Source organism: Alligator mississippiensis, chromosome 3 (genome assembly GCF_030867095.1).
Source record: "Alligator mississippiensis isolate rAllMis1 chromosome 3, rAllMis1, whole genome shotgun sequence".
Classification (NCBI taxonomy): domain Eukaryota; kingdom Metazoa; phylum Chordata; order Crocodylia; family Alligatoridae; genus Alligator; species Alligator mississippiensis.
Window position 1 is genome coordinate 200324093 of NC_081826.1, and position 72089 is coordinate 200396181.

Here is a 72089-nt window from a genome sequence, read left to right on the forward strand (position 1 = left end):
CTTTCCCAAATTGGGCACTGCCTTAGTGCTCCCTCTGCTCCACTCTTAGAGTAATCATACCGAGTAAATAATTTTACTCCATTGTATTTTTACCCAATATTCCAACTGGAAATAGGAAAGTATAAATTTAATTTTCTTGCGACCAATTGTTGACAATAGTATTTTTACCACATTTCCATTTTTTGAGCAAGACTTTTTTTGTCTCATTGGATATAACCTAAAAAATTAACTTTCTGTACCTGATCTGTGCAACATGAAAAGACTTAGCAGTTTATCTAACATCACATGGAAGCCATAAACACAACCCACTCAAAAGCTATCATTTTGCAGCATAGTCTCCATTGTTAAATGATATTTGAAACATAGAAGCCTAATTCTTTTCATATCTAATAGCATTATCAGGTGGAGCAAAACCGTGAACTGTCTTCTTTCTGAAAGATTAAAAAATAATTATCAGGATAACTGCAAAATCTGCTGAATCAACATGTGATCTGAATTCATGCCAATGCCGCTTGAATTTCTAATGAGGTAAAAATGTATTTCTTAACATTACCTGTTCCTGAGGAATGTAAGTAAAAAAAAGACATAACCATACATAAATAAGATGACTGAATGGATATCGTACCAGGGGAATTTTGCTATGCAATGTTGCTATTGTACTGCAGCAAGATAATACACTTGCTTTTCACTTCTAGGATCTAATCAAAATTATGTCACAAGAGTTGTAGTGTTGATCTAGTTCCCAGTGGAATTTCCAGTCTATCAGAAAATAACCAAATCAGCTGACAAAACGGGCATGATGACTCTCCACTCAGTAAATAGAGCTACACTGGAGGTCAAGACTGAGATTCATTTAATGAACTGTGGAAGGATGTTAGCATGATGTCTACTATATAATAAAGTATTGTATAACTACATATTGCTAACATTGACTTAGTTAAATTAAAAATGACCCCCACAACACCCATTCCTTGAAACCATATAGCTCCTGAAGAAACAATTCTGACAAAATAAATGAATAGATGGATATGGCAGGCCCACACTCCCAGCATTGCTGCTGGCATGCCCTGCCTACCTGGGTGCCAACCTGAGGCCTACTTATCTGCCACAACTTGATGTTATTTGAGATTAGTTGGAGGTACTGCTCAGTGCTTTCCTTTGGCCCTGGGCAGCTCAGCTGATAGGTCTTCTGTGAGTATCTGCCACCCCTACACCTCACCCCTTTCTGCTTAGGTAGCCTACTGTGGTCTCAGTGATGTCTGCAATGGACAGCTAGTGGCACCCATTCTTCTGGCATGCCTGCCTACATGGTCCCCCATGGGGGCATAGTGAGGTCTTTTTGGCTGATGAATGCAAGACTTAATGATAATGAAACTAAACATACACACATGATGCGGGCAGCAGGTCATTGATGCTACCTGCATGCAACACTCTGCTTCAGTGCATTGTGTTCCGTGAAGTGGGCTTTGCCTGGCCCCCACTGGCTTTCCCTTTGTGGGTAATCTGAAGGTGAGCTGGGGTTCTAGGCCTCCTGGCACCTGGCCACATACCCCAGTACTTCAGGTAATATCCCCTCATGCTCCCTAGGGTCCTCCGTGACTGCTTCTGACCTAGCAGTGGATTTGGGGTCTGTACCCACTCAAATGTAGCAGCTGTGGCTACAGGGGTGCTAGACAGGTTTTCTTCCCCAGCAAGCTCTACCAGTCCCTCTTGGGCTGGCCTCTTCCTATCCAGCTGCCCTTGTGATACCTTTCAGCATCATGGTATTTCAGCAGAGGTTTGGTCGGGTCTGCACCATTGGGTTAACCCATCACAGCTTCCACACCAATACCTGCTCTTTCTCCTACTGATGCTTGGCATCTCCTCTTCTGGTGGGGCTTCTTGCCACTGTAAGGATTCCTTGCTGTAGTACTGCAGGTAAGTGTGCTGCCCATCTCTGTAGGAAGGTTTCCATGACAACCAAGACTCCGGCAGTCTGGCCCAGCAACCTGCCCCTGTGGGGATGTGCTGGTCCCACTCCAGCAGTGGGGAGGGTTTCAGGTTGTACTCACAATGTGCCCTCTTTCTCCCTCCCCCCATTCTGCCACCAAGGAGTTCCTTTTATTCCAGGAGTCCTCTAGGGCCCATTCCACAGGCCCTCTTCTAGTTGCAATTCCAACTTCCTTCTGGCAGACTGGCTACCTGGACACTGGCGCTGTGGTAAGTGTGTCATGGGCCTGTCATAATGGACAACTTGTTCCCCCTATAAAGACAGTATAACCTTTAAATAGAAGAATTAACTATTTTAGGAAAGACATATATTTATCCTAAGAGCTCTCACTTCAACTCAAAACTCTGACTTGACAAAAATCTGAGTTTATACAAAAATCATGGCCTCCATCACTACACACTACCTTTGGGTCAGAGTGTGATAACTCAAATGGCTGACAGCCACATGAAGTACATTTATCTCTTTAAACTGTACTCCTTTTGTAATTCCATCATTTTTGTTGTACTTAAATGCATCTTTTTCTATTTCTGTTATTTCAACTTTGAGGTGAGACAACCAGATAGAACACAGTATTCAAAGCAAGGACATAACATCAATTTATATAACGGCATAATAATTTGTTAATTTTACTCTGTTGTTTGTTTCTAAATACAATCTAACACTTTGTTAGATTTCTTCCCCTGCCCGTAATTCATTGAAAAGTTTTCACTGAGCTGTCCACAGTTATGGCTAAGTCTTTCTCTGAATGGTAACATAGAGCTCATCAACTTTTATGAGTATTGCAGTTCCTTCCAGTGTGCCTTACCTTGCAAATGTATACCTCTGTAATTGTATGGATCAATTACATAAAACCTAATTGTGAGGGGGGTGGAAATCTCCAAACCATAAGCAGCTTTGGTTAAAAACCCTTTCCTCATCTGGGGCATTATTTTTGTTAGTTTTCCTAATTTACTACTAGTCAAAACCTCTGCTTACACGCTATTCATAAACATGTTTGCAAATAGATGCAAGTTCACACATATTTTTGGAATAATTATTCTTCATATGTATGAGAAAACATTAGTGCAAATTAAACTATTCATTACCTGCTCAACATTCCTGTGTTTATTCCAGTAAGAGAGGAGAGAGAAAATACCACAAGGCTTAGCGACAACACCACAATTGGCAATTAGTCAAATTAGAAAGTTCTGGAACACTCTCATAAACTAAGCAATATTCACCCAAATTATCAAGCAAATATATTACAAACAGTAATGTAGTCCAAATCGGAATCCACTTATAAACTATTCATAAAAAAATTTGTCTAAATTGGGGGAAGGGGGATTATTTTGGTTGGCGGGTCACTTAAGGAGTATTGGTAAACTGTTATTAGCCAGGGGGTGGGCTGCGGAACCAACCCTAGCCCCCATCATGACTGTTTATGGGGAAGGTTGGGAGATGCCAAATGATCCTATCTGGCCCTGGATTTGTCCTCCCTCCACCCACCTCTGGGGATGCTGGACAGAGTAGGCAGGCAGTCAGGCAGGTTCTCTATGGAGACTGGCCCAAGACCTCTGCAGGCAGGGTGTGCTTAGCCAGGTGGATGGGATGGGACTGCAGTTGGATGGGTGGGAAGCAGCATTGGGAATGAGACAGGTGGGTGGGACCACAACTGGGATCATAGAGCAGTGACAGCATAGGGCTGGAACCCAAGGCAGAGCTCTGATCCACTCCCCTTATGTCCGTGCAATGGGTGCTGGTTCCTCAGGCAGGGGATGGCTGATGCCTGCGAAACTGGCACCCATTGCAAGGCCATGAGGGGAGTGGATCATAACCTCAGCCCCGTGCTGTCACCACTCCACAATCCTGGCCCCAGCCCCAGCTCTGCCTTCCAATCCCACTTCTGAATGCTCTTCCCTGCCTGCCCGAGGCCCTGTCTATCTGCCTAGCTGAGTGCACCCTCCAAGAAGGAACCACCTGCCTACTTCATCTGGTTCCCCCAGTGGTGGGTATGAGGTGTGTGGGCCGGGGTGCCCAGGCATCAGAAACAGGTGTGGTAGTGCATACACTGAGCCGTCACCATGGGGGCTTCTGGGAAGCTGAGTCCAGTTGCTGCACCACCCCTGACCTGCCACAACTCTTCTCAGCCCCATAAACTACAGTTTCTGGCATGTCTGAGAGCCATGCATGGGGATGGGGTGGGCTGTGCTTTGCAACACGTGGCACCTCCACACCAGTGGGACCAATGAACATATTACAACCCAAGCTGCCCCCGATGCCTGAGCTGGGGGAAGCTGAGGGACCTGCTATAGGCCAAATAGAATCGCTTGGTGGGCTGGATCTGACCAAAAGGCCATATTTGGCCCACTCCTGGTCTAAATCCAAGCCAACATTATTCACAGTGACTTATTTAACCAGTTGCAATTTGATCTTCCTGCATTCTTCTTTTTTCTTATGTCTGAGTCTTTGTCCAACATCTGAGCTTCACAAATATTTGTTTATCAATAATATTAAAAATCTCTGCTAGTATTATAGCTTTTTGTTTCTGCATGCTCAGTCTGAAATATCCTAAAGCCTGATTTCAAAGTTGGTGGGCACATTAATGTACGTGTGGAGTTGTCAGAAAATCACATGCAAAGTGGGGACCTGAAATAAGTGAAAATGAATTAAATGAATGAATGAAAATGAATGAAAAGCAACTTCAGAAGCTTAATGTCAGAAGCAGGTTCAGAAACTAGGGAGAGAGGCAGAAGCAGCAACCAAAAAAAACCCCTCCAAACAAACAAAAAACCAAACAAACATGGTTTAATCAGCAAATTCCAGCAAGTTGCTTTAAAGATGTTTGATAAAAGATCTGGTATTCAAATCACATCAGATGGAAGATTTCATGTGAATGGTTCATTATAAGAAAAGGGCACATTTCCCATTTCTATTTTAGTCATTGGCAAATGCAATCTCAAACATGAAATCAAAATACAAACTGTGCCATACTGAGTCACAAATAAAGTGTGACAGATCTGAAACCTGAATGTATGGCTGAAAAACCTGGGACAGGCAGGAAGGCTTTAAGAGCTGGGAACATATTAGCATACTTTCTGAGACAGATGAGAGTATGATAGGTTTCATCCAAACATAAGAGGCACGGATATATTAGCTGATAAAATAAAGCTGTGTGGAAGTTAGTAGGAGGGACACATTGAGACATAAAACACTGAAATAGCTTGGGCACTGAGTGAGGGTTAGGCTTCAGTTTAGGGTTAAAGATTGGGCTAGGTTTAGGGGGTCTATTTATGGTTTGGGTTGGTTGAGTTTCCTAAGCTAGAATTAACGTACAAGTTGTATTGCAGTTTGTAGTGGTCTCTAGCTTAGGACTAGTTTTTGGGCTGCTTGAGTATCCTGATTTGGGGTTAGAGTTCAGTTAGAGATTAAGCTAAACTGAGGAGTGTTTTGGGCTGGTAGGACCCCCAAAGTTAGGATTAGTCTTCAGATTCACAGGTCTTTCCAGGCTAGTGGTAATCAGCAAGAATTCTGGCGTTCCTCAAACTATGGTTAGTGTTAAGGCATTAAGACTCCCAGAGGTACAGTTTGGCTTGGAACTGAACTTATTCCCCATATTAGGGCACACACTGTAGCAGCCAGGGATCTCCCAGTTAGTTCCCAAAGCTAGGTTTTCTACTGCATCTCTTTGAGCATCTTGGGCATGTCCAGATGAGCGGGCATATTTATGCTACTGCTAGTTGCCCCTGGGGAATGCCCCTGCATGTGCACTCTCACATACAGCAAATTATCCGGGGTGGGATTGGGGAGGCTAGGGCCAGAACCTGGGCTGGTCTCAGAAACCTTACCTGGGTTCCTGGGGGCCTCCTGGAGCTCCAGAAGCAGTGATCCAGGCATGTGGAGCCTGGACAGCAGCTGGAGTATGGCTCTGGCCAGCCAGGCTCCAGTTTCGGGTGGCACTACATGTGCCACTCTGGTTTTTCTCTGACGTGGGTTTTATTTGACCCTGGGATCTTCAAAAAAAAAACAACAAACCCTGCATGTGCATGCTCATCTGGACACATCCCTTGAACACAGGAACAGGTTTCAAGTTAGGGCTAGGGAAAAAGGTTAGACTATGTTTAGGGGTATGTTAATGATTTGGGTTGATAGGAATCCCAAAGCTAGGATTAGTGCAGAAGTGTAGAAAGAGCATGCAAATATATGAAAGCAAGCAGAGATGAGGAAAGAAATAGTGAGTACAAGAGGAGCAAAGAAGAATAAAATACAGTATTACCAATCTGTAAAAACCAAACATAAATCCTATAGAGAAATGGAAATTGTTAAATAAAAAGAACCAACAGGGAGAACCAAATATTGAGCAGGCAATATGAATGCCATACGATGGAAAAAATGGTGTCCATATTCAGAGTCAAGAACCACCATGAAGAAAATAGTAGATCTAGAAGAATATGCAGAGAGAAATACTTTAAATAGGTATGGGTAGGATTTGTAGGAACTGAAACAGGAATGTGTGGAAGAAGTAAGGATCATTATCTACATGGTATCATACAACCCAAAAGACATCAAAGGTTTTTTTCAAACATCTCTGTGAGAGACAGAGAGAAAGTGGCTGTGTGTGCTCACATGTGTGCATGTGTCACTGCACACATCAAGTCAATGCAGAAAGCTGTGGAGCAGAACACAGCAGCTGTTTAGAATTGCACATCAACACTACACAACACATTAGGACAGGAAGTAAAGCAGAATACGGTATCCAACTGAAGCTGCAGAAGGAATTTTATGTCAGCAGAATGCAATTATCAAAACTGGAGTATTTCCAGGGCATTAGAAGCAACATAAGGGGATAATCATTATTGCCTGGAATTAAATATAATAAAGGAATTAGTTGGATAGAAATAACTTGTTTAGAAAAAGGAACAAGATGAGATGGCAACAGCAATTTGAAAGGGGTTGTTAAAAGTATGAACAAGTAACAATGAAGGATATCGGGCATAAACTAAGACACACTGGGCATGTCTACACATGCATATCAATATGACAGTGAACTCCAACACATATTGCACTGGAGTTTATTGCTCCCAGGTGCCACATTTACACATGCACCTGGGACCACAGAACATTGAGCCAGGTTGGAGCAGCCCCAGCTGGCAAAGAGCCTTGGGGGTCCACCTGCCAGTCTAGAGCTGCTCCAACCTGGCTCAACATGCTGCTGAGGAGCTGGCTGGGGCACGAGGTTGCCAGCAGGCAGCCCCCACACTGAAGCACCCTCATGCTCCAGTCAGCTGTGTCAGCATCTACATGTGTGGTGCTACAGAGTGAAAAGCTCTGCAATAGGATAGTACAGGCAACCCTTGCCATTCATGGGGGATATATTCTTGTATCCCCTGTGAATGGCGAAATCCCCAAATATGTGGATGCAGTGAATGCAGTGCCCCCAGTGGCTGGGGGGGGGGCACGGCTCTGGTGGCAACAGTGGGAGCATGGTAGTGACAGTGGGAGTCCAGCAGCAGCAAGCACGGCACTCCCGAGGAGCTCCTGGAAGTGTATAAAGTGTATTTAAAATGTGGGCTCAGCATTCGTGAATATTTGAAACCACAAATACTGAACCCACGAATAACGAGGGTTTCCTGTACTTCTATTTACAAGTACTACTCTGCTGTGGGGTTTATTACTTTAGTCCAGCCTAATAGCTCTGCACGTGTAGATGCCAAGACATTCGCTGCAGAGCTAATTAGACAAGCCTGCAGTTAACATCTTGTGATGTGACCACTGGGTGCATCTACATATGCACTTAATGTGATAAGTAAACTCCAAAGTATTTCAAGCCAGAGTAAACTGCTCCCAGGCATAGCATCTACACATCTGTTGAGGACAGAAGCAATTTGTGCTGTGGCAGAGCAGGCCCCTGGCTGGTTGGACTGATTGGATGCAATTTACACCCTTGGTCAGTGTCTACACCTGTGTTTCCTGGAGTAAAGTACTCCTCTGTAAGTCATTACTGTCCCTGACAGTACTATCTTATGGCAGCATTAATTAGTTTACTACACCCTAATACCAGTGCACGTGTAGATGGTGACACTTTACTGCAGAGCTAATTATTCTACTCTGTAGTAAAGCACATGTATAGATGCACCCACTGAGTGGAAGATATGCAATAAAGAGAGTAAAAACTTAGGGTCAGATCTTGCTCTCCTCAGTCATTCAATGGGACTACTTATACAAGAGAGAAAAGTAGTATTTGTTTATTAAATATGAATGTATTTTTGTTTTGGCTTAGAAGAACATGTAAGACTAGGATAGAGGACCTAGGAGGGAGAGTAAAATTTCTTATGAGAAGTGATATATGATAATTCCTGTTCCTGTTGTGAAAAAAAAATATTTTGAGCTGTATGAATTTCAAAGAGGTGCCCAGAAAGTGAGGGTTCAAAGATAATTAGCGCATTGTCTGTCATCCTAGCAATGGCTAACCTGGGGTTACCAGAAAAGACCACCCTAGATATGCAAGTTTACACATATCAAGACCTTCACACATGTAAGGTAAAAAGTATATACAGAAGAGGATTGGAAAGGCTGTGGAATAAAGACAACGGAAGAAAAAGAGAAGTCTTTAAACTTACTAGAAGGGAAAAATGAAGGAAATGATACAAGAAAAATGTGGTACAATTTCCTAAAATAACCTAAATCATATTTTCAAAGATGAAAAGAAATGAGATTTAACAAATGTAGAAACATTAGTCTATATACTAGGCTGTAACCTAACAGCAACAGTGTAAGCAAAAAGACGTGTAGGAAAGATTCATGTAATTATAGATTAAGTTACAGCCCCCTAAATATGTCTTTAGCAGTGGAAAAGAACCTAAGAAAACTCTTCCAGATCTTTTATTCTGTTGTCCAAGGAGCAAGGCTTTTTTGTGATATCTTTTATTGGACCAGTTGTATAGTTAGAAGAGCTGTTGGATGAGCTTTTAGGCATCAGATGCCCTTCTTCAGGTCAAGGACAAACACAAAAATGAATGTCTACCTATTAACCTTAGTCTCCACTAGGCAGCATTCAGTCTGAAATGTAGTCTCCACGGATGCGTCTACACATTCATGAATGTGTCTTTGCTAGTGCACATTAAGTTTAGTACCTCCAATATGAAGTACTACATAAAGGCGATGTAGCCCATGCAAATGCACAGTAGCAGAGGTGAGCAGTTTTTTTATGATGCTTAATGAGCAGTAGATGAATTCTACTGTGCATTATCACATTAGCATGGTTTTTGCTGTATTGCTTGTGGAAAATACATTGCAGTCAAGCTGCCCAACACTTGCTTATCTTCTTTCGTACTGTCTTGCCATGACTTTGATGTTAAAGAAAATTGAAAAGGGAAAGTAAATATCAGGATATGGGTCTGCTGGGTTGTACTGCACCCTAATTAGCCATCCAGCCTCTTCACAGGGCTCCTCAATCCCCATCCCCAACACTTCTCATGCCAGATGTTCCAAGGTGCAAAACTTGGTTACAGTCTCTGCTTAGTGCACCAACACAGTCCTATGAGCTCCTATTGGCTGTCCAATGTCTGTGCCATGGATCACCCCCAATAACTGAGCTTAGGTCCTCATGGGTTCCTAATACCTGGTCAGTCCTTAGTCTAACTTCCCCTTCTGACCTCAAAGTAAATTCCTTCTCAGATCACTCTCATGGCTATCACCTATGCCTGAGTCCCAGTGCTACTCTTTGTTAATTTCAAAGTACAAACAGCAAACCACAGCCAGCCTGACATGGTCGCATGGCTTGGTTCCTGTGTTCTTTTTCTGCTTAGGGAAAAAACCCATCTCCACTGAGTAGTTCCCTTTTAGCAGGCCCTCTACTTCACCCACTCTTGCAGGTAACCGAGAAACCTTGCACTCACCAGACTGGTTCCTTGTCTGCCCCTTGGGCAATGCTTACCTGCTGGTTCTCACCTTCAGGTAAGTCTTGCAGCCCTTGTCTCTCTCCTGCAAGCCCCGTTGATTTCCCAACTGAGGTTGGGCCAATCACCACACCTCCATATGGCAGCATGAGCTCCCACTCCTGCTGGCATCTCCTCATCAGGGAATTAGCCCACCCAGACCCATGGCTTTTGACTTCCAGGCCAGTCACCAGGTCCTATCAAGGCGGCTCCCTGTAAGCACGAGCTCCTGTCACAGACCCAGCAGGAATCAATCACTTGATTCACTTGCTGCATTGCTTTATTGTCTTTATTCCCAGCATACGGGTGGGGTGCCCTGTTTACCACAGCAGTCCATCTGAACTCTGTCCAATTGCGATGGGTCATGACCGATGTCCTGTTACAATGGTGTTAACAAGAGCAAGTCACAAAAAGACTTCCGAAGAGCTTGTGTAATTTTGACCCCTTTTCAGATTTGTAAACAAAACCAGTGAGAAGTCAGAGTGCCACCTCAACTGGTGTGGATTTTCATGGCTTCATCCAAGTTTAAAGCAGCAGAGGATGAGGGCCAGAGAATTCAAAGAGATGATGTATTATGCCTATATTGCTAAAATTGCAAATGTACCTTCATATAGATTTAATAAAAGATTGTTAGCAGTGATGCAAAATAATTCCATGTCAATGGTGAGTAAATTGCATAAGATTTGCCAGTTAAGATATGCTGTGATCTTTCTAAGTCATAACAAAGAGAAGCTTCCTCTAAGCTACTCTAGTGATATTTTGTTTTGTCGTCTTCTGCAAAATATCAAATAAATTGATTTTTAAAAATCATGATTAGAAAAAAAATCTAATCAGGAAGGCAACATAGAGGGCACACCATGAAATATTTGACTTAATTAAACATAAATCAGCATGAACTCACACAATGTGGTCATGCTTAACATATTGTTTGAGTAAGTATCTAAAAGGCTTGACAGAGGAAAAGTCGTGGACATATTTTACCTCGATTTTACAAAAAGCTTTTGATACAATACCATACAGGAATCTAATCCATAAAATAACCATTAAATCTATTATGAGGGTGAATAACTTGACTAGTTTAAGCCCTGGATTCTGAGATTATTTGGTTGAGGATAGAAAGGTTGATAGAATGTCACATGGGCTAAGTATAGACAGTCAAAAAGCCCAAATGCTGAATCAATTCGATCTTCACAGGTTAATTTAAGATGCAGAGATTGACCCAATAAGCAAGTGAACAGACATTCACTTTTGATTACAGAAATGCAGCCACATGCCTGCCATGGCACAAGCCAGAAACTGGGGGCACTAAAGCACACTTCTCTGCTCAGCTGGAGCAGACAGCTGGAGCCAAGGCTAGCCCACCCACCCTGCAAGGGTGGCAGGTTGCAGGGGTAGTGCAAAGCATCCTGGGATACTAGGGGACTATGAGTTAACTTGAATCTGGAAGGGATCTGAGACAGAAGTTCAATAAATCATTTTAACCTAAATCAGTTAAGTCTAATACTAGTTGGCATAAGAGGTGTTGTCACTGCACTGTATACCTGGATAATGCATCCATCCGGGTTTATCTTAAACCAGTTTCAGCCATTTTGAAAGCACTTTATGTGCACTGAATTTCTTTCTGTTGTGTTACAGAATTGAATCAGTTTACAATCATTTATACCAATTTATGTGTAATTTCTGAACCTAGACATGGATTTCTGTCCCTAGCAGCTCTGAAAAATGTTCTGATGTTTGGTTGCCCTATCCTCTCCTGCCCACAAAATCATGTCAGAGGGGAAGGAATCTTTGTGCATTCCATTTTGACAACTTTGATTTGATAGTGTAACAGCTGTGCAGCCACTTCCACAACCCATGTCCACCATAGGTGATGAAAACAGGTGCTAATAGGGCTTATCCCATCCCCAAATGTCAGGCAGCAGTAGGGCCACAAGGCATCCCAGCCACAGGCTTCCAGCAGCTGCAGCAGGGGTAGGGAGGGATGCTCACGCAGTGGTGAGGGAGGGAGTGGGGCTGAACCTGGGGTTGGTGCAGGTGCTGCTTAGCCAGGGCATAACACAGGATAGAGCGACGCATGGCTCATCTGGGGGTCATGGCTTCTGCTGTTACCCGCACCCCAGGAGGCATGGGGGCTGTGCCCCCCGGATCTTCACGGGGCAGGGTGGGGCTGGAGTCGGGGCTTCACCGAGCTCTTCCTGGTGGTAGAGAGCTGCGCCAGGCTGCGCTCAGGGTGGGCGGGGGGATGTGGGGGCCGCAGCCATCCCAAAATGTGCTGCAGCCCCCTCAACCCCCCCTCCCAGGACCACTGCCACTCAGCACCCCCCTGCCAGGAAGAGCCCGGTGCAGCTCCAGCCCCAACCCACAGCAGCAGTCTGCCCTGCCCCACACAGATCCAGGGGCACAGACCCCGTGCTTCCCAGGGTGCATGTAGCAGCAGGAGCTATGCCCCCCCTGGATGAGCCACTCATGGCTCCATCCTGTGCCCCACCCCAGGTGTGCAGGGCCTGCCCCAGTCCCCCTCCTCCCCCATGGCCCTTTCTCTTGCCCCTGCCCCTTCCCCCACAGACTTATCTGCTGGGGGGGGAGATGCATGCACTCATCCCCCACCAAATATTTTTTTCTCCCTCCACCTGATGTCCACACAGCACTGAGACCTCTGGATTTGTTTGCTGAGAGACCTACCTGTGATGCTTCCATAGACAGCGCAGTGGCAACACTTCTCATGCCAACTAGCCAGAGAAACAGCAACAGTACAGCTTAGCTTCCTGTCATGTAGGGAATCAAAGATTCCTTCTGCATGTCCTTTCAGTAGCCCAACCTCTTCTGTGCTAGCCCTACAACATGTCAATAGATTTTTATGTTGTGTTGCCCAGCATTGCTTTCTCTTGAGATTCATGCAAAATAATGCTGCTGTCATTGGTACCACCGCTGATTGTGCTTTGGTGAAAGATTTCCCAAAAAGAATGCAGGTGAAACTGGCTTATGAAACTGGCTTATGTTGAGGTTGGTGCCACATTGTGACATCTCAGAAAACTCAATTCCTTCCTGTGCAGGCAGAGGACAAAAGCTGCATCATTACTTGGGGATACCAATGGACAAGTGAGTGTAGACAATACCTGCCTCCCCCTAGTCCCTTGTTGTTGGATTGCAGAGCCAGAAGCATGTGAAAGTTGCTTGCCTTCCTTGGTATGCATGGGAAAAGCAATCCCAGAAAACATATGCTTTGATTGTCTTAGCTCTTTTAACAGAGATCTTAGGGAGGGGAAAAGGTTAATTTGAGAGGAATTTCACCATTTTATGTTGGCATACATAACTTCTTGCACAGAGGGTGATGACATTTCACTGGGAGCAAAGTTAATGAATTTGACTTGATTTTTCACAGGCCATAATTTTGCTGTTTTCAGTAACAAAACATCTTCTTTATGCTGAAACAGCTGGCACTTACCCGCAGAAATGGCACTTACTTTATTTTTGTTGAAACGAGAAAAAAAATCCAGGTGACCTAAAAGGTTTTCTGTTTTACCAAATATTAAAAACCCTAAAATTTGCTTTGTTATTGTTTTTGCTCCCCCACACCTTTGTTTTTTTTTAGTAGTGAGCATTTTGTTCTTTGCCCTCCCCACCAACCTTAAAATATCTTCCTTTCCTCCTGTGTTTGATGAACATAGCCGATGCTGCCTTTAGAGAGATTATGCCCATCAAAGGGAAAAATGCAGGAAGATTAAATGTAGCTAGGAATTAAGTTAACATGGTTTTGAGGTACAAATCTACTTCTTTCCAATGTGGCCATGGCCCTCTAACTTCATGAATGTCCCATATATACCTCTAAGGACACTTATGGAAGTTTCCTTCAAATACTCTGTGTTCCTTACTTGACTTCTCATGACCCTGGAGGGAGTCAAATTATCACAGACATCTTGCTAAGCATGGGTTAATACTCCTATACCAGTGTTTAAAGGTATAGGGAAGGATATGTTAATGAAGGAAGTTTTCAAGGGGATAGCAGTCAGCAGTAATTTCCAAGAACTTCCCCACCATGCAGGGGACAGCTGCATAGGACAGCATTTCCCTGGCTTCTGTTCTTTGTCCATCCATGTATGAACATACTCATGTTCCAAAGAGTTCCTGAACAACATTTGTGCTTCTCAGTTTCTTACTTCTCAACAGATGTTCATTTTTTAAAATTCATGTTTGTACTCCACAACATGGCTAGAAAGGGTGGGCTCTGAATTAGTTCAAAGATTTTTGCTTAATGTGGGAAAGACATGTTTAAAATTCATTTAGGTTTATATTTTGCCCACTTATCCTAACCTAAATAGATCTGAACCATAAGACTATATTCACTATTCATTTCCAGCGGCCTGCTGTAATTAATTATGTCATGTTATGCCAGCTCCTGGGGTAATGATAAAAAGAAGCATGAAAAGTGGTTAATTCTTTGAACTATCAGTGCCGTGTTTCTTTTTGCACAAAGGGCTGACAGTATGGATTGACACAGATTAGGGTCAATTAAATATTCATAGGGAGCTTAAAGAGAACAAATTAAAAAAGTTAAAACAAAGGATAGGGTTTTCCCATAATAGATACTATAGATTGGATCAAGTCACAAAATATGGGTTTACATCCAGTTCTCAACATCCCCAACATAGTGGGGTATTGAATAGGCCCCCCTTTTAAAGATACTTTGAAGTGGATACGTAAACTCCAGGGTTTATATCTAGATTTAAAATTGCGACTCCCATATAGTGTAGAATTGTCTGGATCCTGCTGATGCCAAAACATTCTCCACTGCTTGGTTGCCTTTATACTGAGGGGTCAGGAGATAGGATAAGTGAAAAAAGCAAACTACCCAAGCTGTGAACAAATAAATATGCCTTACATCATGCTCTGAAGACCGCCAAACCTGGGATCTGGCAGAACTTCAAAGGAAAAAAGTTCTAAAGGCAAGGGCACTCTACCGTGTAAGCTCTGCCACAGGTCTTGGAAAGTTCAATCCTTATATAGAGGTATTTCTTCTCTGTTTATATGCTTATAAGCATATCTCTTGCAGGAGGAATGTTTTCTGATCTCAAGTCTTGGCAGTGAAATAGCATTTCAGGTCAACTGTGATACTATTAAGCAGGTCCTTAGTCTTACTTATTTCTTGCTGATATCCACAGTTGTTCTTTCCTCATTTCTTGATTGGGAAACAGACCTCAATACAATACATGGGCTTTACAATACTTTTGGTGTGGGATGCATATATGTTTTATTCAGATCTAATATCTTTGCCCACAGCACAAAGGAAGCCCTTAATAATTTAGTCTTGTAGATGACTCTGAATCATCATATCCCCGGCTTATCCTTAAACCAAAGTTATTTGTGGTCTGAACTTAGTGTTCTAGCTTTTAAATTCATGACTTTGGGAGCAGACTACTGATAGAAACACATCATGTATATATATTTGGAGTTAAATGTCAACCTATTAAGATTCTTATTTCCTATCTTTTTTAAAAGTGTATGTTAACTACAATTAAGTTGCCACCCCTAACAGAAGTGAGAGTACCTGGGAACAGTTGTTGTGATTTCAATATCCATGTCACAGTCTCTCAAAAGACAATTACTTCAAAGTACATTTTTGCCAGTCACTCTCGGACACAGGGCAATTATTATCATTCATCATATGCAATCAGCTCTATCGCTTGTGCACACATTACATGCACAGTCCTATCATCAGGGTGTAGTGGTCAGTCTTATGATTTTAGTAGGGAGGATCACACTTAAGAAGCTGCTATAACAGAGCAGCCCAGAAATTCACCATGCCCATTATTAAAGCTTTGACAATAGGTAATGCAGGAGCCCTCAGAGAACTGCGTTATTAAAAAAGGGGGAAAAAAAGAAAAACTTTCTGTATAATTCTCTAAATGTGCAACATTTTCCATGCCGAAAAATGTCTTCCTGATCGTAGCTGGCGGTCAGTTTATGCCCTGAAGCTTTATGAACGTTAGCTCTTATTATTTTTATCCTAGCCTGTGTAAATGCAGGAACTACTCTTATTTATATGAATCTCTACATTATATATATATATAAACTTCATTTAAGCAGTATCCAATTAACAATAATATTTACTAATGATTTACTCCTTTATAAATATTAATGAGTAACTGAGTTCCATAGGTCACTAATATGTCTTGTGAAAAATTTCTATTAAAGCATATGCAGTCAGAGCTGCTGGCCAATTTTTGGAGAATTAGTGGTATTGTTTCTGATTTGCTCTTTATCTTGACGAGCCTAGTGGAAGAGCTGTAGCAAGATTACAATCATGATCGTTCACTAGAGCCTGAATCTTTGGTGAACAGTTAACTGTAGCTCTATATATTTATATCCTGGGAAAATCAATTCTGTTTAATCCTGCATTGCATACTAACAAGTCCTCCCAAGGCACCTTAAGTGTTTTTATATCCATGCAATCCCACTGGGAATGATTGTAAATTAATCTTTAAAAAAATCTGCATGGCAAATTTAAACTCCTGTTTAGCTTGTAATTGTGAGGGCTGAGGGGAAAATCTGCAATACCTAAGCAAAGTAGTGGGAGGTGCTAAATAAGTATAATTACAGAGAAGGATGGGGAAGAGCAAGGTACTATTGCTATTTGAGTCATTTTCCTCTCTTTGTAAGAGTAAGAAGGTAGTGGTATTAAAAAACATTGAACAGCTACATTGTGTATGATGAAAGCACTGATGGGTGTCAATATAAGAACCAAGAACTTTAAAGATACATGGATTGATGAACTCACTGATGAACAGAAAGTAGGTATGGGATGAACTTGCATGTGTGAATTAGGTCCCGGTACCTCAATTTTCTCCCACTTTCAGATGATCAGAAGGTTTCAGAGCATGATCATTTCAAGGATGCTGTTCAAGGATGCTGTCTTTGTAGCATGGGACATAGCATCATGATGTAACTCCAAGCTGAAATCTTCACACCATGAAGCTTCATATGGTGAAAATAAGCAACTTTGGCCAAGGATGTTAGTTTTGAGTGGAAGGATTCAATATTGATTTCCATTCATTAAATTACAACAAGAATAATCTCAACTACTTGGGTCTGATCTGTTCAAGAAGACATGCCTATCCATTTTGGCTTAAACACAAGAAACCTTCTGAGGGAAGAGAGTGCAGTCCAAAAAAGAAAGCAAAGCAATTAGTTTGTGTTTAGTGAGGAAAGAATTATAGAAAAAATATTTTTCTAGTATAACTGTGATGATCTCCATTTTGGCTGCACTAAGAATTAAGAGAGGGATTTACAGAACTAAAAACTTAAGTCACTACAACCTGAGCTAAAGAGCCAGTCACTGAAGTTATAAGCCCTAGAAGACCCATATCCTTTGCAAACTGAGCACAGCTGGTGACACCTGAGACACACTGACCACTGGGGTTACCTAATGTTTAATATATGTGTACTGCTCCCATGTTGAGTATATACCAGCATGTTATATGTGTGTTTGGGCCACCTACTGAAATTGCTTGTGAAATGTCTTCCAATGGTGTGGCTCAGGGTTAATCTTATCTGACATTAGACAAATTGACTGGTGCAATCCTGGCAGAGTTGTCAGCATCTCTACATGATAATCAAGGATGTGAAGTGCTGCCTGCGCTGTTCTTATTCATCCAAGCGTGGAGGTGTGCAGTGCAAAAACCAAGCACATTCATTCACCTAAACATACAAAATCATTTAAAACATTTTTTGTTAAGAAACCCCAAGGCTGGCCTGATGAGCAAATGGTAGCTAGCGAAACAGGAGCAAATATTAGGTCAAGGACTGGAATTCAAGCTTGAGATCAGTCCCTGATCCCTCAGCTGCATAATGGAAATAAAATTACATGGTTCTTCCAACCGCTGGTCTGAAGGCACTTTCAAAAGGTTACATTTCATTAACGCAAGTGTGTTGAAGAAGAAACTGAGGCATGCACAATCAAATTTAATAATTTTATTATTTGTATTGCATTGTGCATTTTTGTATTGCGATTTTACAAAAGGACCTAAAGGAACCAACCAAGACTGGGAACGCATTGTGTTTTTCACTGGGAAATCACCTTATTTTTGTTGTTGTGCCTATTGACCCCAGCTAGGCACAGTACAGATGTAAAATAAGTGGCAAAAAATCCAGAGACTAGATCTGAATGTCCTTTTGAGTCTTTCTTTCTCGCATGTACAAACATAAGTAACTTTTGAGGGGAAAAAATCAGCCAAAATAAAAGTGTATGAATGTACCTAACAATGACATGAAGTAGGGCCATTCAAAAAATACGTTGTGATGTAGGTGAGTATGAAGACGGGTGTGGAAAGCTTGATTTTCTTTCTGTGGCTGTTTAGACTTCCACTGAAAAAAGAGAGTCAAATCTAGGTTCTGCTGGATGTGTCTCTAATTTTTAAAATATTTTGTTACTTACAGCTCTTTATTATAACCCCTTGGAAGTATGAAACTAAATTGTGAAGGGAATAGTGGCATATACTTAATATATTCCAGGATAGAATTGTGCTTAATATACTTGTAGGTCACCCCTGGAGACCTGGAATAAAACACTGGCTTAGATCAGAAATTAAAATGAGTTTGGTGGCAAACGTGGAGCCTGATCCTGTAAGGTGATTTCAACATGAGCTGAGGGCATTCATCACTATGCAAGATTGATTTGCTCTTTAGGTCCTGATTATCTAAGATGCTGATGACTTCCTGTGATTTGCTGAGCACCCTCAGTTACTAAGGAAATCAACAGAGGGGAAATGTGCTGAACACCTCACAGATAGACCTTGGCACCTTGCAGGATTGGATCTCTGCATGTGAGTATTGCTAACCAATCCATAGTGTGCCATGAGTAGCTGTCTTTGTTTAGACGGGATCAGAACTGAAACAGCTAGAGCATTGCAAATTCATCCTGATCTGTACTAAAAAGCTCCTGCCTCTATACCTCAATACCACCTGTCTCTGGTCATGACCAGAACCACTCCCTTTTCTGAACCCTAAATTTCTTCCTTTAAAAATAAATAAAATTAACCCCCCCCCCCCAGCAGACAGAAAAGCAGATTCCAGCCCCCAGAAACTAGGTTCTTTTACTAAAATGCTTTTGCCTTGGTTCCATGTGCTCCCTCGTTAATTTAAAATGTATCAAGAGTGTTGGGTGGCTTGTCATTCATGGTTTTCTTCCCTTTCTTGTTTTAAAAAATGGAGGGTCAGCTGCTTTAGAATCCCTTGAGACCCCCAACCCCTTCCAAAAATAACCCCCCCCAGCAAAGCCTCAAGACCTCATATTACACAAAAACGTTGAAACTAAATGTTATGATTTCCAGCCTTCATGGTATCATTGTAGCAATACTCTATTTATTGTGTTCTTGTTTGTTTAAACGGCAACACATACAGCACATTTAAACTGAGGAAACCAATTGTGGTGCATGTGTGTGTGTTTGTAATTACACATATATGTGTGGGTATGTGTCTCAGTCTCAGTACAGTGGCCTAAATGACACCTGTGGCGGAGCACAGGGTGCTCCTGCCACTTTAAGGGCCTGGAGCTGGCAGCCTCCAGGTGCCTGATTAGGGCAGCCATTTTGGGGCCTATATAAACCAGGCAGTTTGGCTGCAGGGGGGCAGGCAGCAACATCGCCTGGCCTTAGGGCTGCTGTGTACGTCCTGGAGGTAAGGGGAGCTGCAAGGGGTTGGCAGGAGGCTCCTGGTCCTGGGCATGACCTGAAACTGCACCCTCCCGGGAGTGGGTGGTCTGGTGGGGCTCCCAGGAAATGCCAGGCCAGTGATCACCCCGGTGAAAGGCGGGTCGGGGCGCCTTAACCCCTAGCTCCCACCACCACCGGGTGGGTGACCCCTGAGTTGGATGAGGGCCGAGAGGGCCAGGGTTATGAGGGCCGAGAGGGCCTGTGTTTGTGAGGGGCCCAGAGAGGGCGGACCCCGAGAGTGGGAGTGATGTGGGCGAGGTGCCGCGGTTGCTCCTAGGAGGAAGGGAGTAGTGGCACGGTGAGGCCCAGTGTTAGTGAGTGGCTAGAGAGACCCAGCCCGAAGGGGAGAGTCCCCTCGACTGGCCCATGCTGGGGCCAGGACCAGTGAGGGTCAAAAGGGCCGGGGGCCCACCGCGAGGGACGCCCAAGAGCCGGGGGCCTGGGGTCCCGACTGGCCTTGAGGTGGGCCAGGGCTAGGTAGCCGAAGGTTCCGGGGGAACCACACCCGAGAGGGGAACAAGGCTTCGGGGGGGTGAGGTAGCCCAGATGACAGCGGAGTGGCCGCCTGAGTAGGGAAGACCATAGTGGGGTCACGTAGAAGATTCTGGGGCCCAGTGTGGGGCCGGTGAGATGTTGAACACCATGATGCCATCTGCGAGGCTTGGGCTGCAGTATTAGGGGAGGTCGGAGCCGCAGAGCGCCCCTGGGCATCGGGGCAGTCGAAGGGCAGCATCCCGCTTAATTAACATCCTAATTGAACTTATTATCATCAAAGGCGTGGTGGGCGAGATGAGCGGGCGGTTGCCACGAGACAGGTGGGCGGGCCACGAAGAGCTTGGCCCTGAGTAGGCCTGCTGTCACGGTGACAGGCAGGCGGGCCACGGAGCTCGGCCCCAGGAGGCGCCACCTGTCACAACACCAAAAAGGAGAAAGGGCATCAAGGAATATTTAAGGTAGAAATATATCCTTTCTTAATAATGTTCAAAAGAAAACTGCTGATAATAATGATGTGAATAATGTTTAAAAGAAAAACCCTCACAAGGTTTTGGTCAACTGTTTCCCCCCACTTGCAATAAAGGGCTAGGGCCCCAAATATTTATGTTTTTAATAAACTTTGATCAACCCCTAGCATAATTTAATTCTGCCAGATCTTGGGGAATGACTGATTTCGGTTTAACCAAAAATAAATAAAGAAAATAAAAGCCAATTTAAAAGAGTTTCTTGCCCTAAACTTTCTTTCTCTTTCTCTTTTTTTCCTTTTTTTCTTTCTTTTTTTTAAACTTGGAATGTATTTTATCATCTGTCAGTTTTGCCCTATGATATGTCCTCTTAAATTGGATCTGTAAGCCCTTCATAAAGTTTAATAAATCTTCAGCATTTCACCCTAAGGAAATTATATTAAAAACCTTCAAATGTGAAGTTGGGCCCGCAGACACACAGCGCTGGGAATTATATCACCATAATCAGCTTGTAATGAAAGCCTCTGTCGCTGTTCTCTCCCAATCATAATCTGCCTGTCTTTATGAAAAAAGGGGGGTTTGTCTGGGTTCATCTGCAAGCTTTAATTGGAAGATGTCTTCATTTCATTCTAGCCTACTGGGATAATAACTCAGCCCCGTGTTTAAACACAGGCCCTTGCTGCTGATATTTTTTCATTTAGTAAAGCATGTCTCTTTAAATGATTTAGCAAATCATCATGAATGCCAAGCCTCTGTGATTGGCAGCTCATTGCTGGTGCACCATTTGCATGACATTTGTTCTTCAGCTAAGAAAGCTGCAGCAGGTAAACAAGCAGGCCCTGTACTGACTCCCTTTGAGTCCTTTCCTGTTTATTTTCTCATAATCAAATGACATTTATGGAGAGGCAAATGCAGCTGCACATATATGGAGAAAAATGCAATCAGGCTAAACATGATGACTTCATTCAGGTGATATTTTGATTAGAGAAAGGACATTTTTATGACATAGGGTTTCCTTGCAAAGAAATCAGTCAAATTCCATTTTACAATCTCTAGGCTTTTTTCTTTTTAATATAAAGGTTGAATTCAAATAATTGATTGCATTTGATGGGTCCATGAGTGTTTCATTAGAATATGTTGGAGTACAAAATTCTAGAAATTACAGGGCATCTCTTTGGTTCTCTTTGTAGAAAGAAAGGTTTTTAGGGGCAAATCAATCTCTCTCTCTCTCATTCTATAAACCTGTTTCATTGTGTCAATGTAGCTTTTCCTAAAGGAGATTTCCGTGAGAGAAGTTATTTCTGAAGTTAAACATTTTAAGCTTATTTCCTGGCATATCACAGTGTCAAGGGACCTGGCAAAGAACAAATTGAAAGATTAAAAATATATATACAAAAACATATATAGAGAGAGAGAGCATCATATGGTGTTTATACAACAATTGATAGCAGCATTTGAGGCAGCAGCTGTTGCTGCACAAGTTTCACTTGCAAAAGTCCATTTAAAAAAAAATCAGACAGCCTTTTATCTAATAGATTAAATCTGAAAATCCTGTGCACAGGAAGTTGCGTAATGAGCTGTCCAGAGCTTCCTCAAGTTACTAACATTTTGTCATCTATTTTTGTAGCTCTTTTAAAGGACTGTGTTCTCATCCATTTGCTCAAGAATGCCTAACTCCATACATACCCCAAATGAGAAAGGACACTTTAAAAAAAGACCTGTCAACCAGAGAGTCTGGTGGATTTCAGGATAGTCTTTCATGGCAGGCCCAAAAGAGTAGTCATTGAGCTTGATTACTTCAAACCGAGTAATTAAGATCATAGGTTCAACTTTTTACCCGGCAAAATTGGGACAATTTTTTTTTTAAAAGCACCAGACACCAAAAACGGTGCCAGCTTTTTGACAGAGTATTTTTTATTAGGTTCTTATTGGGCATCAATTGCTGCGTGTACATGAGCATGGACATTTGATTCCCCAGGGACAACTAGCAGCAGGACACCTTGTGCCACTGTTAGTTGTCCCCTGGGAATGCCCGTGCCACACACTCCCTGGCACGCAACAGGTTACCCTGGGTGGTGCACTTGGCTGGTCCCATCAGCCCTACCTGAAGTCCTGGGGGCCTCCTGGGGCTGCAGCAGTGGCGATCCTGCCACTTGGACCCTGGCTAGCAGCTGGAGTGTGGCTCCAGCCAGCCAGGCTCTGGTTTTGAGTGTTGTATGTTGTCCCCATGGCACTGCACTGCTTTCTTTCGCATGAGTTTTTTTGATCTCTGGATATCCAGGGATAACCCCCCCCCCCCCCCCCCCCCCCCCCCCGCACTGCTTCTTACAGTGTGGAGAACAGTTGAATGTGCAGCATGTGGCACCACAGACATGTTTGTGGCGCCACATACCGCATGGCCACGCTCATTTGAATGCAGCCAATCTGTTTTGAATACCTAGCCCTCAGCATTCACAAGGGATACCTAGGTGCCTAATACATTTGGAAAACCTGGTTACATCATAGGAAGAAAACATGCTGTGACACAGATGAACTGAATGATAAGGACACTTTTATTTCTTGTTTCTAAGAGGAAAATGTTTATATATGTTTGCCAAGGATATTTCTCTTTTGGAAGCAATATTTTAATGTGTAATAATTTTGAAAAAAAAATCTTACAACCTTTGCAAATATCTAGTCCATTATGATAAGAAGTTTTTATGACCCTAAACTGTGAGAGATACATAGGCTTCCAATATACTGGGCTCTGTCTCAATTGACCTTAACTCTGTGTGTCAGACTTGTCGTTTCAAACATGAATCTGAGCCAGATCATTCTGAGGCAGCCTCCATTGCCCAAACTGCTAATTGGGTCAGCTAGTCCCACAGTGAAATGTTATATTAATGGTCCCAATTGCCCATTGAAGCAAGCTTTTCTCAAAGAGGCAATTGCTTCTGCAAGTCTGAGCATATCTGCTAGCATTTCAGACTGATCAGTTAATGCAGAGAGTAACTGGGTTCAGTGCAGAAAAAGATGAGGCATGAATGGGTAGCTGCACTCCTCTGCTTCTCAGGAGTCACCTGTGTGGCTCAAGAAACCAAAGAATCAGGCAATCATGAGCAAAGCCAGAAGAGCAAGAGTGAATGCATAGCTGGCCTTGAGACTGGAGGTTGAAGTGAGAGAAATAAATAGGAATAATACCCTCCCTTTCTTTAGCATGAGATAAAGCCATGAAATAAAGAGCTGAGGCCTAAAGAGAAGGACAAATAAGAACAGAAGTTACCTGAGAGTTGGAAGGAACCCAGCAAGAGCAGATAGTGAAAAAAGGGTACCTGTAGGACAGAGACCGGAGAGTAGAAGAGTAGAAAGAAGCAGGTAGAAAAGCTAAAGTTAGCAATGGCTTGCTACATGTGCTCATTTAAGGTATGTCTTCAGCTCAAGGGCAGTGCGTTCCAGCCCAACTTATTCCCAAAAATGCCCTATGTATTTGCCTCTAGGCACTTTCATCTACTCCCTCTGACACACTCCAAATACCTAAATGCACCTGTTATCCTTGCCTGGAGCACACATTGGCAACCATTCTTCAGACTTCATTGCTGATAGGTGCTGGGGCACTCCTAAGGAGTGGCTTAGCTGGCATATTTGTGGGTTTGAAGCCTGGGAGCATGTAGTTGGGGCATATCTGGAGTATCCTGGTTGGGATACATTGCTGCCATGGCATAGATAAAGCTTTAGGGTCAAGGTAGACTACTTCCCTGCTGTGTTGCAGTGTAGCATTGAACCTCACCAAGACTGTTTGAATGCATAGTTGTTTCTACTCATTATCAGTGAGGAAAATCTAGGGACACTTTAGGCAGGAGTGAAGAGGCAATGAAAAATTAAATGTGAAAAGTCTGAAGGGGTCTCCCTTGGAAAATTCCTCCAGGTCAGAAAATTAAGGGAATTCAGCTTCTGACTCCCCTAACTCCATTATATTCTCTCTGTCCCCACACCCATCCCTATCTTTCACATGCATGCTTTCTCATTTTGTTTTGAGTGAGAAAGAATGAGCTGGTGTACATAGATAGATAGATATGACTGTGCAGGTGATCTCTTTATTATAGTTATTGGAGTTCGTCAGTAATTGGAATTCGTTGTTTGTTTGTTTGTTAGTTAGTGGGCCTTTGTTTTCATTCAGAAGTTATGGGGGGGAGGGGGGGACGACAAAGTATTATTTTTGTTAAACATGTCTGCATGAGGCATTGCATGGCCTGATGGGAGCTGTAGTTCTGTTACCTATGCCCCATTTTCCTCTATGGGTTCATATCCCAAGTTGGACTATATCTCCCATGATGCTTGGAAGTCTTGAAAGTCCCGCAATGTACTGTACCTGTTCAGTAGGAGGGGAAACTGCAATGAATTAGCAGAGGGTTTTTATGTTTTGAGGGAAAGAAAAAAAAAGCTCTGTATCTTTTAAAAAATATATAAAATGCAGTATGTTCTCCTGAGCTTTGCATTTAGCTTAAATTTATATTAATAGAATCATAGAAAATCAGGGCTAGAAGGGACCCCAGAAGGCTATTTAGTCTAACCCCCTGCTCAAAGGAGGACCATCCCCAACTAGATCATCCCAGCCAAAGCTTTGTCTAGCCAGGTATTAAAAACGTCCAAGGACGGAGCTTCCACCACCTCTCCAGGTGACCTGTTCCAGTGTTTTATTACTCTCCTAGTAAAAAAATTCTCCCTAATACCTAACCTAAATTTCCCTTGCTGCAACTCGAGACCATTGCTCCTTGTTCTGTCATCTGCCACCACTGAGAACAGGCTAGTTCCATCCTCTTCATAACCATCCTTATGAAGAGTTATGGTAGTTAAAGGCTGCTATTAAATCCCCCCTCAGTATTCTCTTCTCCAGACTAAATTGACATCTGTACACCTGCTCTGGGGTGGTGGGTGGGGGGAGATGCCGCTCTGAGAGCCGCTCTAATTAAAGCGCCTACAGTGTCACGTGTATTCAGCATTTGACAAGCTTTAGTTCAAGTGTCCCCACCACCATTTTGAAGTGGGAAGATGCTGAATAGATGTGACATGGAGGCTGCCGGAGTGCATTAATTAACACACTCCAGCAGACTCAATTAATAAAGTCTTCTCCAACACGTGCACGACATTAGCACGTGTCAGAGCAGACATCTGGCACGTGTATAGGTGCCCAATAAGCCCAGTTCCCTCAGCCTCTCTTCATAAGTCACGTGACCAGCCCCCTAACCATTTTCGTTGCCTTCTCTCCAATCTGTGAACGTTTTCTGTAATGAGGGGCCCAAAACTGGACACTGTACTCCAACTGTGGCCTCACCAGTGCTGAACAGAGGGAAAGAATAATTTCCCTCAATCTGCTGGCAACACTCCTACTAATGCAGCTGAGCATGCCATTAGCTTTCTTCACAACAAGGGCATACTAGGCACACCTGCACGTGCATTAATGCACTTTCCCTAATGCACATTAAATTTAGTACCTCCAATGTGAGGTACAAAATAAATCCACATTAGGCTGCCTTAGTGAGCAGTACTGAACGTGCATGTTTTTAAGTGGTGCTTAATGTGCAGTAGCCTATTTTACTGCGCATTAGCATAATTGCACAATTGTTTATGTGACACTTTAATGCGCAGTAAAATAGGCTACTACACGTTACAGCGCACTTGTAGACATGCCCACTGTTGGCTTGATTTCATCTTATTGTCCACTGTAACCCTCAGGTCCTTCTCTGCAGAGCTGCTGCTTAGCTAGTAGTCCTTAACCTGTACTGGTGCATGGAACTGTTCCGCTGTAAGTGCAGGACTTTGCACTTGTTATTATTGAACCTTATGAGTTTTCTTTTGGTCCAATTCTCCAAGTTTTTGAGATCTCTCTGAATTCTAGCCCCATGCTCCAGTGTATCTACTACTCCCCCCAGCTGCAAACTTGCTGAGGGTGCGCTCTACACCATCTTCCAGGTCTTAAGAAAGATATTGAGCAAAACCGTCCCCAGAACCGTCCCCTAGGGGACTCCACTTGAGACTGGCTGCCAACTAGACATAGAACCATTGATTACTAGCCTCTGAGCCTGATGATTCAGCCTGTTTCTTATCCACCTTACAGTCCTTTCATCCAACCTGTACTGCCTTAGCTTGCATGTAAGAATGTTGCGGGAGACCATATCAGAAGTCTCGCTAACATCAAGGTATACCACATAAAATGTTTAAATAATAATAAAAGATTAATAGTTAACTAATTTGTTTAAAAAAAAAAAAGAAATAGTGCTGCAACCAAATGGAATATAACACAAGTCCCTTAAAATATACAAAATCAGGCTTTTTATAACATAAAACTAGGTGATTTGGCAAGAAGACAATTCCAACTAACTGCGCCCATTATTTTTTTTTTATATTGATTCATATTGTAATATGACTTCTTAACAAACTTTATCTGTATCTTTCATTCCAAGGAACTGTTTAAATTTTAGGCATGTGGGGATTGCCAAAACCAGAGATAGTATTACTCCTGCACATCTAACCTTGCTGTAAGTTTTAGACTGGCAAATTCACACACCTTTGATGTACTGCAAACAATTTTGTTAACTTCTTAAGTATGGACAACTGCATATACCTATCAATATACCTCATAAAAATCATTTTGCTACAAGCACATCTATATTATCCATTAGTGTTAAGTCATTCATTGCACAGGCCCTAAAGTTTCAACTTCCTACAGTAAGCAGCTGATTTTAAAGAGACCATTTTTTGTTCAAACCCTCTAGTTCATTTTAAGTCAGAACATGCCATTCTTTCACAGTCCTGATTCAAACAGGTGAAAATTGGCATTCAGGAAGAGTCTATAACTTATCCCAGCAGAGGTGAAAACATTCTCAGATTCCTGAGGCTCCATAACTGGGTGATAAATATTAGTTTAACATCCCTACATTGAGAAGAAATTGGTATGAACACTGAAGTTTCTTTAATAAGACTGACTTCATTTCATTCCACATTAGAAAGTCTTCTGCACTGGCACAGATGATTAGGGTTTGGCTTCCTGTACTGTGCATTTCTATTCCTCCAAACAATTTAGAAACAACATTTATTTATTTTGTCTGGGTGGGAGGGAATAGGGTGGGAGAGGTTTCATCAGCCTGGCAGATCTTAAAAGAATTCTGTGATTTCCTTGCTCATAAGAGGTAGATCCAGGGAGGCGCAGTGACACAGCCATACAATGTAGTCTACCTGCTGGCAGTTCCAGTTCCCAGCAGCCACAGGCACCTTAGTCCTCTGTAGAGTCAAGGCATGGCTGGAAGGAGATACCTGGGGAACCAACCAGGGAGCTGGTGAGGAAAATTGGACCCACTGCCCATCACCTGGCTCACAGGAACAGGGGAAACCCCAAGCCTCTTGTGTCCCCACTCCAGCTGGGGGCTACTGGGAGCAGTTGCACAGGTAACTGGGCTCAGTGACAGTGGTCCCATTTTCTGTCCCCTCCCCCAGGTTTTCCCCACTGGTCAGGACACTCCAACTGTGGGGAACAGCTACGCTTGGGTTAGGCTAAGGATGGCAGCATCAGTGGGCATTCCCCACACCTCCTAGTACCTGCTCACAGCCAGTGGGGGACATCTGGGGGACTGTGCAGGTAGTGGGTGCTGGAAGGGGAGATCCTGCCACTGCTGCTGTCCCTGGCTGAACTGGGCACACCTTGTAGCTGCTCATTGGGCTGGAGCAAAAAGCCAGGGGCAGCAGCAGCGAGTGGGCTTTCCTTCTTCCTGTGTCCAGAGGGAAATCTTGCAATGCCAGTCTCATCTCCTGCCCCCCGCCCTTCCTGAAAGTCCAAATCTGCCTGTGTTTCTTATGATATATGAAGTACAGAATGTTGTGATCAAAAATACTGTCAACATACTTTACTATTCGATCCAAGATGGTACTATAGCTGTCCAATCACATGGATTAAGAGAGCCTCATATTTGTTATGGCTGCAGTTTTTCATAAGGGCTCAGCTGGTGGGCACATTTGGGCATCAAGATAAAAGCCAGATTCTCTAAAGTGTTGGTAATGAGCAATTTTGGAACTCTGGCCATAGTCGCAATGAAAGCTGTCAGCTGCTCCAAAGTTTGGAAATCTGTTGTTTAGATACCTTTCCGAAAATCTGGCCTACTTGTTTGCACTTTCTTTTTCCTTCCATCATTCTAACTTTTCAGCTTCCAGGTGGAAGTTAGTTTGCTTTGTGCTTTTGTAATCAAATCACAAATTTACCTAGCCTGCTGCATGGGTGGCTTAGCTGATTTTAATTGTTAACCTTTTCCCTTTATTTCATTGCTCCAAGCAGAATGATGGAAAACAGATCTGAGAAGGATTTTATCTGTGACTGAGGATAAGGGTCTACATATTGGCACTGCTTAAGGAGCTTATGCAATAGAAATTTAAAGGCATTCTGTAGAAATGATATGTTTAAAGATAAAGGGCCAGATTCCAGTGCCTCTGTGTCAGCACAACACAGGTGCTAAAAGGGAGATGAAATGGCTACTTCTGAAATTCTTTAAAAGTAGGAAAGTGCAAGTATAGCCTTATATCCCCTCACTTCCCACCTTACAATGATATATTCCATTTGGATGCAGCACTATACATTTTTTTACATAGTAATTGACTGTTAATATTTTGTTATTGTTAAGCAGTTCATATTATAAGAATATATCTTTAAATTACTTGCAGAGCCTGAGAGAACGTATTAGATTTTATATATTTTCTAAATATGCGGCAAAGTAAATGCTTTTTTCTCCCCCCTCATAAAATTGAAAAGAAAAAGCCCCAAAAAGTAACACAAAACCCTATTTATTTTTCTTCTCCATTCTCTCATGTTTTAGCATAGAGTGATAGAGGGATTGTTGCTCATTCCCCCGTGCTCTTAAAATTCTTGGCTGTGGTTCACAAAGAAGTCTGTAAGGTGCTTTAAGGTGCTCATAAATTATGAGGTTCCCAAAATGCTCTAACTTATGCAATGGATCACATTTGCCACCTTTCTCCTAGGCTAGTGGTGCTCATACTTTGACCCTACAGGTTGGATGAGTGGCATGACACCAGATCTGTTGGGTTGGTGCCCAGATCCAGCCCCATGCACCTAGATCCTGCCTCATGCATCTGGATTGGGCCCCATGTGCCCAGATCCCACCTTGCTCTGCCCCAGCCCCACACACCTAATCTAGCATTCAGGGCTATGCTGTCTAGCCCTCAGGGCTCCCCATGGGTCTTGGGTCTGCATCTGGTCCAAAGGGTGGGAGTTGAGCACCCCTGTCCTAGGTTACACTTTTCTCCCCATTAATACTTTGGATACCATAAAAATGGGGTTTGTAGGAAGTCTGAATCACTGTTAAGTGAAAACAGTGTTGGTGTCTCCTTGTTTGCTATTGACAAACATTTGGCTGAACAGGTATTTTATTTCCATGTATGTCTAGAGAGTGGCTTTTTGTCATACCAGACTTCATCACATGTGCGTAAGCTTTTTGCTAAGCATTATTCATTACATAACAAGTACATGACCCAGCCAGGAAGGGGAAAAAATACCATATGACCTGAGTGTCCTATGACACACTACCAGTAGAAAGGAACAAATAATAGTGGAAGTGAAAAGTGTGCAAACAACCCAGAGAGTTAATACTGTTTATTCAGACTATACAAAACACAGTTGTTCACAAGCAATACAAGAAATCAGGAGATACATTTGTACTAAGTACTCACTGCAAGGGATAATTCAGCCATCTCTAGCCTATAGACCCAAAGTCCTCAAACAATGGCAAAGTAGAAGAAGGAGAATCTATAATGTAGTATGCATTGAATTCAGTTTTTCCTCAAAGAGTGATGGTGATTAGATTGGGGTATCTGGTTGGAGTCCAATATAGGCTGTAGCTGTGAAGTTCAGATTTAGCTTTGGACCTAGATCAAAACTTCTCTAGAGTCTGGAGATGGAGAGCGAGAAGGGAGCGTTGTTCAAAGCTCATGTTCTATTTCCTGCTTCTCTCTAATGAGAACAGGATTGTACTCTGCCAGCCCTATAAGCCACAGTAAAAACATACCCTCACTTCAGCCTTGTTAAATCATTCGGTGTCTCAGAGACATTAAAAAGCAGTACTGGAGGCTGAATTTTTAAAGAAGCTTCTTTGCAGAAAGTGAGTCATAAGAAATAACTTTTTAAAATTTTTATATTTAGTTTTAAAAATCTCACAGATCCAGGCAGGCTGAACAATTTTGTCTTTGCAACTGTAATTCCCTTGCTGGGCTGCTTTTCAGACCAGGAAGCACTTTTTCTAGGAACTAACATCCATGCTGAAATCAGTCTCAGCATTTCTACATTTGGCTGAAAGTGTGTGGGTGGAGCTGAGTGTGTGTTTATTCCTACTCATACAGAGGAAAAATCATGCAGATCTTAAGTGATTGAAATCACCCAAGTATTCCTGTTCTGCTAAATAATATTTTGTACGTGGTTATGAAAAAAGAGGCTTAAATCATCCTGATTGTTCAGCTTAACATACAGTCTCAAATACTTTGTGATTGAATGTAAACACTGCTTTTCAAGCAGGTGACTCAATAACAAGGAACTTTAAATAGAAGAAGTACCAGGAAGGGTTCCCCCCTTGAAATTCATATAAAATAACCTGATTTCCTGCAGGAATTGCTCTGTTCCACATTGGAGTCTGCTGCTTAAGCTTTTCAGATCAAGAAAAAAAAATCAATGTGTGATTCATTGTTTAGTAACTTGATGATAAAGCAGTAGATGACTATGGGACGAAAGTTGAGAGATTGGGGCAAAAGCATTAGAAAAGCTATAATTTCCTCCAAAGAGGGACTTTGGAGGAAATGAATACAGAACTGATGATCACAGAAGGTAAAAAGATGTCCAGTTGATGTTTCTTGAGCTTGTCTTCCGGGCAGCAAGAACATCTGAAATAAAAATGCCCACAGCACATATTCTTCTGGTAAAACTAGCTACATGCTTTGGCTTGCAGGCATCTTACCCTGATGTGTCTTGAACAAGACAGAGAACAGTAGGAGACTGTCTGTGGTATTGTTCGTGTCGGCCTGATTTGGGTTTAACAAGTAGAGCTAGTCGGGAATTTTCTGACACCGTGCTTTCTCATCAGAACATGCTGATCTGCCATTTTTTTTTTTTTTTTATGGGAACATGCCAGTTTTGAGATATTTTAACTGAAAAAAGTGTTATTGGGTCAAGAATTCTGGTCAAGGATTAATTCCAGAACAGTTGTTTGCCTAGTGGTTAAGGACCACCTAAAATGTTTGAGGGAGAGTTTCTAGTTGCTATTCTCCATTCTTCCACTTTCCAGATGAGTGCCCTAAACTGCTAACTATTGGCTCTCCTGGGGTCACTTTCTCTGCTCTTTTCTTAGAGCGAGAGCTTGGACTCGTATCTGTTTTACCCAGGTGAATGCCATGATCACTAGGTTATAGAGTCAATCTTTGTCTAGTCCAGGTATGATTTAATTATGATTATCAAGTAGAACAGCTCCAGTAGGAAAGATTAAGACAGACCTACAGAAGAGCCAAAAACCTGGTGTTAGGACATTTACTTGGGGTGTGAATGTACAAGATCCTGAGGTACAGGTTTCTTGCCCATATCTGACAGAATAGGAACTTGAACTTGACTTTGAACTTGAACAGGCAGCTGGGTTATACCCATCTCTAAACTTGGATGTGGAATGAGAGTATATTCAAAATCTCAAAATGTTAATAGCAAGGGAAAAGTGTGAAAGAGCAATCACTGACTCTGCCTAACTGAGGCTTAACTTGTTCCTCTGCTTGCAGCTCTGTGTAAAGATACTAAATTACTAACTCCTTACACTTGCGCTGGCTTGATTGCTCAGGACAGTGCATTAGAAGCCTAGGTGGTCTCCTCAATCCCCATCCTTTTCTACCTACTGCCTGTAGGAAGGGAGGGGGGCATAGCAGGTATGGAGAGCCTCTGCTCTCCTTACTTCATTTACTGAAGAAATGCTGAGAGGCAAATTTCTGTGCATTGAAGGAGGGTATTATTACTTGGTGAGTTATGTCCTCTGTGGCCCATTTTCTTTCCCACATACATACCCTTTTCAGACAGAAGGCTTATGCCTTCACTTCTTTGAGATGGTCCCTTGTGATACAACTACTCTCCAACTACAGGCTCTCAACCTTACACAGTTTTTGTTGTCAACCAGCATATTTAGGAAGCCAAAACAGGCTTGACACTGGCAAGAGTTTCCCTTCAGGAGCCTGTGAATAGCTGCTGCTTCTTAGTTAATGGTTCACAGTACTTACAGTAATGGATGTAAAACAACAGAAGGAAGTACTGCTATATGTGTACTGTTTTACCATTAAGCTCCTAGACCAATGTGACTTGGGCCTCGTCTATAACTACATAGTCCTGCCAGCCAAATGGTGAGTGGTCCATACTCACAACTTTTCCATGATGACAAAACTGCTTTCTTCTACTGGCAGAGTAGCACCTGCTCTGTGAGTGACAGAAGGTTTTTGCCACCTTAGGGAAGCTGTAGGAAAGTGCATAGATGAGCTCACACTTTCTGCTAGCAGTAGTGGCCCCTTTAACAGCTGGTGCCTCCCGGGGTTCATTTCATGCTGTGCAGGCACAACTGCTATAGCAGATCAGTGCAGGTGGGGATGAGCACTATTGATTTTCCAGTGGTGGTGGTTGGCTGTCTGCAGAACTCCTGCTGGCAGAAGGATTCTACTAGAGATAAACCCCTTAGCTTGGCTGTCGTGTTCCCTTGGGGACCAAATTATAGCCCGTTTGCTACAGACCCTGACCCTCTGACAGTCGGTATCAGCATGCAGCAACTGCAGGCTCCTACAGGATGGTTCTTATAATGAAACAATGTCTTTTGAGGGGCAGCACCCTATTTTGGCACCCTGGGTAGAGTCAGCAGTAAGGTGAGTGCAGGAGAACAGAGGTGCAGGGCGGGCAGAGTCTTACCTGCCACGGTACAGGATCACTCAGAAGCAGAGCACTGAAGGCTCCAGCCATGCAGAGTGGATGCAGGAAGCCTTCCCTCCTCCTCCTCATCCCCCACGGAAGATACTGCTGCTGCAAGTGGAGGTGTCTGTGTGGCCAGCCACTGCAGGATTAAGATGGAAAATGCTGCCGAATTATATGATGAATGACACTGGAAAAGTTTTAATTTGGCAGCAGAAGGCCATTGCGTTTCGTGCTCCTTTGGATCTGACTCCACAGCAAATTACCCATCATGTGCAAGCTCACAGAGGCGTGCACACTAGGCATATAGAATAATAGACTCTTCGCCTTGTACTCCTGAAATGCCATGATCTGAACTTAATATTGTCAGTTCTTTGGGTCTAGTGTTTTGTTATTTTGTGTTTTGTAGCACGGTGGGTATATTTACACATGTATATCAGCCTCCAAGAGTAATCAAAGAAACTCCTATCATAAAAGGTTTTTAAGCTGCTTCTCAGCACAGGGCTGTCACATGAGCTAAGGGTCACAACTACTCATTTTCATTTACATTCTGATGGGAATGACTTGCCTTCATAGTTCAATAGACTCTTCTTCCTCACGAGACTCCAGTGTAAAGGCAAAAGTTATTTTGCTCACAATGGCCAGTAAAGAGGGAATGGGAACAGCAGTAGTAGGAAGACGCATCCTTTTATCTGTCATCAGCTAGGAGGGAATAAAACAGCAGCAAAGAAAAAAAGATATACTGAATGGAATCAAAGAAAGCCAAGGACATAATTCTGTCATAATGTCTTGACATGGTTTTACTATGCTTCTATTGTAATGTATTAGTGTGGGAAAGAGGGCATCTAATTGTGAATCCCAACCAAATAAGGCAATACCATATCAGGCTATTGTACTTCAATTATTCTGAGGCTGCTTATAGCTCTGTTGTATTATAATAGTGAATATTGATATATCATTATTTCTCTTCTACTTTTCTCTTCCACTTCACAAGGTTTTAGCTTGTATCATAAAGATTTTCTATTCTTACTGCAACTTTCATCCCTTTCGCTCCTGCCTCCATTTCAAAGAATATGCACACTAGTAGACGTGCACTCAAACCCTTGTGTGGGATGGCATATGTGGCCTTTTTCACTCAGTCGATGTACTCACTCACATCAGGGAGACAGGTGAAATGTCCATTACAGTTTATGATACAGATAGGATTTACGCAGGTGGGATTTTTAACTATTTTTCACATAGTAATTTTAGCTAGCCCATCCTCTTATATCAATATTTAAAAGCAGTATCTGCTCTAAAATCAATTCAGTCATTTTTATGACTTGTGCTTTAAAACTTTATATGCATTGTATATACTACATATGTGTGGAAACACTATGGAATAGAAAGAATTGACTTTTGATAATTTATGACTAAGAAAACCATCTCAGAATCACAAGACTGGAGGCTATCAGCCTCTATTATACATGTATGGCTACTAAAGAGTCTAAAGATGATGTAACCTCAGCCTGATAAAGAGCAACAGGGAAGCACATTTTACTGCAGTATCCTAAAAGAATACCCAAGGTAATTCAGGCAAGAGAGAAAAGAAAAACACTGTAGCAAACCCACTTAGCAGGAAAGAGCCTTTTGAAATCTAAAATGTGAAATAAAATTAGTGGGAGGGTAGGTGGTATAGGGCAAAAATGGAAATTGTCATGGAAACTGACTTCAGTCCAATCAGAGGAAAGACAGTTTGTTGGGCAATGTATTTAAGTGCCATAACTGGACATGACGCTTTACAGACAAAAGTCATATTTTCTCACATACCTAACATCCCCAAATAAAACATGTGAAATCCTGGTATTTAAAAAAAGCACAGATAAAAAAAAAAGTGGCATGGTGCATGTGGCAGCTGCGTGGTGCCACCCAGAACCAGAGCCTGGCCAGCCAGAGCCATGCTCCAGCTGCTGGCCAGACTCCATGCCTGGATTACTGCTACTGGAGCCCTGGGAGGCCCCCAGGGTCCCAGGTAAGGCTGCTAGGGCTAACCCAGGTGCTGGCCCCTGCCTTCTTTACCCAACCCAGGGCAATTTGCCATGTGCCAGAGTGTGTGCGCAGGGGCGTTCCCCGAGGACAACTAGCAGCGGCACAAAAATGTGCCACTGCTAGTTATCCCCAGAGAAACAGACTTGTACGCTCATGGGGATGTGCCCAGAGTGTCCACAAAGTGTGGCATGCTAAATGACAGCCTGAGTGAAGTAGCAGGAACTTCCTGATGTGGCAGGATAGGCTCCAGGCCCTTGCCAAGGCAGTAGCAAGACTGTTACTTCCTTATATAAGTTCCTTTAAATAATAAAGTGTTGTTTCCATGCCACAAGCATCATCAAGATACTGCAGACTGCATGTAGTAGCTCATTCACCTTCTACCACAGGGACAGGCAAAAAAAATACGTTGGGCTGGATCTGGCCCACGAGGCCACTCTATCCAGCCAGCAGAGCCCCTCCAAAAAACAATTATTACTGGCCCACAGCTGCCTCTCTGAAAGTTAGTGGGAAACAGGCTTTCACAGGTTGTACACCACTGGACCCAGCAAGCTCTGTGTTTCCACCTCCGTGGGGCTCCCAGCACTTCATCTGGGAGCCCCATGTGGAGGCACTGAACGTGATGGCGTGAGACTGGACACCTGGTGAGTGGGGAGAGGAGCTCGCACCTGCAGGAGTGGGGGACGGGGGAGTGGTTTGGGGCTGTGTGGAGATGGGTGTGCCCTCCCCCCCCCCCCCAGTCCCACCAAAGTACACAGTCTCTCAGTCTCTGCGGGTGGAGGCAGCAGCACTAGCAGGCACTTGGGGCCCTCCTGGCCCACTGTAGGCAGAGCTCCCTGGTGGAGCACAGCTCTGGCTAAATCCTGGGAGCTGCACATGGAGGCATGGAGCCTGCCCAGCCCAGCCTGCTGGCTCCGTGCCTTCAAACCAGACCAGGCTGGCTCCGTGCCAGCATGTGGGGCTCCTGGCACTGCAGGTGGGAGCTGTGCACCATCGTGCCAGGCTGGGCCAGGTCCATGCCTCCACATGGGGTTTCCAGTACTCCAGCAGGAAGCTGCGTGTGGTGGCATGGAGCCCGCCTGGTCCAATGGCACGATTCCCTGTGGCTCCCATTCCATGCCCCAGTGGGCCACGCAGGCTCCTTGCCTCCACGCATGGCTCCCCACTGGAGTGCTGGAAGCCCCATGTGGAGGTACGGAGTTGACCTGGCCTGCTGGCACATGGCTCCTGCCTGTAATGGTGGAAGCCCCACATGCTGGTATGAAGCCAGTTGAAGGTGTGTGCCAGCGGGCCAGGCAGACTCCATGCTGCCATGTGCAGCTCCTGGGATTCAGCCCACACACACTCCCACACCCACACCCCACCTATAAACCCTACCCCCTGCACAGACACCCACAGCCCCTCATACCCCTTCACAACCCCCCCCAATCCCACACCCCCCATACCCCTTCACAAACCTCACACCCAGAAATCCCAACCACAACCCCATGCACAATATATAGGAGTAGGACTGTATTTTGAGCTATTTTGCAGTCACCTCCACATACACTATACAAACGCATGTAAATCAGGACAAAAATATTTTTTGAAAGAAAATTAAAATATGTTATAGTAGATGTTTGATTTTTAGTATATGATCCATTTGTTTTTTTTTCCTGGTTCCAAGGTGGCAAACCCCCCTTCCAAAAGGAGTACTTCTGGGGGCAAGGGGAGGGGGAGGACTTCTGGTGGCAATGGTCTGGGGTTAGGGGTGGGGCACCTGTCACAAGATGGAGATCAGCGGACGGGGCACCTGTCAAGGGGCAGGGATACCCTTGACAGCTCACCAGATGTTGTTAAGCAGCCCTCCAGCCAAAATAATTGCTTACGCCTGCTCTACCAGCTCAGTGGCTCTTTGCTGAAAAGGCTACTGCCTTACCAGTGGCTGTGAGAGGGTTAACACTGGACTTCATGGATGATGTTTGCTGCCCTAGGGAGAAATGGCAGGCAGCTTGTTCTGTGCCTGTTTGTTCTGCTCTGCTTCTATTCCAGCAAAGAAAAATCAGCTTGCCCACTTGAGACATGCACTGCAGCTTAGAGAACTGATTTTAGGGGGGAAGGTGCATGTGGTGAGTAAATACAGTAGAAGATAACAAGTTTGTTTCTGCTCCTATTAAATCAATAGCAAAACTTAAGTAGGAGCAAGGCCAGATTTTACTGTCAGTGGAGTACCTGAATGCAAACCTTCCTCGGTAGACTTTGCCTGTCCGACTCTGTCCAAAAGTTTTTTTTTCCTCATTCAGATTTACCAAAGCTCTAGTTCAGCAGTGATGGGCTCTGTAAAGTGTGAGATGACAGTGGTGGCAAAGTTTATCAGTAAGACCAAGACAAATCTGTCCACCGGTTTTAGAACAGAAAACTTATAAATCTCTTTCACACAGAGAAGGCTGTTAATAGGAGCATGAGATCCTCTTTCACTAAAGCTGGGCAAATAATGATCGCAAGCATTTCAGTGACTTTTAAAACAGGAATTCCCATAGAGTGTGTCTGTGTTGCTTCTTAACTCCTGAGCATTCTTGTGAGGGAAGGTTTATTTTGTATGGGTGGTTACAGGAAGCACATTTTAGGCCCCCTACATCAAATAGGTTTAATTATGAAACAAAATTTGTTGAACAAAATGTGGAGCTTGATAATGGATGATATTACAGGTCAACATTTTAAACCCTATCTATATGGCAGCTATGTTTGTGAGCAGAGCAGTGCAGGGTTGAAGGAAAATACGGACACAGCGGTACTTCTGTGGTTCCGAGCTCTGTGCGGCAAATTATATATAACCGTGATTAGAACAAAGAGCGTAGCACAATGAGGACACTACAGTCATAATCTATATGATTTATATAATGTGTACTTGGGGAAATCAGAATCGTATTAAGGCATCATTAGAATAAATAGGAGCTTTTATGCTGATGTCAGTGGATGTAGGATCAGCTATTAGTGGATCAGGTATCCCCATCATCATAATTTTCCAGTTCTGAGAGGTGAGATTCCACAGCATATCAAATTATATGTTGCTGATAATACTCTTTTTTCTTGATTCTCACAGGCCTCTATGTCCCACCTGTGCCCACCAGCTCATAAAGCCGTGGTGCTAGCTATCCAGTGCCTGATTGATTGGTGTTCTGAGGTGTAATTCTTGCAGTGAGGTGAGCGCTATCCCTAAAGTTCCTTGTCCACTTCTTGTCACTTGTCCAGCGATTCATTTTATTCTTCCATTTACATCACCCTCTTCCACACCTAGCCTTGACACAAAGCTCCCCGTACATACTATTAACAGAAAGCTATCGGTGCGCAAGCTAATTCTCTCTCCATGCCTTAATGACACAGATCACTGGTTCACACAGCTTTATACATTCCAGCTTTGTGCTGTGTTAATTCATATTAATAGATAAAGGCATGAGTTTTGTTTAAAAAAATAAATTTGAATCATAAGCTTGTAATTTTGACTCTTTAAAATTCTTCAGTGCCAGCAGAAAGCTAATGTTTTGCTCCTTTATTTTATTTTATGACAGTCTACAAAATAATTTGCCCTGTAAGACAAGAACAGTTTTAAAGACACTGGACAATAAGTTCTCTATCTGTGATTCCACAAGGAAACAATGAGTTTATCAGTAGTAGCTATAAGCCAAAACTTTTAATATTATTTTCTATTGACAAGAATAAAAAGGAAATGATTGGAAACTCATTGGTTGCCAATTCTAATGCTGTTGTCTTTCATTTAACTGATAACATGAAACAGCATTAACAAATGATGTTTAAATCACTTTATAATTTATTTTATAATGAATACAGTTATTTGGAAGTCAGTTGCTCCCTCCTCATCTCTCTTAAGAATGGTGCCTGTGGCATATGCTGCTAGGAAATGGATAGCTCCATTTTTAAGTATTGTCAGTTCATGTTTTCCTCTCTTCTTGCCACGGTGTTGGTAAAGCATAAGCAGGGGTGCTTTTCTAATATTTTCTACTGGGGAAACATCCCTCCTCACAGCAGGAATGTCAGGCTGCTGAAATGCAGTTACATTAATTTCCAATATATTTAATCTCTATTGAAGCACAAGAAAAATTACATCTCCACCTCCCTTTCAGTCTTCCAGAAGTACATTCCACCTCCATCTGGCTCTTGCTGAGACAATAGATGAAGCCTTGCTCATTCCTATTGGAGTAATTACAGAACGGTTTCATTTATCTAGGGTACCAAAAGTTCACAGCAGAATCAGAAACCACATTAAATTCTCCGATTGAAGGGGGTGCCTCCTTTCATCCCAGAGAATACACAGTAGAGTTCTTAAAATGTCTAGTATCACTGACTTTTTGTCAGGTCTGTCACTGTTGATATAAGTGAGGAAAAATATTTAGAGCCTGCCCAAGCAGTGCAAAACAGTATTTGTGATTATAGGCAATTGGGATGGAATAGGTAATGGACAGGTAATGATGACAGGTAATGGTGAAGCAGATTTTGGCACAATAACCCAGTCTTTGTGTATGAAGGGTCCCTTTCACCTTTGGCTAACTCTGTTATCTCCAAGACTTTGTAAGTGGCAGTCACATAGCAATGATGCTTTGTTTATTACTAGGTGCAAATCTAAAAGTATTAGGTACAGTTTTAGATGCATATAAACTAATTAAATGTTTTGGGAAGCAATTCTCCTACTCTGCCCCAACCCCTCGTTCTTTTATATTCACTTGTATCTCATTTTAGGTTATATTGGAAACTCTTAGGGGCAGGGACTTGGTCTGCCTATAAGTTGGTACTGCATGTAATCCAATGTATTCCTGAGCTTGACTGAAGTTTGCCACAAATTGGTAGCCTGCACTCATAGAACTACTCATCCTCTATCATCTAAAGATGTTGCTCTTTCTATATATACATCTAGCTGCTGTTGCAATGTCACACCAAATCCTACATACAAAAAAACTAAAAGTATCTTTGGTCATCTGTAAATCTTTCGGCAATTCACTGTCAGTCCAAGCATCTCCCAGACTGAATTCCAGCAAAGGGTAAAAGTACATCCTGATTCAGATTTTCATCACCTCGTGTTACAATTAGGAGTGCAGACAGAGGTAGATAAAATTTAATCTCCTGCTGGGAAAATAAAAGTAAAACAACTTTTGGATGAATAATCCAATTTAAAACTTTTAGTCAAAAACTGAGAAGGGAAACTTTTGTAAATGATATTTCAATACCTTATGGGAGCTAAAATTAGGCTGTCTTGTGGCTTCCTGATGAGACTACATCCCCCACAATGCACCTTTCTGCTGAGCTGCTAGAGTATATAATGGGAGTCCCTGACCTTAGCTCAGCTTAGGAAATGCAGTTTAGTTGTTCAACTGGAGAATCTGGCCAAAGACAAGACAATAATAGGAGCATAAGCAGCCCAATTAACAGCTTCTACAAAGAACTAAAGAAGCTTTTCAGGATCTAAACTGTTTGGATTTGGACTGAAATTGTTATTTTGGTTATTTAAAAATAGAAAGAAAAAAGAAATCTCTGGAAAACTGATACTTCTGTGAACACTGGTTTAATTGTAAACCTGATCTTTTTCCATCCCAAACCAGTTTTGATAGAAAATTTAGAGCTTGCCTTAGTAAATGTATATGATATTTTGCAACATGATCTGCCTCCAGGATGGAAGTTTTTGGTTATTACTCCATTTTTAGAAACTGTCTCTGGGTTGTCAACTATTAAAACAGTCAAGCAGTAAATACTTGAGATGAACACACCATCCCAGCTTGGTCTTTGAGTTGAAACTTCTCACAAGGTCCTTTCTGATGCCCAGGATTACCTGACACCATCATAAAATCTCCTGGATTGATAACAGACAGAAGGTTGTGAGGCATTTGGGAACTCTTCTTTCAGCAACAGTTGAGGCACGCTGCGATAGACCAAACTGCCTTAATATACAATTACAGGTATTATTGTGGAGCATGGCACATATGGACTAGCCAGCATAGCTGTGTAGAAAAAAATGTTAGCCTGTGGACATGCTGAACCATATCTTGTTTTCAAACAGAGTTGAAAGCTGTTATGTGCCTGGGTCAACTTTGCTTGACTACTTGACTGTGACTTATTTTTCACTTTAGTGATTTCATCTGTTTCAGTAGCTTTTTTTTCCTCGACCAGCACACTCTTAGCTCACGTTCAGCCTATGGTGCACCATAATCCCCAGGTCTTTCACTGCAATACTGCATTCCCAGATTGTATCTACACATACAATTATTCTGTTCCAACATGGTGTTGTCCAAAAATGTGTTAAGTATGCATTGGTCCCATCATCTAAATCATTAATGAAGATGTTGAACAATACTGGACCCAGGACAGACCTCTGGGGACTCCACTAGCTTCTCCTCCTAACTAGACATTGAGCCATTGATGACTACTCATTGATTATCAACCCTACAGTACTTTCATCTAGTCTGTATTTCCTTATCTCATCAATGAGTACATTGTGAGAGACCATGTCAAAAGCCTTGCTAAAATCAAGCTATATCATGTCTACTGCTCTCCACTCTTCCACAGGTCTGTCACTTTATTATAGAAGGAAATCAAATTGGTCAGGTGTGACTTGTTCTTGATTAATTCATGCTGACTATTCCTGATCAACTTGTTTTCCTCTAGGTGCTTCACGGTGGATTCCTTGAGGACCTGCTCCATGATCTTTCCAGGTATAGAAGTCAGGCTGATTGGTGTGTTGTTCTCCAGATTCTCCTTTTCCCCCTTCTTAAAAATGGGTACTATATTTGATTTTTTTTAAAGTCATCCAGGACCTCACCTGACTTCCACAAGTTCTCAAAAAAGATAGCCAATAGATCCAAAATTACCTCCGCCAATTCCTTCAGTACTCTTGGGTGCATCCCATTCAGCCCAGCTGACTTGAAAGCATTTATTTTTTTCTAAATCATCCCTAAGCTGGTCTGCTCTTACTATAGACTGGTTGTCTCCTTTCCTATAGCTGCTGTCAAACCACATTCATCAGCTGGTAGCTGCCCCTATTTGTGAAAATTGAAGTTAAAAAAAGCATTAAATACTTCAGCCTTCTTTGCATTATCTTGCTTAGATTGTCTTCTGCATGCCATAAGGGACCTATGAAATCTCTGGCCATCTTCATACTTTTGACATACCCTTTTACTGCCTTTTATGTACCTAATACCTTGCCAGTTAAATGTTAAATTGTGCTTTGGCCTTCCTAATTTTCTCCCTGGATGCCCATGCAATACTCTTCTTCTTTTCCGTTGTACTGGGAACACATTCCCACTTTTTATAGGATTCCTTATTCTGGTGCTCCCCTTCCTTCTTCTCCGTAGGATCTTGAACTCTTATAATTTTGCGATCACCATCACCCAAGGTACCTTCCACCACCCTATTCTCAACCAATTTTTCCCTGTTTATGAGCAGTAAGTCATGAAGAGTTTTCCCCCCTCATTGACCTCTCTACCATCTGAATTACAAAGTTATCCCCTACACTCTACAGGGGCTTGCTGGACTGCTTGTGCACTGCTGTGTTTCCCTACCAACAGATGTTCCAATAATTCAAATTCTACGCTATGGATGTATGGCTTCAGGAGTAGTGTCCTTGAGCATACTGTGCTGCTCTGGCAGGCGCATTTGTAATCCTGCTCTGACTTCACTTTGGCTGGACTAATTAGTAATTAATACTGCTGAATAACTGCACTAATCAGGCTGCCATTAGTACCCCAGTTCATCACCACCATTCCCCATGCCATCATGAAGATGTGGCTACAATGCTTGGACTTTAGGAAGAAGCCTATTAGCACAGCACTGCTTTGAAATATGGACAGCTTAATCCATACTAGTGCTATTCCATGCCACTGTCTATACCAGTCTATAAGAACATTACTGTTTCCAAGTTCAAGCCCTCAAAAATTTAGATAATGCCAGAAATACCTGTTCAATATTAATTCACCATTTCTTCCCTCCAGGGAGATCTAGGATTTGACAAAAGGTGAGTACAGGAGCAGCAATCCCTGCTGCAGGATTCCAACAACTCCCAGCCTCTTCCTTCCCTCTTGCCCCACTGGTGTGGGTACATAGTGCCACAGGAGCCTCTGAGGACTACGCAAAGTTCCCAAAGCAGGTAAGAATCTCCCTCTTCCCCTCCTTACTCAGAGGTATGTCCCATCCCCTCCAGCTGCTGCTGTTTTTCCTGCTGTACCAGGATGGGGGAAGCCTCAGAGCTGTTGCTGCATGCTCCAGCCAGGCTGCACTGGGGCTGGACTCAGCTAGACTAGCACTAGTGGTAGTGATGGGTGAGGGGTGAGTTCCCCCACCCTGCCTGATCCCCCAGGAGTGGGGAAGGAGAAGCCCTACCCATGGAGGGGAAATCCCATCCTTAGCCACTGCTGCTGCTCTCATTGTCCCAGCTTAGCCCAGTCACCAATACAGCCTGGCTGGAGCAGGCAGATGCAGCCCTGAGGTTTCCCCTGCCCCTGGGACATTAGGGAAAGCAGCAGTGGCAGACATGAGAGAAGGGCAGGAGAAGGGAGGGGACATACTTCAGAGCATGGAGAGGAAGAGAAGGGGGATTCTTACCTGCTTTGTGGACTTCACAAAAGTCCTCAGAGGTTCCCATGCAATGGTTCAATCTGAAAGGGGAAGGCGGCTGCACCACTGCCCTACCCATCGCTAGATCCATCCTGCTTCCCTACCTTCCTTGCCCCTGCTTCCTTGCCTGCCCTACCCCCACAATATATGACCATAAAACAGTCTAAATGTATATAACTGCATACTATATTTTTTTCCTGCAGGATACCTTTCTTATTCAGTGCACTGCTTGGGCCTGTTCTGGGGATGAATCAAGGTTGTGTAGGAAAAGAAATTGTCAGTTGGACCCCTGCTTCTTTCATGACAGAAGTTGGAAGGTGAAGGACACAAGGGTCTGTAAGAACAAAAATGATATGTTTATGATTAAAACTATACAACTCTGGTGATGCCTGTTGCATCTCTGCTTCTAGTACAAAGATACTATGTGATGCCAGGCTGGCCTTCTAAATTACAAGGCCAGATTAAGATACCAGAGGGAAGTTATCATTCTGGCATTTCCCAAATATGAGTGATTGATTTTGTGGCCTTAGCTTTCTGTTAATATACTTTTGGGGGTTTTTTTTTGGGGGGGAGGGGGTTAATAATAATGGAATTATAAAATATTTCAAAGCTTACACGGAGATGGTTATAAGTCTTCAATATGTGATTCTGAGCTGGGTTTCTGCTATTCACCTGGCCAGAGTAAAGGCTTATAGCTGCCTGCAGTTACTCAAAAGTAAGGTGCACATTAAAAAAAAAGAAATAAATTTTAAATTCCAATTGATTTTATATAGTTTTCACTTAATTACTTGTTTTAATTGGCCTACTGTTTTAAAATGTTTGAATGGATTTAGTGCTCATGAAAGTGATAGACTAATAGAATTCTCAGGCATGCAGAATAATGCAGTCCTCCAGCATCCTCACACAGCTTTGCTAATGAACCTCAGATCTGACTTGTAAAGCATCTGCCTTGTAAAACACCTTTCCTATTTAAGTCCTACGCCTCTTGAGCAGTGACAATTTTGCTGTGGTCAAATGTGGAATCAGACTGATGCTACCAAGCTCATTTTCAATAGTAATTTAACTCATTATCTGAAGGTAGATAAAAGGTAAAAGGGCCATTTACATTTGAATTTAGAGAACTGTTGCTTCTTACTACAAGGGGTAATTAAGGGGCAGAATTTAAGGCCCACTCCACAGATGTTGAGTCCCATTGGAATTGCAGGATGTGTTTCTTTTAATTAGCATTGTTTGCTCTCAACTTGGTCGTACATTATTCCTCTTTTATGCCCGTTCTGCTAAGCTTTATTTTTTTATTTTGTTTCTGCATTTACATCTTTTAAATACTGACACTTTCACATGCCTTTTGCTTCAGACAGAATTGATTATCGATTGTGGTTGTTTTAAAAGTTGCCTTTTCCTTATTTGTTTCTCTTTATCAAGGCCTAACTATTAATCAGTAAAATTACTAATATGTAGCCCTGCTCCACCTGTGGAGTTTCACTTGTTTAACTAAAGGTATGTTTTTAAAACTGATTTACTTACAACAATGCATATTCTTGCATAGACACTCTTTAAGGAGATTTATACCTGTTACAGATCAATTATACTTCCATTAAGTAATATAATTTAAATGGATTTTACAGTATTTAAAATGATATAACTTTACATGTAGACAGAGCTTCCATAGAAATAAACTTTACAAATATATATTAAAAATGATTAATGTCACTGAAAAATAGATATTACAGGATGGAACCACAAGTTCCCTTAGGCAATTTCATATGGAGAAACGAAAAAGAAACAAAAGCAAAAACTAGAAGCCAGTGAACAACAATGAATAATTTCTGCTGATTAAATTTGATCTTAGGAGCTCTGCTGGGAAACATATAAACACATTATAACGCAAACCTACTTGAGAATAAGGTGGAGTGCTAAGCAAAGTTTACAACAAAATGGATGACCTAATTAAGAGAATACAAAGGAGCACTTCTAAGGATTGCTAACCATATGTAGTGCTTTATCAAGTCCAGTTATAACACTGATAGGAATGAATGCTCTAAGCACTCCCAATTACCTTAATGGAAGCTGGCTGTGCTTGGCACATTGTAGGGTCAGGGCCTAAAGTGGAAGTTAAAAAAAAACAAAACCAAAGAACAAAGAAAAGAAAATAAATTAAAATGAAATTAAAATCTTTATATTGTTCAAGGAAAGATGCTTACCACTAGTTTAACATTCAGGCTGACCATCAATTTTATTTTCAGATGTTATTGTGTTACTATGTTACTCCCCACAATAAAATATTGCTTGATGGTGCACTGAAGTGTATTGTTGGAAGATAATCATTCTTCTTCAAGATGAGATGCATGACTCCATATTACCTATAATTAAGGAAAGAAATTCATTTCAAGGAATGTTTATTTCACGCACCACATGTGAGTTCATAATTTTCCAGTGGAGTAGTACCTTTCTAAGAACTAAACTGCATTAGAAAGCAATTAATTTTGTTTGTAATGTATTACAGGCTAATTTTGGTGGAATGTGTTAGAACTCTTAAAAGGCTGGCGACATTTTTAGATGACAGATCACAGTGCTCCTTTTCACTCTCCCAACCGTTTTCATCAATCATCCATTTTTGGTTCCAAGTGAAGCTGATGAAAGATTTGCCTATGTAAAAAAAGTTGTAGCTTTAGTCTCTAAGGACCTTGTTACATGTTACACTGTGAGCTGCTCAAATATTGATTGGAGTTCTGCTAACTCAAGTTTGGAGCAGTCACATATTTAACCCATCAGGAGGACTGAAAGGTAAGAATCCTGCCCCCTCCCCATTCTGGGCTCCTCCCCCCAGCTCCCTGGGGCTTTCCTAGATCCAAACCCCTCCCATGTCCCTCAGGTTTCCCCTCTGTCCCTCCTCTCCCTGGGGCTCCCCCATATCCTCCTCTGCTTATTTGTGGCTGCTCATGTATGGGAGCAGCCAGGGGAGGGTTAACCTCGGGTTAATCTACATGTTAGTATAAAACAAACTGGATAATATGGATCAGAGGTAAACCTAGGCTGGAGTGGTATATCCTTAATCTACCTAAAGACTGATTAAAACTAGTTTCAGGTGTTAATGTGTGGACAATCCAGGATTTAAGAGCTCCAGAAGCTGCCTAAAAGTAACGTGTAACAAGGTCCTAAGGGTACATCTACATTGCAGTCAGAGGTGAGATTGCAACTTGTGTAGACATAACCAAGTAAACTTAGTTAATTCAGGCACAAGCATAGGTAAGGGAGGTACGGGGAGGGGTGGGGGAATGTACCCCCCCTTGAGAGCTCTGGTGCCACCCCTGGAAGCGAGCGTTCTGGCTGGTAGGGGGGCATGGAGAGCACTTATACCCCCTTAAAATTGGCTCTGCCAGTTGGCTGCTCAGGGACTCCCCCACCCTGGTTGTGTCCCGCTGATGGCCCCCCAGACTCAGGAGGCAGCAGTCGCCCATGGGCACAAGTACCAGCAAACACATGCCAACTTAGACTTCATAGAATTGCAGGTTCTTTACCCAAGTATGAACCAAGGATCTTAGGTTTACTGTCTGCACTAGAGTCAATGCTACAATGGCCACACTGCTATTATTACCAGAACTAGTTAGATTAAAGCTAGCTCTGATATGCATATATGTGCTGCTATCACACCTCCCCATTTGTAGTGTAGAAATACTACATGTGGAAAAAGGAGCAGCTGCAGGCATTTGTGGTTCGGCTAGAGGCATCTAGACTGAGTATATCACAGTTCTAGGGCCAGGTTCTCCCCGCCCCATGACTTGTGTACTTATATGCACATGGACAAAGTGGATATAAAATACCATCAGCTCAGATTGGTACCATTTAATATTCATTTTGACAGATGTAACTGACCACACAAAATGCAGAGCATAGATCATCGTGCTGTTGGTCCCACATTTGTTTATATGTAGATAAACATATTAGAGCCCTTCATTAAAAAAAAATCATCAAGCTTTTAAAACGCAAATAGTAAGTTGAAATAACTTTCAGGGTCAAATCAAAGAGTTGTCTAGTGGAGAGAGCAGACACCTGGGAGATTCTATTCATTCCTGGCTCTGCAGCTGACTTCCTTCATGGCAATAGGAAAGACACAGGTGCCATTCTCTGCCCCATCTGTAAAATGAATAGAAAATTTCTTCTTGATGAACCATACAAATTCATAGTGGTATAGCAAGGGTTACATAATAGTCTGTGAAGCTCTTTGAGATGCTCAGATGCAAAGTATTACACGTGACAAAGAAAAATAAAATCATTGTGGTACATGGGGTTTGACAGTCTTACTTTATATACCGCATTTAATTCCTTTAGTATATATGTTATAATAATGCCCAGACCAGAGGCATTTGTCCTTTTGGTGACCCATCATGCAAACTGCTGGACAAACAAAGTCAAAGATGGTTCTTGCTCCAAAGAGTCTATATTTAAACAGAGAGAAATATAGACTGAATATTGACTTTCAGATATATGCATCTGATGTGGATTTTAGTTTATTTATCCCAAAGGACATAGTATTAGTATTTGAGCATCATTTTACTAAACTTGTAGACATTTAACACATGGGATTATTAACCCTTACCAACATTGTTACATGTCTCTTTTTTAAAGAACTGGGCTACATTCAGCAAAACTGCTGCAAAGAGGCAGAAATCGCTCCTCCTTGGGTCAGTAAAGTTTCTCCCATCCCAAGAAAGATTCCTTCATAAGAAGAGAAGGTAATGTCTCTATCACAGCCCTACAAAAGTTTTCTACAAGATACTATCTTTACCTGAGATTCCAGAGGAACTCTGTTGACAAGAAATGCCCCAAACAGCTGCCGAATAAGCAGAGAGACAGGTTGTTTTAGCCATTCCCCTCTCTTCCCAAGCAGCTGCTGCACACTTTTTGCAGCCATGTTGCTTTTTAAAACCTCCTTTTCATAAATGAATTCTGAGCCATAGTAATCTAAGCTTCCCAAGGCATCTCACCACTCAGGAGTTTGGCTAAGGCTCATGACTTGTAGATCCACAGTGATTATATTGTGGTTCTTATCCCACAGTTTCTCATTTAATCAGTTTATATGATGAAATGAAATAATGCTGTTTTTTCATTATTTGGCTTATCCAAAAGTTGGCAGACCTTGGAAGGTGTTGGTGAACCTCATGATAAGAGTAAAACAGCTGAAGATACCTTTGTGTGTCATTCCACAATCTTTACTCAAACAGAGCTCCCATGCCTTTTATAAAAGCCACTTGATTGTATGGACTATAGAATCGTGTCTAAGAAGACCTCAGAATCTTTTGTCTAGTTTATGCATATTTCCATGTTTAAAAGAAAAGCCACAATAATCTAGGCACTACCAAACTATAAATAATATTCAATGGTAATGGCTCAGAACAATCAGTTGCCTTGAGACTAAAACACTCATGGCTATTTCAGTCCAATGTAATCAAGTGTCCTAGTGGTGGGTTGGCTTGTTTGTTTTTATTTTTCTAATCTCAAGAAGCTTTACCTTCCAAGGGGAAGAAGTGAATGGCTGCTTAAAATTGGATACCGTTGATAAAGAATGGAAAAGTTTTCTTCCTAAAACAATAATCTATACTTAATAGTAAGAAATCACCAGCAAATTCCATTATGTTTCTGGGCTTGACATGTGGCACTTATTAAATGTAGGAACAAAGCCACTTTATACATCATAATGTTCACATTACAAATTCACTGCTCATAATGGTGCTGCAAGTGTATGTGCAATTTTTTTGAACTTATGAAATATATTTCTGACACCTCCAGTATTGATGTATGCACATGTCAGACTGTCCCAGTGCAGTGAGGGAGACTTAACTGATGTCTGCAAGATTTGTTTTATTACAAGTAAATATGATTGCCTTCATAATCTGATTTTATTATGTTCGGGGCTCTCACAGGTAAACTTTTAGCGGCAGGAAGAAGGACAATTTTATTAAACAAGCCTACGTCTGCAAACCAAATAGTTGCATGACAAAAAAGAAAGGGGAGGAGGAGAGGAAAAAAAGAAGCTGATGAATAAATTATACAAACAATAAAATTTTACTTTTACAATTCTAAATTTCATTTTCTTTTACTAATTTTTTTAGTATCTGATTTTATTTCTCATTCTTGTTCTTTGTGGATCTGCTGAGAGAAAAGGCAGTTTTAAGGAGCCAATCGCTTTACCTCAATGCCTCTACACAGAATCCAAGCAAACACAGACACTATAACTTTTTGAGCAGCATCATTACTCAAAATTGTAATGGTCACCGGGTTCAATAAATACAGGTATGGAATGATTAAGAAGAACTAACAACACAGAACATTACTTGTGGACCAGTAGGCAAAATGTGCACACCCTTAGACTCTCTAACTAACTAGTTATTTAACAGAGGGACCATCTCCCTATTACCAACTGCCTTAATTAGTTCAATTACAACTTTTGTCACAACATCTTCCTTCTTAACAATAAATACAAAAATCAATTAATACAATAATCATTTCACACCTTTCTGCAGATGAGAGTAGTAGATACCCTGGAGGGTAGGGCTAGGATTCAGAGGGACCTAGACAAATTGGAGGATTGGGCCAAAAGAAATCTCATGAGGTTCAACAAGGACAAGTGCAAAGTCCTGCACTTAGGACGGAACAATCCCACGCACCAGTAGAGACTGGGGGCTGACTGGCTGGGCAGCAGCTTGGCAGAAAAGGACATGAGGGTTACAATAGATGATAAGCTGAATATGAGCCAACAGTGTGCCCTTGTTGTCAAGAAGGCTAACGGCATACTGGGCTACATTAGTAGGAGTGTTGCCAGCAGGTCAAGGGAAGTGTTATTCAGCACTGGTGAGGCCACATCTGGAGTACTGTGTTCAGTTTTGGGGCCCCCACTACAGAAGGGATGTGGACAAATTGGAGAGAGCACAAAAACTGCCAATAACTTTGTCATTTCTTGTCTGATTTGGATGAAACTTTCAGGGATGGTAGCCCCTTCTGAGGCTATGAAGTTTGCCAAGTTTCAAGGACATAGGTGCAGATATTTTTTGGAAACCAGGCTGCTGACAAGCAAAACTCATGGCATGTGACTGTGTGTTAAGGCACAGCGGAGTGAAAACTGCAGGCATAGTAGCCCCTGCTGAGGCCATGAAGCCTGCCAGCTTTTGAGAAGATAGGTGCAGGGGTTTCTGGGAAACTGCACCTCAAGATGCTAACAAGCAAAACTCGTGACATGTGTGACTGTGTGTGTGTGTGTTAAGGTGCAGTAGGATGAAAACAGCAGAGATGGTAGCCCCTGCTGAGGCCATGAAACCTGCCAAGCTTCAAGGAGATAGGTGCAGGGGTTTCTGGGAAAATGCACCTCAAACTGTTCAGAGCAAAACTTGTGTCACTTGTAAGTGTGAAGGCACAGAGAAAGCTGAGTTTAAGCAATGCTTTTTATGCTGTTTTTCCATCCCTCCCCCAGAGCACTGGGATTGAAAGGGGCCTTAGGGAAAGATCACAGTCACTGGCCCGCTACACGGTCAGTATCAGAGCAGTCCTTCCCCTGCTTCCCCCTCCCTCTCCTTAGTTTCTCCTTAGCTGCAAGCAAGCCCAAGTTCGAAACTCGAAATGTTTCGAAACTTTCAAAATGTTTTGACTGCCCTCATTTTGTTTCAAAGTTATTTCAAAGCCTTTCATTTAATTTTGATTTAGCTGATTTGAGCTTGAAATGAGTTGAAACAGCATCGAAACAAAACAGACAGTGAAATTTCGCACAGCCCTACTGTGCTTTAGTGTCACTAAAAAGGTGTGTGCTGGCACTACTGTGCTGTAGTGCCAGTTACTACACATTCAGTTAGTACCTGTTATTTAAGTCACTAAACTTAATGCACAGTACCTATAGTGTATTAATGCACGAGTAGATGTGTCCAAGAAGTTTAAAAGGAGAAAGCCAGTTAGAGCTTAATTTTGCTGTCCACTATTCTGATAACCAAAGTAGTGACTGTAGTACAGACAGCTTCTTTCCAATTTGAAGGCTTTAAAGGAGGATTTCTTCATGCTGGCCTTCCATTTTCTGGGAAGTAGACATCTGCTTTGGTGGGCCGTGCCCGTGAGTCAAGTTCTGTTCTCTTTTACTTTGAGATAAGTTCAGGGTAACCCCACGGAACTCAGCACAGTTATAGGAATTATACCACACAAGCGAAATCAAAATCTCTTCTCAATGGATCTGCAGCATGAAAGACTAGATGGGCCCCTCTATTAGCTAGAAAATCCACTTTTAATTACAAGCAGACAACAAATTAAGGAGCAAAAGGGGAATAACATCGGTGAGTTGGTAGTCCAGGAAGGTTGGGAGTTCCGCAAGAACTGATCCTGCAGGCACAGAGGAGTACCATCCCAGTACACATAAAGGAAGGCAAAAGAGTCAAGAAACCCTCTTGGCTGAGCAGGGAAATTCAGGAGAGCCTAGAGGGGAAAAGAGAGCAGGGGGCAGCCACCAAGGAGGAGTGTACCTACTTGGCTTGCAGTTGCAGGGAAGCAGTGAGGAAGGCAAAAGCAAAAACTGAACTCAGGCTGGCAACAAAGATTAAAGGTAACAAAAAAGTCCTTCTTTAAGTACATAGGAGCAAGAATAAGGTGCAGGGTAACATAGGGCCGCTACAGGATGGACTAGGGCAACTCGTAACATAGGATGGAGAAAGCTGAGCTCTTAAATGATTTTTTTGCATCTGTGTTCCTGGACATGGATACAAGCACACCTCCCAATGAGACTTTAGTTTGGCATGAGAGAGATACCAATCCACTAATGGTCAGCGCTGACCTAGTAAAGGGGCACGTGGAAGGGTTGGACATATTTAAGTCAGCAGGCCCCAATGAGCTTTACCCAAGGGTACTAAAGGAATTGGCCGGTGTCATAGCAAAACCACTGGTACAACTGTTTGAGTGTTCATGGTGCTCAGGACAGGTCCCAGAGGACTGGAAAAGGATGAGGTCCCTATTTTCAAGACGCTGAGGACCTGGGTAATTATAGGCCAGTTAGCCTCACCTCTATTCTTGGCAAGACCTTAGAAAAAATCATAAAGGATTACATTTGCGGGGGGGCCAGCAGGTAACACAATGCTAAGGGGCAACCAGCATCGGTTTCTAGCAGGCAGATACTGCCTGACTAACCTGGTTTCTTTTTAAGACCAGGTCAAAAAGTGCTTAGATGCAGGAGTAGAGGCTAGATGTTATTTACTTGGATTTTAAAAAGGCTTTCAACACAGCGTCGCGCCCAATTCTTATAAATAAACTAAGTAGCTGTGATGTGGATATTTTCAGTCAGGTGGGTGGAAAACTGGCTTATGAGATGCACCCAGAGAGTGGTGGTGAATGGGGTGGTTCCTCCCTGGGCAGATGTGGGCAGTGGTGTCCCCCAAGGCTCTGTCCTGGGACCGGTATTGTTCAATATCTTCATCAGTGATTTGGATGAGGGTGTAGAAAGCACTCTGTTCAAATTCACAGATGACACCAAACTATGGGGTACAGTAAACACACTAGAGGGAAGGGGGTGAATTCAGGTGGATTTAGATAGACTGCGGAAGTAAGCGGATCAGAATAGGATGCAATTTAACAAAGAGCGATCCTCAATGCACAAACTAAGTCTATTCCATCTCGGAGAAAAGGCAGCAAGAGGGCACAGCAGCCCCCCTGGCTCTCCAGGGACCTAGCAGACCTCCTGAGGCTAAAAAGAAAGGCCTACAAAGGATGGAGGATGGGAGTCACCTCCAAGGAGGATTATTCTGCACTGGTCCAGTCCTGTAGGGAGCAGACCAGGAAAGCCAAGGCTGCAACTGAACTCCAGCTAGCTTTGAGCATCAAGGACAATAAAAAGTCCTTTTTCAGATATGTGGGGAGCCGGAGGAAAAGCAGGGGCAACATTGGACCCCTGCTGAACCAGATGGGGCAACTGACAACTGACGTCCAGGAAAAAGCCAACCTATTAAATAGGTACTTTGCGTCAGTCTTTCATCAGCTCCATGGGACGCCCATGACCACTACAGGGCCGGGAAGTCCGGGTGAGGGTGATCCCCTGCCCTCCATTAATTCTGACTTTCTGAAGGAACATCTTGAGAAGCTGGATACCTTCAAGTCAGCCGGCCCTGACAATCTTCACCCCAGGGTACTCAAGGAGCTGGCGAGCATCATAGCCCAGCCTCTAGCACGGATCTTTGAAAACTCTTGGCGCTCTGGTCTAGTGCCCGAAGACTGGAAGAAGGCCAATGTGGTGCCTATCTTCAAGAAAGGGAGGAAAGTGGATCCGGCTAACTATAGGCCCATCAGCCTGACTTCTATCCCGGGGAAGATCTTAGAAAAGTTTATTAAAGAGGCCATCCTTAATGGACTGGCCGACGTCAACATCTTAAGGGATAGCCAGCACAGGTTTGTTGCGGGTAGGTCTTGCTTGACCAATCTCATTTCCTTCTATGACCAGGTGACCTATCACCTGGACAAGGGAGAAGAGATTGATGTCATATATCTTGACTTCAAAAAAGCCTTCGAACTGGTGTCCCATGATTGCCTCTTGGAGAAACTGGCCAATTGTCACCTTGGGTCCTCCACAATCCACTGGCTGGAAAATTGGCTCCGGGGTCGGACCCAGAGGGTAGTAATTTTTGGAAGTCACTCATCGTGGTGTCCTGTGACCAGTGGGGTCCCCCAAGGCTCTGTCCTTGGACCCATACTGTTCAACATCTTCATTAATGATGTGGGCACTGGAGTCAGAAGCGGACTGGCCAAGTTCGCCGATGACACCAAACTTTGGGGCAAAGCATCCACACCAGAAGACAGGCGGGTGATCCAGGCTGACCTGGACAGGCTTAGCAAGTGGGCGGACGAGAATCTGATGGTGTTCAATGCCGATAAATGCAAGGTTCTCCACCTTGGGAAAAAAAACCCGCAGCATCCTTATTGGCTCGGCAGTGCTATGTTGGCTAGCACTATGGAAGAAAGAGACTTGGGGGTCATCATTGACCACAAGATGAACATGAGCCTGCAATGAGATGCTGCGGCTAGTAAAGCGACCAAAACGCTGGCTTGCATCCATAGATGCTTCTCAAGCAAATCCCAGGACGTCATTCTCCCCCTGTACTCAGCCTTAGTGAGGCCGCAGCTGGAGTACTGCGTCCAGTTTTGGGCTCCACAATTCAAAAAGGATGTGGAGAAGCTTGAGAGAGTCCAGAGAAGAGCCACATGCATGATCAGAGGTCAGGGAAGCAGACCCTACGATGACAGGCTGAGAGCCCTGGGGCTCTTCAGCCTGGAAAAGCGCAGGCTCAGGGGTGATCTGATGGCCACCTACAAGTTTATTGGGGTGACCACCAGTATCTGGGGGAACTTTTGTTCACCAGAGCGCCCCAAGGGATGACGAGGTCGAATGGTCACAAACTACTTCAAGATCGTTTCAGGCTGGACATAAGGAAGAATTTCTTTACTGTCCGAGCCCCCAAGGTCTGGAACAGCCTGCCACTGGAGGTGGTTCAAGCGCCTTCATTGAACACCTTCAAGATGAAACTGGATGCTTATCTTGCTGGGATCCTATGACCCCAGCTGATTTCCTGCCCTTGGGGCAGGGGGCTGGACTCGATGATCTTCCGAGGTCCCTTCCAGCCCTAATGTCTATGAAATCTATGAAATCTATGAGATAAGTGCAAAGCACTGCACCTGGGGAGAAAGAATCACCAATACACCTATAGACTAGGAAGTACCATTCTGAGTAGCACAGCAGTGGAAAGGGATCTCAGAGTCATAGTCAAAGCAAAAACAAACATGAGTAGCCAATGTGACGAGGTAAGAAGTAAAGCTAAACACACTTTTTCGTGCATTAGCAGGTACATCACAAGCAGGTCTAAGGAGGTGATACTTCCCCTCTATGTGGCACTGGTGAGGCCACAGATGGAGTACTGCATCCAGTTTTGGGCGCCGCACTTCAAGAGGGATATGGATAACCTGGAAAGGGTTCAGAGGAGGGCTACTCGTACGGTCGAGAGCCTGCATGTAAGATCCTATGAAGACAGATTGAGGGACCTGAATCTCCACAGCTTCCACAAGAGAAGGCTGAGAGGTGATCTTGTGGTTGTCTACAAGCTTATTGGGGAGGGGTGGGGGAGAGGGGAGGTCAGCAGGGGATAGGGGATACTCTGTTTACCAGGGCATCCCTCAGGGTTAATAGAAACAATGGCCATAAACTGAAGGAGAGCAAATTTAGATTGGACATCAAGAAAAAATTCTTTACAGTGAGGATTGCTAAAATATGGAATAGGCTCCCAAGGGATATGTTGCTTTCCCTTCCAATGGAAGCGTTTAAAAGGAGATTAGACAAGCACCTGGCTGGGGTTATTTAATCCCAGTGCTCTTTCCTGCCCAGAGCAGTGGTTCAGACTCAATGATCTAATAAGTCCCTTCCAACCCTAGATATCTATGAAATCTAGAAAAAGCTGGTTTAGATGAGAGGAGCAGTAACAACATGTTTGGTAGTCACTCTGCCATGTCCCATGCCAGCAGTAGCTTTCAAATCCCAGTTGCTTGTTTTATAGTCTCCCTCATGGCTTTTCAGGCTGGATTTGCTCTTTTGCTGTAAGTACTTTGGTTTCTTTAAATGTAATGGTACATCTTGAAAAAACCCTTTGCAAGATACTATAGAGGACCTGAAAATCTCAGAAAGTCAGGGCTTTTTTTCTTGGTGATCAGTACTTGTTTAAAAAGTAATGAAGCAATGCTTCAAAAATAGCAGTTTGGCTCCTCAGACCTGAGCTAGTGTTTCTATCCCACCTGATTTCCTATCATGCTCCTTTTCAAATGTAAAACTGACATGAAAGCATGGTTCAGAAACTGCCCACATCCTCCAACAGAAAATCTACTTAGACTAATCTTCCTGGCATTTTTGGAAGGTTACTAGCTCAAAAGCAAAATTAAGCACTGTCTAATCTGAGAAAATCACTCTGGGTTGTCATAACACATGCAGGTATGTAATTATTTAGAAAGGGGAGGGACTTTTTGCGCTGCAGCAGTATTACTAGGGATGGTGAGGGAGTCAAGTTGAAAGGAAAATGTCAGGACAACACACAATGATGTTGGAGATCATTTTTTCATTCAGCGATGCAACATAATGTCTCTAACACATCCCTTTATGTGAGCTGCTTGCCTGATTCTCCTGCATTGTTTGTAACTGATTTTTGGTAACTGTCTCAGTTGTTGCTGTACCATCCTAGCTACCTTTTTCTACTGACAGTATGTAGTTTGCATGGACACATGCAAACACCCCTACACTTTCATCTCAACTTCATCTTATTACAGCTACTCCCTGCTACTGCCACATATAAGAAAGGAGATTTTCCATCTGTCAAAGGCAGTAGATACGTAAAACACACACAGCTAGGAAAGACTTTAACAAAATATTAGGAATAAAGATTGAATTCTGAGTTGATTTAAGCTCATGTCACATGTTGCTTTTTGTGGTTGCTCCTGATTTACATTAATCTAATGGCATCCAAAGAATGGGTGGCTCAGAATTGGGTCCAAAGAATGGCAAGATTACAAAACCATAAGTTATAAATCTAAAAAACCAAAATTCCGTCATCTCCAGTGAGATGAATTCATTCTAGTAATTCTCAGACATGGGATACAAAAAATGCCACATTATTAATGTGTGTGTGTTTACTATATGAAATACATGTTAGACCCTGCCAGTGGGAAATAAAAACCAGCAATAAATCTTGAGTGATATTAATTTCTTCAGTGAAGTATAACAAAAAGTTAAGTTATTCTGTAGATGTACCTCTCCGGCATGGTATAAATATAATATGTGATGGTGGACAGTGTAACAGATTTTTATTTTCATCCAGTAGGAATGACTACAGAATCCATTAGTGGCTTAGCTTTGCTCTGCCACTTGTGAGTTATGCAGTCATTCCTAACTCATGAAAATAAAGTATGCTATCATTTCCACTGTCACAAACCCAATATTTATGAACACACACAATGCAGAATATATTAATGCATATAGTATTTGCTTGCCTGTATACCTTCATGTAAATATACTTTATATACTGGCAAGTATAATACTGTACATCCATGGATGTACCCTTGAAGCATGTATAAATACACCCAATATTTATAACAAAGGTAACTAAATAGTGAAAAAAAGGATAATTTTTAGTGGAGGCATGCCAGGAGATGTGTTTTCATAAGAGGCTAAGCCAGCAGGTAATTGCCAGTATAGGAACAAAGACAACACTTCCTTTCCTAACCAGTGGAAATGAAAAATTCTGAATGTCACATAATGGAAATGACGCAGAGTCACAACAACAAATGATTATCATTTATTTTACTTCATTTCATGACACCATCATTGACAATTTCTGAAAGAAAAATTACAGTGGCAATGCAAATATCATTTTTATTATAAAAAAAGAACTGGCAAACAAAATCCTGGCAATTATATGCAAGAATTTATCACTTTCCCTTTTGGTAATTGCTTGCGAGTTAAAACACTATGAGACAGGAGGTTTTCTAATACCAAACATGAAATGCTTTAACAGAAACATAATTATTCCCTGTGAGGTAATTGTTCCATATCATGCAAGTACTTTTCACACGTGCTAAATTCACCTTAAAGATAAAAGTTCATGGGGAATTATATTTAAGCTCTTTAAGGGAAATGTTGATTTCTTCAGTAAAGTGCTTAGCATATTTTAGGTGTTTTCAACATAATACATATTTGCAGGGGAGAATGCAGGATATTGCTCTGGTGCATTGGTCCCCTGGTTGTCTGGTAATGGGATGGATGTATCAAGGGCTCACAGGCAAGAGCAGTAAGGGCTCTAACCTTTGGTGGGATACCATAAAGACTTTGTAAATGGTCAAGTTAAGAACAGTTCTTTGTTAGGGCTACCAAAAGTAAGCAGTCTGAGTCCCCTCAGTACAATTTATTTAATGGTTATAACTGAAAGATGAGAAAATAAATAGTCCCTTGGTGTACTCCTAACGACAGTTAAGTGCAATGGAAAGGAGGCTGGGTGCCTTCAATTTATTGCCAGGATGCAATAATGCACCAGAAGCCAATACTAAACTGGACTGCTGATGCTCCAGCTGAAGTTCATTTCTTTTTTCCACCTTGTTTGGACAGAGTTATATGCCCTCTGTCTGGCTTTCAGGCCAAAGGTCTTCAGTGCTCACAATTTTATCACAAGTCATGCAACAAGTAGGCTTTTTCATGCCTAATACTAGGATTGGAGGCTGTTTCCAATTTCTGCCTGCCATTGCTATCATTTGCCACTTTGTCAGCAACAAGTCGCCTCCTTGATTGGTTCTCTTCTTTTCAATGCCAGCCCTCACTCTTTTCCCAAGCAGCCACTGGCCCCTACTGCAACTTGTATCCTCTTTGCCCTCCCTTTCCTCCTCTGCTATTGATCCATTTCCTGTACCCTCAAGGTTATGAAGTCCTCTGTTGGCTGGATGATGAAAATACATAAATGGTAAAAATGGTAAGAAATGAGCCAGAAGATTCATTTGCGATATTTTGCATTTCAATTGTTTTTTGCACAATTATTACTTTTCTGCAGCCTGACAGCAAATTCCTGTAACCTTCCACGTCACTTGGGTCTCCTATCCCTCCCTCAATTCTTCTTCAATTTCTTGTTCTCACCATAAGCTCATCCTCTTTTCTCCTTCACAGTTATGCCCACTGTTGAAAAGGGAGATTGCTGTATGCCTTATTTCCAGATCCTTCTGGCCCTCCCCTCATGTCTAGGTTCCTCTGCCTAGTCAAGATTGGACTTTCTTTAGACTTCTCACGAAGAGAAAGAGAGATGAGAGTAAGAAATGACAAATAAAGGATGAGTTCCTTCAACCAAGGGAAAAACAAATATGCCTTATCTTGAAAAGCCTCTTGTGAACAAGAGAGTAAGGCAATAATTTCCAGTTCCTCCTTACTGCCTGGGTCTTGGGTCAGAGAAAGTGGGAGGAAGGAACAGATTAAAAGAAAGAGGGAGAGATTCAATATCACTTCCTCAGATTATAACCAGAGAAAATTAGGCTGGAAGGGACCTCAGGAGATCATCTAGTCCAATCCTCTACTCAAAACAGGACCAACCCCAACTAGATCATCCTGGCCAAGGCTTTGTCTAGACAGACCTTCAAAACCTCTAAGATTCCACAACCTCTCTGGGTAGCCTGTTCCTGTGCTTTACTAACCTCCTGGTGAGAGAGCTTTTCCTAATATCTAATCTAAACTTTCCTTGCTGCAACTTGAGACCATTGCTCCTTGTTCTGTCACCTGCCACCACTGAGAACAATCTAGATCCATCCTCTTTCAGGTAGTTGAAGTCTGCAATTAAATCCCCCCTCAGCCTTTTCTTCAGACTAAATAAGCGCAGTTCCCTCAGCCTCTCCTCATAATCATGTTCCCCAGCTCTCTAACCATTTCCATTACCCTCTGCTAGACTCTCTCCAATTTGTCCACATCCTTTCTGTTGTGGGGGGCCCAAAACTGGACACAATACTCCAGATGTGGCCTCATCAGTGCTGAATACAGGGGAAGAATCACTGTCCTTGATCTGCTAGCAACACTACTACTAATGCAACCTTGTATGGTGTTAGCCTTCTTTGCAACAAGGGCATATTATTGGCTCATATTCAGCTTATTGTCCACTGTAACCCCCAGCTTAATCCTTTCCTTGCCTTTTTTGGTTTGAATAAGGAAGCTCTTTATGTTATATTTTGTGGTGATGTAATTACAGAAAAACTTAAACGCGGGTTGAGTTTTAGAATAGGTGTTTTATAAATTGTGTGTAATTTGTTTGTCAAGATCTGCAGAACATCATGCTCCTTCAACAGAAATCCAGCAAAAGTTATGTGAAAAGTTTGCCACACTTCTGTCCCCTAAAATGAAACCTGTGGCCAGATCCTCAACTGATGTAAATCATCATTGTTTCTTGAACTTTAACTGAGTGGTGACAGTTGAGGATCTACCGCATTTGACTTGATGATCTGAGAAGTGCCAGAGTCAAAGGAATAGCCTTCCATGACTGCTTCCAAAATTTTGTATCTCTGTTGCATCTGCACACCGTTAAATGAACCAAGCAAGAAAGCTTCATTCTTATGTTGACTTCTTGTCTGAAACGCAGTTGGAAAGTCACACTTAGCCACGCTGCATAATTTCTTTATGAAACCAAAGCAAAGACCTGTCTCACCATATAGAAACTTCTGAACTAGGAGAACCAAATATTGAATTTTTTTAAGTTGATGAGATGGCTTATAAGGTGTTTGTAAAGCATTTGTGAGTTCATGAAATCCAATAGGCCTTAGGGTAAAATTATGTTAGTAGTGTGTTGTACTTAACTACTTTTAATTTTTTTTCCAGATCTAATTTATTTAGATTTGTCTTTTAAGACAGGAGCCCAAGTGCTGTTCCTGTGAATAACACTTAATCATTTCGCTGTTTAAAAGTGTGACCTTATGAAGACTGACTTACATGAGTAAATTTACTCATGAAAGTAATCCCTTTGGCTTCAATAGGATTTATGAAAATGGCTATCTGAATTGAGTCCTTGAGGATGTGCTTGAACATTTGCTTAATTTTAACTGTGTTTTAATCTATCCTTATTTGATAGAACACTTAAAGGAAAAGGACTTGGGCATGTTGAAATGGGACCCTTTTCTCTCTACGCTACATATAGGGTTGGATACCACTGATAGTAAAAAGCCCAAAGGTACGCTCTGAAGAATAACAATTTGAGTTTGAATACAGAAATAACTCCATTCTCACATACTATACTACACATATCCTTTGGGATACTGTGCTCTTTCATCCTTTTGTAATACTTTGAAGTGGGGGCAATATTTGAATATGATAAAAACTGAATACAATAGTGGTTGGCAGTAGTGAGGCTATTTGTCTTTTGCAGTTGGTCAGAAACCAGGAGTTTTCACATTAAGTAAAGTAATGTGTTAAGTGATAGACTATTAATATGTAGGCACATTACTAAAGACTACTATTCCAACCCAGTATTTTTCCTAACATTTTCAAGAGCAGAGGAAAGGTAGGAGTTGTAAGGACATCTCTACACTGGTGTTACCCAGCCACTCTGGCCCTGTTCACACATGTGATAGGAAAAAACTTAAATCAAACATTTGTAGATGGCACAGTTATAAGTGAAAAAGGGTCTTATCACAGAACGTGTCAAGCAATCTTAACTATGCTGTAGCTCTGCCTATCATAAAAGTTATTATTATATTATTCATTTATTAATGCAGACAGAATTGCTTGTGGTCATGGTGGATAATTATTATTTTGGAATTTCATTGAGAAGAGGAAATGGCAAGGCAGGAATTTGTAATTTATGTTTTGTTCTGGGAAGTGGCTGAGAGCAGAGGGTTTATGGCAGAATGTTTTTCAGGCCTGCAAAAAATGCTAAGACCCAGGCTCCTAATCAACATACATATAAGAGCACAAAATGCCTGCTGTCATTTCAGCGAAAGCAGCTTTCAATCTCTGTACTCCAAAGCACTAGAGGCCCAAATTTAAATCCATAAGAGAATAAAATATCACTCCTGTGCTTTAGCAACACTAGTCTCCTGACCAATGAAACAAGTAACATCTCCCAAAATGAGTGATGCCCAATGCACAGAATTATAACTTAAATTAGCAACATATAAGTTAGTGGAAAACTACTAGGCTTTGCAAAAATAAATAAGTAAATCGATAAAAATTATCTGTTTCTTAAAGAAATAGAAAGACTGTTTAGAAATTAAAGAAGTGACCTGAGAGGCTGTGTAATCCAAAAGAAGAATTGATATAGTATTAATCTGTCAGAGACTGAAGCAAAACAAACAAAACAAAAACATCTATTTTTTTCAGTGTCCCAAACTGCAAGATATGTTTCCTCACATTTTTATAAGCAGGGCTTGCCATTAGGTTCAAGATGCACTTTGAAACCCCAAGATAGCAGGTGCTTCCTGTAGCCTTTTTTGTTATAGTATTTTCAGTATTTTTATACTGTCCAATGCCTGTATAGCTTGTTATACCAATAAGTAAATTAGCAGCAATAAGTGTCTCATGAGTGAAGATTATTGAAGGGTGTATGTGTGTGTGTGTGTGTAAAGCACTAGTTATATGTAGGAGAAAGAAATTGCACATAAGAATTATAGGAGAAGGATAAAGGTTGGTGACATTTTCCCATTGATTGTGTTCCTTTACAATAATAGCCCTCTACTTCCATTAGGGATGTACAGGCCCATCTTTCTAGAAAGAAAAGCCTTAATTTTCATCTTGTTTCGCCTGTGTCTTTCTCTTCACTGAAGCATGAGGATTTCTGGATTCTGCCTGTAATCTGTTATTCCTGTTTGTACGGATGTGGGTGTTTTCAGGACATCCCTGGACAGTTATTAAACCACTGACCGTTGGAGGCTCTGTTACAGACGGATTTCATTCAAGACTGGTGCTATTATATTAATGGATTTAATTTAAACAGGGCTAGCCTTGCTAGCCAAATTACTGCCATTTAAATCAATTGGCTTAGGGGGAAAGACAGCCTGACCATAGCTATTAGTCTTCAATTTATTACTGTATCAGTTTTTAAACTGTCCGAGGTACATTGCTTAGCTTCTGTCCTTCTGTCCTTTTGAGCTCCCCCCTCCTCCCCCCCCCAAATACATCAATAAAAGCTTTGGTGTTTTGAGAAATGGGGGAGGGGGGGAAATGAAACATCACATTAATTTAAAGTCAATGTTTCATGAGCAAAGACCAGGTATCTCACAAAAGAGACTCTCCATAGGATCCAATACCTGCCTTTGATGTCACCTCATTAAATTGAGATTCAAATGATCTAACAGATGTATTAGTTTAAAAAGCCTTTTTACTGCATTTTTTTAATATATAAAAAAATGATGCAATGCGGTTTTTTTTTAACACATTTCAACCTGATTCAAATGGAAAAGCAAAAAGGGAAGAAAATGCTTTAGATGTGCTCTTTTGATTTTTTCCAATCTTGCCTGAATAAAATGGAATGGGAGATCAAGAACACTCAATTAATTTCAACACTGGGTGTCACAAGGAGAAGAAGAGGAAGGAGGGGGGAACATTATAGATGCACAACTCTTAACAAATGCATAGATTCAAAGAAGGAAATATGGTGGGGGGGGAGATAAAAAAGCGTGTCTGTATTTTATTGCACTCAGTAAGCTTTTCGCTTGTATTTATAGCTGCAATTATATCTCAATGAGGTTTGTCTACAGTGTTGGCTTCACGCTAATTTTCCCCCTCACTGCATTCTTGGAATAGGCTCGGACTGTTTATGAACCAGACATATTGACCTCATTTACAGCTAGCAGTTTAAATCCATAATTTTTCCACCCACAATCCCTCTTTGACATTCCGGCGGTGCGGCCGGCTCAGTGAGACTGAACTAAAAGTCTCACACTTCATTGAACACCATTATGCGGCTTTATGCTTATAAGCCTGTTTCCCTCGGCTGCCTTTCAGCTTTGCTGGAGATCCGTTTGGCCACAGGCCGGCAGTGATTAACTGGAAGAATCCAATAAATCAGCCTGTCAGCCAGCAGGCTCTCCTCACTATGTCTACAAATCGACATTTGGATTTGCACTCTTTCCCCCCTCCTTTCCCTCTCCCCCTCTCTCTCCCTTTCTCTCTCTCTCTCTCTCTCACACATGCACACACTCACTCGCTCACAATTTCACCCCGTCTGCATCTTCCCCTCCCTTTCTCCCTTTGGGGCCATCAGGCACCTCTTTTCTCCCATACACAAGGTGAACTTGAAGGAAGGATATGCATAGTATAGTATAGTGAGGATGGAGTTATTGTGAGCTTGGCTGGATCCTGCGCACAGTCCGTGGGTGATACAAGTTCCCTTTGATTTGTGTGGTCTCTCCTCTTCCTTTTCCTTTTAATTTCTCCACTTAACTCTTACTCTACCACTTGCAGCTTCCAAAGAGGACCTGAAGCTACTTAGTGAAAGGAAAGCCTGATCCTTCTAAGCTGCCAAGCCCATCTGTCACTAAAATAATAGTAATAATGAGCGGACAAACCAGGCAAAAGAACATTGCCTGCCACTGAACATGTGAGCTGTTATTCTCCAGGCATTGCATGACCTGATCCTTTCTGTCTTTCTATATTAGAAAATTATAATTAGGTCTGCTTGTTTCTTTCTCTCCCCCCCCCCCCACTTTAATTTTAGTTTCCTGAGAAAAATAGCTATCCTTAAATCAGAGCAGTTCAGAAATCAATGGGCTTTCAAAGACCATCCTAGGTGGCACTGTCTATGTGTGTATGTAATGGGATTGTTGACAGCTTTCTAGGAAAATCAGAAACCACCACTGAACCCATTTCCAGGTACAGTTCAATAGGAAGGAAATATAGAATAAGAGCTCAAGAGCCTGTTAAGTCTCCTGTGACTGAATGCTCAGATGGAGCATTTTGTTATTTGAATGAGCGATTGGGTTTTATGTTTAAGTAATGCCCAGACTCTCCTTCCCTTGATATTCTTAGCACAGCCACCATCTTCTTTTGTCTGGGATTACTTCTGCATTGTGAGCACAAGCATTTGTTTGGTGTCCAAATATCAAATAAACTGTACATGCTTGCAGAGTAGCCAATGGAAATTAGACCCTTGGCTTTGAAAACTCCAGTGGCAGAAATGACAAAAGACAGTCTGCTGGAGGCTCAGAGGGAAAGAGAGGGGGGAGGGAAAGGGGACAGAGCTCGTCAGAGAAGATTACTGCCCTCTCCCTTGCAGCAGCAGCACAGCAAAGACGACATTGGTGCCTCCGCCAGCAGCAGCATGTACAATCATGTCAGCTGTGAACGGCCTTCGCTCCATGAAGAGAAATGGATATGACTTCAAAACGATCAGCTGCCCTCTGTTAATTGACTTCAAAATCATTGAGGGACGTGGTGAAGGGGGGTAGGAGGGGCATCATTTGAACTCTCCTTTGAAGTGTGTCCAAAAAACAAAACGAAAAAGAAGATAAAGTCAGATAGATGGGAATGCTTCTGGCTGGCAGCATAGATCTGGTCTTTTGCATAAAGAAGAAATCAAGCCAAAGGGCCTGATTTTTTCAGACACATTAAGGGCCCTCAGCTCTTTCTGTTTTCATACAGAATTGTGGGTGATTAACAGTTCAGAAAATTAGAATGTCTCGGGGCCGTATTTAGGCCCAGAACATTTTGGTTTCCTTGACATATTTACAATCCTTTTTAAAGAAATTTCAAAACTTTGAAGGTCTGTATTTTCACATCTATCAATTATGAACTTCCTATTCTCAGTCTATAGTGGCTGCTATTAATAAATCAGCTGCCACAGAGTAAAGCCTGAGAACGCACAGCTTTCCCTTATAGCCAATAAAGAGAGGGGAAAAAGATAACCGTTTCATTATTTTCTGTTGACTTATTAATGACAGCTACTGTAGCTGCTTTACACTGGTGTGACCTCAGTGGTCAGCAAATACATTGCCCTGATCTTTATACTCCCAGCATGACCCAAAACTAATACTGCCATTTGACTCTTATAAAAGCTAATAGGGCTGAAATAATAAAGTTAACTAAGACTGTAATACAAGGTTTGCACAGGGTTCCAGAAGAGACTAGGTTCAAAGAATTAATATATGAGATTAAACAAATGATTAAACAAGTATTTGCTCTGACTGAAGCCACTTTATTCTCTGAAAAATATACTATCAGAACCACCAGCTTCTCTTCCCTGATCTTGCTGTTTTTTGGGAATGCTGCTGAAGTCAAACCATTTAGTTCCAGTCTTTTGCTTAATTAGAGATGACCGAGAGAGAACTGAAAATGTTTGTTTCAGGTGAAACAAATGTTTCACTTTTTTTATTTTGGTGAATTCTGATTCAGTTTGAACCCCCTTTTCTTTTTGTTCGAAGATGGCCTTTTACTTAGTGTTTTTCATTTTTGCGAACAATTTTGTGTTCGTAAATCCGGAACAGCACAATGGATATAACATTTTGGCTACCGAAAACCTAGTTTGTACTTTTTGAAATAAATGTACTTTTATTTCTTAAAAATACAACCGTGTAAAGCTTTGACAACAAATAAGTTTCAGGTTTTGGAAACTACGAAATGAAAACAGCTGCAAAGTGTTATTTATTCATTTACTTTGGAAAAAGCGGTTTCATTTTTGTCAGATCGAACCAAAGCCTTTTTTATTGTAAGTGGCTAAAAGCATTTCCCTTCTTTCTACTGATTTCTTTTTGACTAATGTACAGAGGTAGTCTCTCTCACGTTTATTCTTTTACTTTTAGTGCATTTCACTCTTTCCTGCTCTTATGTTTATTTTTGTCCACACTTCCATGTAAATGAAAATGACATTATCTCCACAAATGGGAGACTATGTCAGGAAAGTTCATTAAAAATCACATTCCCAAACAATGCTATAGACATTGTTGCTATAGACATTGAATGTATAGGGGGGGGGGGGTTGCAGTTATATTACCCACGTATAACATACTGATGAATGCTCTTGTTATGCATTGATGTAGTGCTCTTGAAATGTAGAGATGTAAGAAAAAGCAAGTCTCAAAAGGTACCATAGCCGGCAGAGCAAACCGAAGCTGAGACTGCCTCCTTATTTTATGTTTGAGAGTTGCAAAACAGTCTGCTGGAGAAGGAACAAGAGCTTGAGGAGATTTCTATAGGAACTACTCAAGCCACAGGTAGTCTGGGCTCTGAGATCATCCAGGCACTGTGAGTTCAGCCTTGATGGATACCCTGTTAGGGAAGAGAAGGAGGAGTTTCCAGCTCAGAGGCTGTTTGCCAAGTCTGAATAGCCAATTGGAAACCCCAGGGAATCAGTACATGGCTGAGAGTATGTGACATTTGTGGGAGAGAGCTGGTTGTAGGGAGTTAGATGGCCACTAAGCTGTAAGTTTGTGCCGTTGAAGGAGCGATACCATTTTGTTTCTTCTCACTAGTGGGTCTGAAATGGACCTGGAGCCACCAGCCATACAAAGGAGCAATTGATTCTACCTTGGCATTTTGGTGCACCTGGAAGAACTTTGTGCAAACAGGGTCCTGGAGGCTTCCCCTTGCAGTGAGAGCCAAAGGACAGTCAGGGATTGAGAATAATAGGCATACTCCAGCTGAGAGGGATTGTCAGTCCCACAGCCAGGAAAGTTTAATCTGTCTAGAAGCTTCGTTTCAAAGCTTCCATTCCACCAATGGGCTAACACCTGGGAGGAGACTTATTCTCGTTGTTTTTTAGCTCAGTTTGTGGGTATCTTATATCTATAGCTATGGAATTGTTTGGGTCTGCACTTACTTGATTTCCTTGATCCCCCTTGCCTATTTTCCTTCTGTTCTTTTATCACTGTCTTCCTCCCATCCTTCCTGGGAATTAAATGTTGTTCATCCTTATATGTTTGTCCTTTGATTTCCTGTGTTTATAAATCATAATGTCTTGGAGGGCATAGGGGTTATTTACTAATACATGCACCTGGCCATTACATGGAAGCATATGGATCCCAAGGTGTTTTGGTTCTAAGGTGGGTCACTAAAAGTCTCTAGGCATAGAGTAATTGGAGATCCTACTTCGCATGCCCGAAGATCATTTATTCTTGCTGACCTGCACTTGGTGCAACTCTGTAGGTGCAGGGGTGAAAGTGGCTTTAAAGCCCCTTTCTGATTTTCACTGCCTTGAGGCTTGCTAGTTTCATGTATAGGTTAGACTGTGCTCGTTTATTTCCAACCTTGTGTGTTCTTATGTGACTGTTTCTGAAGAATCATTGGAACACAAAAATGCCCTGGCTAGGCTTCTGTTGCTGTGGCCATGAGTTTAAAAGAAAAGAAAGTGGTGGGACAGCTCTTGAATTCCCTTACACAAGACTTCAGAGTTGCTTTGCCATTCTTGAGCAGGGTCAGGATCTGACCCAACATGCACAGAACTGCAGACATTTCCTCTGTTGTGTGTGCTGCTCGCCTTTGAATGTCTGGGAAATGGACTCACAAGATGTCCTTTAATCACCCAAAGTACTTTGTATGTTGTACTCAAGGTTAGTCAAAAGACTTCCAAAAGTATTAATAAAAATGTCATGTTTTGAGGGGACTAGAATGGAAATGTTCTCTCAACAATCTCATTCCATGTTTGACCAGTTCTAGTTGCATTCTGCTTCCTCTTCCCTTGTTTAATTTCCTGATAATTTCATTATCTCATCTGTGTAGGAAGTCACCTTTCCCCTCTGAAGCCTCTATGAAGTGCCCATGCATATCTGATTGTATATTTTGTTTTTTTATACCAAAAGCTCTTTATGTATGGTGCATCATTCTTTTTTCATTCTCTAGCACAGTGGGTCTCCAGTCCTGTTTGGGGTCTTTGCACACTACCATAATTGGAATAACAAAAACAGTAATAAATAATGCTCGTCTTTTGTTTTGAAATGTAGCCTCAATCATTCTGAATAGTGCTAATCTGTTTCTCCACTGATGCTGACTTTTGTTTTTCAGCCCTCACAAATGCATGTTATTTCTGATGTCCTTGTATACCATTAAATCCTTTCAAGCCAGGTCAGCTACACCCAAATTGCCTCCTGAAATGTGCTTTTCTGCTTGTATGTCCTTCTAGTTTCACTACAGAGAAACTTTCATTCTGCTCCTGCAGTGCTATAAGACAATAAGTTCAGGAATTCCACCAAGTGTAATGTATACTGTAAAGCACAGGATTTAGTCATTGCAAGTGTCATTGAATAGGCCCATGTGTTATCACCTTTTGTGGATTTGATACTAAGTATACTTTATTAGCAGCCACTTGCATGGGTTATTCCCTTTTTTCCTCCTCACTCAGTTCCTACCATTCCTCTGCAGACTGCCAAGCTCTACGTTACACAGGTACAGGGTAAAACCATGCATTCAGTGGCAGCTTCAAACACTCACAGAGCTGATTTTTCAGCCTCCTTGTCTTTAACAGTTAGAAATATTTTCCTCTTCCAATTTGCCTTACCTAAGGATTTCTTTTTAGACAAAGGAACCCAAAATGTCTTTGCTGTGAGATCCAGGATAAGAAACTCCAGTCTTTGCAACGCTTCTAACAAGAGATTCCCTCCTTGAGAGTTCAGTCACAATGATTAACTTCTTGAAAAACAGCCTTGCCTGGGAATGTACCTTTCTTGAACATCTGAGCAATACCTCTAACTCAGGCTACACCAGTTCTTGACTCCATTTCTGAAATATGTTCCAAATTGGTTCCAGCTGAAAGATAGTTTTGGATCATTGCTTTTAGCGCTCTAGTGTCCAGCAGCAGGAGCTTCAGGGACATAATTCTGAAAGGCATTGGCAAGAACTTTGCTATCTTTTGGGATGCAAATAGGAAAATTCGGAAACATCTTCCAAAATAATTCCACCCCCCCCCCCCCTTGATTTTTTCATGGTGCAGACTTAGAAGCTGGAGGTAGGGGCTGATACGGTGCATAACACGTTGATTCTTAGCCAGGGTGCTGTGGCATCCTAGGGTGCCTTAAAATCCTTTCAGGCATGCTACAGGGTGCCACACACAGTTAACACGCTTTGGTGTGCAAACGTGCATCACCAGAGATTCTGAATGGGAAGGCACACTTTTGAAACCATTCTGACCTGTTGTGGGCTTTTGGAGTTCTTTGCAGCAGAAGAATTTCTCTGTTGTTTTTCTGTAGTCAAAAAATAAGTGAAAAGTAAAGCTAGCATTTTCTGAGGGGAGCCTCAAGCCAAGTGAGGGGTGCCTCAAGTCTAAAAAGGTTGAGAACAGCTGGCAGAGAAACATGAGGACTGTGATATCTAAGCATGGACCACAGATCATTTGAACAGCCTACATATTCCCTTCTGCAGCAACTAAATTCAGGCTTTGCTCTGAGCTTTTCTGTCTTGAGCCTCAAAACTCCTAAAGCTGTTTTTGTTCCCTGTGTGATATCATCAGCTGTCCCAGATTCCTAGTCAAGTGTGTCAGCAAAGAGAATGAAAGGATTCCCATCCTGCATATACCTGATGCTTGCTGCCTCTTGCTCACATGCAGGCCTGTCACTGAGTCGTCAGCAGACATAGGACTAAATCCAACTTTCTGTATGATACTTTCCTGAAGGACTGTGCTGCTGCCTGAATTAAGTTTTAGACATGGACCTTCAGAGATTTTTAATGACCCCTTGAGTACCTGGGGCTTTCAGCCTATATTAATAATTATAGAGTGATGTAAACTGACGACTGTTTTGCCTTGCAAATTGCGTAACACTGGGCATGTCTACATGAGATGCTACATCGCTGTAGCAACACTCTACGATGATGTAGCATTGGTGGGTACAACTATGAGACTGCAGCTACATCGCCATAGCAATGTGCTCTCTCGCTATAGCACATTGCTATGGTGACATAGCGACTAAAAATAACTGTGCACCGCTGGCATGGTGCAATATGGGCTGTTACTACACTGTACTTCCAAAAGGGAGTACTAAATGATGGTGCAGTAACAATGGCACCGTAGAAGCACATGTAGACATGCCCACTATGAAAAGAGTCTAAAGCTGAAATAATTGTTTTAACTTTATGAGAAGTTTTAAGTGGCAAGTATTTTCAGCTCTTCTCATGCTGCTTTTTTACAAAGTAATCCAGTTCCTTGTATCCAAAATAACATGCTGTTTTCTGGTTCCTAGCAATTCATGTATTCAGCAGAATGGTCAAGGGTCCCCCTGAGCCCACAGAGCTAGTTTGGTTTGAGCACACCAGTTTCTGTAAATAACAGTGTTGCTTCTAGCTTCCTCTGACTCCCCATCCCAAACAACTGTATATAGCAGGTTCAAGCAAAGTATGGCAGGAGTTGGCATGGTGCTCATCGCATTGCAGAAAGACACCTTGATGCTTCACCAGAGTGCACTCTAAAATAGCCATGCCCATGTAAAAGAATCTGTTTAAAATAATCCTGAACCCTTTGACCAATGGCTCAG

General features: G+C 42.3%; 1 long non-coding RNA gene across 4 annotated transcripts; it reads left to right on the plus strand.

Moving 5' to 3' along the window:
* Window positions 1-19414: 19414 nt before the first annotated feature.
* LOC132249136 (uncharacterized) lies at window positions 19415-50182 on the plus strand. 4 transcript variants are annotated; one of them, XR_009460542.1, is made up of 10 exons: window positions 19415-19575; window positions 20386-20563; window positions 38626-38725; window positions 42195-42241; window positions 43517-43671; window positions 44342-44470; window positions 46382-46552; window positions 46642-46922; window positions 48765-48871; window positions 50060-50182. It is a non-coding gene; the product is annotated as an uncharacterized LOC132249136 (long non-coding RNA). The 4 variants fall into 4 exon arrangements; XR_009460540.1 differs by lacking the exon at window positions 42195-42241; XR_009460541.1 differs by lacking the exon at window positions 42195-42241 and having other exon boundaries at window positions 44342-44455.
* The last annotated feature ends 21907 nt before the right edge of the window (window positions 50183-72089 follow it).